The 72089-nt window shown below is 40.2% G+C and overlaps 1 protein-coding gene across 1 annotated transcript; it reads right to left on the bottom strand.

The window, feature by feature from the left end:
• Nucleotides 1-13413: 13413 nt before the first annotated feature.
• gabra3 (gamma-aminobutyric acid type A receptor subunit alpha3) lies at nt 13414-52609 on the bottom strand. Its single transcript, XM_029519847.1, has 10 exons — nt 52407-52609; nt 45246-45367; nt 41360-41427; nt 30048-30268; nt 26226-26308; nt 25225-25368; nt 22981-23133; nt 20020-20225; nt 13880-13918; nt 13414-13737 (listed from the first exon to the last, which is right to left on the bottom strand). Exons 1-10 carry the CDS (start codon nt 52607-52609, stop codon nt 13414-13416), a joined length of 1563 nt encoding a protein of 520 aa, XP_029375707.1.
• Between the last annotated feature and the right edge of the window lie 19480 nt (nt 52610-72089).

The raw sequence follows: 72089 nt of genomic DNA, 5'->3' as shown, positions 1-72089 counted from the left end.
TCACCATATCATGCACATGATTCCTCTGTATAGTCATCCATAATGCATACTGCATATTTTTCTGGATATAGTATCTCTGTTCTTTCTTTGATTCTGTTCCTATTCGGTCTGTACAGAGCTGTGGTAACGAGTAAATTTCCCTAAATGGGGACAATGAAGTCTCATTTTATGTTATCTTATCATTAAGAGTCACAGCTGGTTTGACTCTCCGACTCTCCATGCTGCAGAAATTATGAGCAAAGTGTTGTCACAATTGAATCAATCCTGTATTCAAATATGAAATGGATTATGTCTGACAGAAACAGAGAGAGCAAGTGAGAGATGCACAAAATCCTGTATCACACTTGGCTATGCTGTTTGTAATGTTTGTGTGCTGCTGTTCACACTGTGAGACACTGTGAGATTATGCCAGGATTTGGGATAAAATGTAACACAACACGTACATCACTGTCCTCATAAAATGAATTTTCATCTTGAATTTGAATAATCTAGTAGCACAGTGTGAATGTTTTTCTAAAAGGTTATAAATGTCAGCAGGGGGCGATATTACCATTTTTCCTGACTGGATTTTAGTATTCAGACCACAGGAGGCTTTTCAGAGCATATTTCAAAATGCACCACTTTATTGCAAATTCTAACTTTCCAAGGCAAATTGTTTAAACAGCTCTCACTCTTAATCTTAATGTGCACTAATATGAGTGGGCGCAAACAATTTTATTGTGATGGTCAGACATTGTAAATACAAGAGTTTAGAGCTTAATCAATTCAGCCAATAAACCACATTTGGAGCTCATGCTGTGTAAAAATCATTGCAGGTCATGTTATTTTATTTTTGTTTATATTTCTTTCCCAAAGCTTCTGGGTATTGCTTTCTTTAATTCTGGCTGTTCAGTCATTTACTTCATTAAATATCGATTCAATTGTTTTACTGTGTGTACAGCAGGAAAATTTGGTTTGTTTAAGCTTTCCTCAGGCTGTTAAATACAAAACTAAATAGATAAACAGTCACATTTGTATTGGCCCGTATTTCCTTCATTCACATATCAGATACATTTAGTGTAACAGCATGCTCAGTTATAACACAGGACCAAAAAGCGATTCTATAAAACAAACAAATGAAAAAAAACCAAAAAAAACATAAACAAAAAACAGATGTAAACAGTTGGGCTTGAGGAGATGGCATATAAACGGAGAACAGATAAAACATTTTATGCGTCTAGGAGGTCTATATTTGTCAGAATGGTGCGAAAATCAATGGACTCCTGAGGGGGTGGCTGAGCTCTGATTCCTGTTCCTCTCCTTACCGCAGAGCAGGAATCAGTCAAGGATATTAATCTAAACATCAGTCATGCATGGGGAACACCCCACAAGGAGAATGAGCTTTCTCATCCATGCGTCTCCTCGGGGACATGGGGGGCTTTGTGGAAGAGAGTAGAATGGGTAAGTATGTCAGGGTACCATCTCAAGAGATGTGATGTGGGCTGACTTTAGGCACACAGACAATATAACCCACACTCAAGGTTGGCACCAACAGAAGTGAAATTTATGCATAGCTCAGTGAAGCACATTATAATCTGTATAACAAAGACATCAGAGTGAACTGACACACAGTCCAAACAGTAACCCCAAGAGAACAATATGCCTTCTATGTGGTAAAGACAAAAGCTATATTTCTGAGTTATATGTTAAGCCAATTCATGTTATTGCAATTGAATCGTCCCCAGCCGTTCCAATAAACCACACAAGTTGCTGGAAATATTAAAATTCAGGATCAGTCCATTTTCTTATTACCTGCAGTATGCTGTATTTCATCTTCTCTCATCACCTTCATAAAACGTCTCCTCTGCCTCTGTTTCTACAGCACTTCACTTGGTTATCTTCCCAAGGACAACTGTTGAGTCATTTCCTCCACAAGGATATCCCATACTGACAGCGGGGCATCTGAGCTTTCCACGCCACAGCCGATCTAATGTACCACAACTGTCAAGTATGCTAACACATAGAGAAACATGCCAACATGGTAAATTTTACCTTGCTAATCTATGCAAATCCAAGATGAAAATCATGGATAGAATGTAAAGGTGATCCAATTAGGTGGGGCAGAGGCAGACTTTTAATCAGTTTCAAATAGTACGCTTGTAGAGGTGTCAGATAATTGTAGAGGTTTCAGTAGGATCAGGTTACTGCTATCTTGTTATGTCTGTCCTGTCCTTCACATGCTGTGGACTTAGTGGATTTAGGATTTTGGTACAGCTATCTAAAGCTGGAATTTTATTTGCAGCTAATAAAAAGTTTATGTCCCATTGATGGCTACTTGTACCTATCTGTATTCATTTGGGGCTATTGCTCTCTCAAGAAGAAAATATGTAAGCAAAGTTATCTGCAACTGAAATATTCTTCAGGTCATAACATATTTATTTCCAAACCTATTTGTTAGTCATCCACAGTCTGAAGCCATAGGGCCTTTGCTCATCCTGCGGCAGCAGCAGAAGCAGGAGTGCAGTCAGAACTGAAAGCAGATGAATTGCCTCATTGTAATGTTTTGGCCAGTTGGTCTGCTCTTATATGCTTTAGAAATCATTAGAGATTATGTGGCAATCTCTTACCCAGCAGATAAAATGACAAACTATTAAGAAAAGCTAGAGAAGGGTTATTTACAAGAATTTGGAGCAACTGTTTACAGAGAATATTTTGGTAGCTATATTTATTGTAAAACCTACCCGTGGAGGTCAGCTGGAGGGGTTTTGCCGGGCAGTCACTCCTCTGGGGAGCCAAGGGAGGCAAGAAAGTGGCTGATGGGCAATGTCATCAAGAAGGCTGAAACAGCACCTCGGTGGATGTGGATGCAGCGGGAGGTGCGGTGGCAGAGCCAGCTCGAACGGCTTCGAGTTAGGTAGTAGTCAGCGGGTGCAGATCTAGGATGCTGGAGCTGGTGTCAAGCCCCTAGTAGGTGTTGTGGGCTTAAATCACCACCAGCAAAGGGGGGTGTCCACTTAAAGGCCTGCTGTATCCACCCAACTCTCTTGCCCAGTCGAGTCATGGGGCCAAATACTCCAGGTGGTGCCTTGAGGGAAAAAGGAAAGGAGAGAGTGAAGCTGCTGCCACACAGATGGCGTAGGGCAGGGTACCTGTAATGGTGGGCCAGGTGCGATGTCCCATCGTATTTTGCTTATATATAAAAAAAATCAAACATTGTAATTATACCATAAGAGCTGCAAACTAACTTTGTCATTGATTCAGAACATATACATTTTCATACTGGCTTGTTGAGAGCAAATAAATATCTCTAAGTGTATGCATTGGGTAAAACATTTTTCTGTTGAGGCAGGGCACAACTCCATCAAGTTAAATCCTGAAAACCCTGAATCAAAATGATGGCGGTCTCAGTGATGCGATCAGTAAAAACTGACCCTAGTAAAATATAGTGGGAGCTGTTGGAAACTCCATACATTGCATGCAACTAATATTAGCACATGTGTGTCCTCCATGATACACAAATTAAATTCCTTAATTTGGGACCTATCAAGGTAAATAAATCTAATGATGCCGTGCACTTCTCTTTGGCCAATAGAGGGCACAGCACACTAAATAATTTTGTTCTAGAAGTTGATTCTTTTTTTTTTTTTTCTTTTGAAAAATGAACACTTAATATTTTTTATTAAAAACAAATCATCACTTCTAGAACAGCAGAAAGCAGACATGGGTGCAGACAAACCAAGCGTTACTTTCTCTAGTACACAAAAAAAGGAACTTAATTAACAACAAAGCCACAAAAGCCTTTCTCTTAACAGACCCTTCAAGAAAAGAGTCTGCCTGGAGGTTTTCAACACCTGAACTAATTGAAGAAAAGCAGTAAGCACAGGGTAAGCGCTAATATTACAGGGTGTCATCAAAGTACAGGAGCCCTTGAGGGAAAAGAAAACAAAGTCAACAAGTGCTGGACAGTCCAGCTTCACCCTTTATAGTGTATTAAGACATTCTGTCATCAGTTGGATATGATGTCTGATGAGGATGTGATTAATTACACAAGAGGTGGAAGTGATGTGTTATCATTCGATAATATTCTGGCCTATTGATAGAAATTGCCATTCCATTCTACATTATTTAAATAGGCTGGAGAATGGTTTTCTGTATGTTTTGAAGAATTGGCATGTCATTGTTTCATATATAATAAAAAATGCTGCTATGTTTTAGACTATAATTAGGGGATATGGACAAATTGTTGATCTGTATAGTTCTACTCTAGGGCAAGGTAAAGTTTATGTCACTCAAATGGCAGGTGATTAAATGACTAATGTCAAGTCAAGCAAATTTTTTTTTAATGTTCTTCCAAAATCATATCATGGACATTATTACATGGCACTTTTCACAGAGATGAGGTCTATAATAGGCATTATTGGCAGTGACCTAACACTACCCACTATGAACATGTCAAGTTGTGCGAGGTTTTCTTACATTATTCACTGGACTTATTATAGAACATGCTAAAATGTTGAAAAGATTTGTGTTCAAATTCAAGGACATTTGTATATTTTTAGTACATTTGTAAAAACCACCTCAACTGTAGGATTGGAGAAGAGGAAAGAAGCAGGCTGTAGTAAAAAATCAAAGTTGATACTGAGGGTAAACTGCTTCAAAGGGTTAAATATGACTAGGTAGTGGACCTGATCACTACAGTAGCACCAGTGGGTATAAAGGTAAGGCTTTAAGAAGTGGAAAGATGTTACAAGATGCCTGTCTCTTAAATATCAGTTGAAATCGATGACCTGTAGTCTTATTTCCAAGCTTGCATATCTAGAGCATCTTAAAATGGCTTAACCACTTTTTATCTTCTTGTATATGTTGAGTTATGGTAAGAATGTATTCATATAATATAATCTATATGAATGTCTCTATTAAAGTTACTTTACTTGACAGGCTTAGTTTACATGAGTTATACACTTGAATAGCATAGAAATGTGTGATGATGATAATTGGCAATGTCAATGTATAGAATCCAATAGTTTGTTGAAATAGGAAAATTAAGATCCTTTATTTGGTAATTTGATGGTAATCAAATATATTGGTATCAATAATAACTGAGCCAAGGGAAATTTACAACCCCCCCCAAAAAAAACAAAACAAAACAAAACAAAAAACAAAACAAAAAAAAACAAAACAAAAAACAAAAAACAAAAACAAATAACAACCCAACAACAACAACAAAGTAAGTAAGCTATGTAGTTGAAATAACAGTGATGTGGTTTCACGTGTCAAATTATTCTAATCCAAGTCGAAAGTCTGTTCGACGCTAAACACGCTGAAAAATAAGCATGCTAAATGCTAAACATGCTAAAGCTCGCCGCCTCCTTCCGTATGTGGACCGATAAAACGGAAACGTGTCTCTAAGCTTACCTGTTCCTTGGGAAAATCCAACTGCAGACGCAGAAATTTTAAATTGAAATGTTTGCATTTGGCCCACTCCCTCTCTTTGCCAGCAGTAAATTCTACCGTCATCGACACAAACATTGTGAAAGTCCCCCGCTGGCCGCAGAGACTTCAGGACGGGTGGTTTGTGGAGGAGTAGCCATGTTAATCCGGAGACATCTGTCGGCCTCAAACAAACCCAGGTCCAGAGAAGATCCTGGGACAAGAGACGATTCATAGTCCAGAGAGGATCCTGAGACAAGAGACGATTCATAGTCCAGAGAGGATCCTGGGACAAGAGACGATTCATAGTCCAGAGAAGATCCTGAGACAAGAGACGATTCATAGTCCAGAGAGGATCCTGAGACAAGAGACGATTCATAGTCCAGAGAAGATCCTGAGACAAGAGACGATTCATAGTCCAGAGAGGACTGTCTCCTGTCCTGAGACAGGAGAGGATTGTGAGACCAGAGTGTTTGCAGCCTGGGACCGAGAAGTTTAGACCTGAAGACACCTGCTCAAAACGACGAGTATCACAGCTTAATCTCTTCAACCCAGGTAAACCAAGATGTCTCAGTTTGTTGATGCGCTTGACAATATGGCCTCTGGTTGTTTACTCCTCCTGTCACAGAGATGCTTGGTGTCATGTTCTGCTGCTGCATCACCATCCTTTGTATCATGTATCCCCTGAGTGCTGGCAATTCTTTGGCTTTCTTATGAATTGGGGTTTTGTAGCTTTCCCCCCTTCAGCTGTGTGGGCACTGGGACATGATGATGCATTCACGTTCCTCATTTATGACTGTTTGTTGATGTTGTTAGGGGACTTTGCAGTTGGTTCACTTGAAAGGTTTTTAACTTCTCCTTAGAGAGAAACGGATAAAACCTGAGAGCCTGTTGTTGTGCTCCCTGGTTCTAATGTCAGGCTTGTGATATTTAGCCTACAGGCTGCAGCACTCACCTCTTCTCCATTGACTTCACAGTCAACTCAGCGTTACAGTTCAAGGCAACAGGTTAATGAGACAGCTTCATTCACTGTTTTCCTGTGTTATAATTACATCTGAAGTGTTGACACTTCATGCTTCTGCTACACTTCACTGCACTTATTGGCGACTTAAACTCATATCCATGTACTTAAGGTCATCAGCTGCTTAACAACATTTCTCGCTTCATGCCTCAAATGTTTGCAATTTTAATGTAGTACGGTACATTATACATTATTATCTGTTACATGGAGCAGCTGACATGTATTTACTTGTTCTATATCAGTTTGGTTGCCTTAGTCTGATTTTTTTCCATCTCATTTATCAGAGGTTCTTTGTCAGGTAATGGCCACATGGCAGCTGGTGCGATTTCTCTCTTAATGGACTCAGGCTGGATAATTTGGGCATAGTGTTGTCTAATGTGATACTGTTGTGGTCTGGTGTTCATTATTACCACATTTTTCTTTTCTGCTGGCCTCTGTGCACGTTTTCTTGCAGGAAGTGACAATGCCAGGGTTGATTATTCCAAATATTAATCTTGTATCCAGTGTTTGTGGAATTTTGTTCAGTGCAAGTTGTCTGATTGTGATGTTTCTGCATCTTTTGAATGAAAGTACAAGGGCCCCCCTGCTGGCTCTATTGTATTGTGTTATCACCTGCAAGACTCCCCTGAGTGACATTTGTGGACTATGCTTTTACTGGGAGCATCAGTATTCTCTGACAAGTTTTCTATTAGCTGAAATCAGTGGTGCATTTTAGCAAACACTCAGTCACACTAAGACGTGTGAAAAGACGTTATCTTTATTCACTGTAAAGCAAACAACAGGTCCTGACAATGAAAATAAACCTCAGTGATAAAATGGTGCACATGGTGAACTGTTAAAGACAAAGGGGAAGGATCTTTTATGTCTGACCTGCCCTGCACAACACTGAAAAGTCAACGTCGATCAGACTTCAACTCCCTCCTTTAGTAAAGAGTTTTGTTTTCATATCAGTGAGATGAACTGCTTGGGCACTATGAATTTCTGTGTTCATAATACTGACCGGACATCACAGAGAGAAGCAATTTGTGAGTGTTGGCTTTCTGTAAACTCATGTGGGTCATTTGTACAATGCGTACAAAATTATACACTTAAACAGATGCATTATACTTTTACAATGTTATGTGTTATTTCTCATGCATGAGTGATTGTTTATTTGCTATTTATTAAAAGGAGGACGGGATCCTGTGATGTCATGGTCATGTGAAAATCAATCATTCATCCAGGTTCTTAGACTTTACACAGAGTATATATGGTGAACATTTTTTTGTGAGACAACCTGTTATATCATTCATCTGTTTCGGGGTGGCAGGGGATACTGGAGCCTCACATTTGGTGAGGGCGGGGTACATCCTGGACAGGTCGCCAGTACATCGCAGGGCCAACATACAGAGACAAACAACCACTCACACTCAGACCTACAGACAATTTGAAATGATTAACCCGAACGTGCATGAGTTTGGATGTTGGGAAGAAAATGGAGTGCCTGAAGGAAACCCATGCAGGTACGGGGAGAATATGAAAACTCCACAGGACAGGCCTGGGAACTGAACCCGCAACCTTCTAGCTGTGTGGCAATGGTGCTGTCCTGCCTGTTCTATCATAAGAGAACATTTTATACATTTTTGCTGCCAATTCTCATCCCCTGCCAACTAAATGTTGATGGAATGATTTGCTCTGATAAACAAATGCAGCTATGATCATAGTATATGGCGGCCCTAACTCCAAGTAAATATGTTTTTATGTTTTTATGCTTATTGCAATCAAGTTGTCATGACAACAGTGGTGTAGGTCACAAGCACAAAGATCTATATGTCCCTAAAGCTGGTGTGTGCAGAAGCCATTAAATGTGCAATGTACTGTTTCATTTATCATCGCGCGCAAAAGCAAGAAAACAACCTTATAGGTCCACACATGAAAGGGATAATTTTCCCTGGTTTGCTGAGAAAAACGAGGTGTTTTTAGCTTTAAACATAAATGGCCTTACTGTGCACTTGAAGCCACCAACAGGGCAGTCAGGACTGGATTGAGGCCAGACAGATACAATAACCTGTAGACCGCAGCACAGCCTCCAGTGAAATTCCTCTGTTTTGTTCATTGCTCATTTGTTATAAACCAGATTTATTCCTTTTTGATGATCCCATTGTGGTTCAATCTCAGCCTTAGAAAGTGTGCATTATGTTGATGGTATTGATGATGCAAAGCACAAAGTTTGTTGGGTATTTTTGGCAGTGTTCTCATAGAGATGGCCTTTAAGGATTTACTGGTCTTTCCAACTAGGTTAAATGTATGAATTGCGCAAAATCTTGGCTAAAGTCCACCAGTGTAACTTTAAATTATGTTTATATTACTCTTTACTGTGCATCCCTCAGGAGCCTTATCTCAATATCCTAACTCTTGACCCTTTGGGAATAACATTGTTTTGGTAATTTCAGATCCTAATTGCAACCAGGCAGGAATCAATGTTATGTAAGCACTGCATCATACAATATTAATAGGCAGCTGTGGCCAATTAATTTGTTGTGTGTATGTAATGTATAGTCTGTCGTAGACAATGTGATTAGCTGAGCCTAGATGTCCTCATGATGTACTGTTTTTTTGTTTTGTTTTTTTTTTTCCTCAGAGTAAACAAAATGACCTCATGCATAATATCCAAAAAAAAAAACAACAACCACCAAAAAAGACAAGCATACATATCCAAATGAGCAACACAGATGAGTACATGTGTTGCAAACGTACACTTCTGTGGCTTGTATGTGACCAAAAAAGTCTCCAAGATAAAATGCAACGTCCTTTTTAATCCCCATTTCCAATTGCTACATCTCATACAATAAGCACATGAACGAGAGGGCAACATACAGAGTCCAGTCACAGAGCATATAGAGAGCAACCTCCCAACAAAAACACAAAGTCCTTTTATTTCCTGGGGTTTTCGTTGTGTAGGAAGTCTTTGAGATCTCAATGCGAAGGGACATGCAGTGAAATTGCAGGAGAGAGAACACCAGTGTGTACAACTCTGGTTTGCAGACGGTTGCTAATTCACAGTTAGGTTTGAGAAGTGCACACAAGGTACTGATCTTGTAAGTAGCTCAATGAATATTATCTCTATCACATGTCTTTAAAATACCATAACACGTGGTGTTACAGAGCTTGATGTAAGACAGCAGCACTCATCAGATGTAAAAATAAATAACGTGACATATCAATATTCACAAAAACTATCGGAATTGATTTCACAATATCTACAAATTCACGACTTTGTTACACTTTTTTGAGCAATTAGAGTTTTTGCCATTTAGTTTAATAATTTGTTTAATGATCTATTTCTCTACGGCTTTCTACCCATCAAGAGATTTGCATCAATGATGTTGAGGTTATGTCGTATAAAACATATAATATTTAATGCTGTATTGAATAGCATAAATATATTCATATAGTAATATACTCTTAATATACTGTATCTTATAGGATGACAGGTTTTTGCTGAAGTTAACTCTGGTCCCACGAGGAAAAGATTAAGCAGATGAAATAAAAACACAATCACAACTAAACCTAAATGGTAACAACACAACAGAGTTCTGTTTATCAAAACCTCTCAGGAATGACAACATTTGACAACAACGACAACAACAACAAAAAAAAAAACTTATTCTAAAATCTCTGCAAACTCTTATCCTAAGATGCCAGTTGTCCATGACCATGACTCACTATTCAAAATACTCTTTAATTATCATATCTTCTTTCAATGATGATCAGCCATCTCAGATTTTTACACTGTTGCATGTATTTCCTTGTTGTGTTCTTTCAGTTCTCAGTCTCAACAGTTTGGACAACACAGATTCTACGTTAGTTGAGCTGCAAGGAGCAGAGGTTGTGGTTGTCTGGCTTTGAAAGTGTTTTTTCCCTCCTTTTTTATGCAACCCAGAGCCACCCAAAATATATGTGTGTAGAAAAAGGTACTCTGGACATCTTAACAAATTAATTTTACAATACAGCGAATAAATACACAGTAAAATATTCCAGTGTCACACCACAAATGGAGCATACAAAAATGACTCTCCTAGGAAATATTTCCATCTATAGAACTGTAATATTCCTAAACTCCTATCGCTTCTATGAGGACCATTAGTTATCTTGTTATGGCTAATTTGACATTTTAAGGTCTATGATTTTACAAATACACACGTGCGTACGCACACTTTGCATAAATATTAATGGATTTTATGAGTTGGTGTCAATGTGATTGGACTAAATAAAATGCCATTTATCACATCAGAGTTCTCTATTTCATCACTGACCAGTTTGAGCACAGATTAAATCGCTTTGTGCTACAAGAAACTGATTGTGTCCATTGGTCAAAGAAAAGCGGGCATGTTGGTAATATTTAGGACTGTCTTTGAGGTGGGTTATTTCATAAATCCTGTTCAAATACTGAGTGGCTGCTGCACTGTACTCATTAGAATACCTTGATGACATTACTCAGAGGAATCATACATAAACATTAGCACTGTGTGTCATCAGATCCTGATTTAGCAGTAGCCAGCAGGCCTTGAAACCCACAGCAGATGTGTATCATGAATAGGGTAGGAAGTAAATTTTAGTGTGTGTGGTTGTGTATGCCCAGTAAAAAAACAAATGGACTTCAGTTATTTAACATTTGTAACTGAGACAGACAGAGAACCAGCTCAGTTTTGTGTTTTATGTTTGTGTGCAGAATTAAACTGAAAATCTGTGACTACCAGACGAGGTTAAAAACACTTTCAGAACCAGCTGCAAATGATCAGCATCACATCAATATGCACAAATAATTGCAGTGTAAGTGTGTTTATGCAGATGCTGCTGAGGCTATGAGGAGGAGATTTATGAGGAACTTAGATGAACTAGAGAAACATTGATTCTAAGCCCTATTTCAGTGTGACAAACACCATTGGAGGTTGCAGAAATACATGTGTACAGATTGTCATGCATTAACCTATGACTGATACATTGTACATGGTTTGTGTTATTCACACATCTTTACAGAGGTCACAACACAATTCACTCATTCTCCTAAGCTTATCACTGACAATACAGTTTGAGAAGATCCACTTCACGTTGAGGGTCTAATGTACAGTGGTCATCAGGGAGTCAATAATTAGGGATAATGCAAAAAAAAAAAAAAAAATATCCAGAGAGCATTCGATAGCAAAAGCAACAGAAATCACATTATATTGATATGGCATCTGTATAAACGGGTACAGAATTCAACACTTAACATAAATACAGACTCACTGAATGAATATAAAACAAAGTTGGAGGCAATTACCACAGCTGGAGACAAATTTGACTTCCAACTTTAATTTGAGACCACTATTTGTTGAAAAAGAAACAGTTATGTTTTTTTTATTGTATGGTTGGAGAAACCATGGTATTCTTATTTCACAGCATTTTGCATTGTAATAGTCTCCAGTAATGATATCCCCAAAATTTGTTTAGAAACACTGTATCACTGTGATGTGATGTGTGTTGGCCTTTGTTGTCTACCACAAAACACAAAACCAGTTAAGCATATGTAGACAGTAAAATCAATACCAATATCCTAAAAAAAAAAAAAAAATCAACTAACAAAGGGCAAAAGCGCAACATGAACGAACGTCTCAGTTATGGCAAGGCAGCAATACAGAAAAAATGACCAGCTAGTGACTGATGCAGAGAAATCAGAGAAATAGAAACACCAGGGCACCTGCATACAAAAGAGTATCAGGTATGACGCAACATATAAAACATCTAGCGTTACTTATAAAATGTGTAATCAACTGTGATTCAGAATTTGACTTCAGTCTGAGGTAATGATGGTAGCGTGTTCTGGTTTTTGGCTCATGGAGAAACTACACCATGAGCTGCAACATAAATGCACATGATAATTGTTCTGGACTATGCTGGATCCTTTCATCTCTCAGCTTCATCTTTTCACAGGCAGAGGTCTGTTAACCTTCCACACTAATGGGCAATATTACACTCTGTGCCCAAGCCCAAGGCTGTTGGTGAGTGGGGCACAGTGTACACACACTGCAGTGTATGGAGCCTGTGGACACCAGTATATGTTTGCATGATATATATATATACACAGACCTTTGTGCATATGTATGCTGAAGATGCAAGTGTGAGTGCGTTAAAGCCTTTTTCTTTATGATGTGTGTATTCACCAAGGCACATAGCTTCTCTGTCACTGAACACAGTCAGCTAGTTAAAACAATAAGAGCCACTGGGCTAGAAAATGTACAGGCAGCCCCATGGGATGTGAGACCCATTCTAGATGATATTGCATCGAGTCTGTTGAGATTCAGCGTGAGCTGAAGGCCAGATATGGACGATTATTAATGATGTTCCTATGGAACTGTACACACTGCCCCGGGCTAACAAAGCACAGTAAAGCAGCCTGCGAATGCCTCTGCTGGCGTTTTCTGATGCTTCTGTGTGTCTGTGTGCGTGTGCATGCATGCTGTTAACTTGATGGATTTGTCAAAACCTTAACTGGTAATGAGCTACAATGAAAACTTCAAACACATGCTTGCTCTAACTTATTACAAGCAAAATGCAAACATGTCAAAACATAGTGAATACAATCTGACTACTCTACAAAAATGGCAAGCAATCAAGATTTAGCAAAGGAACTCTTGGCTACTCACAAAAAGGGACCAGGACCAGAGCTGTGTGTGATGGGGAGAAAGGAAAAGCTACACAAACACAATCTGACGAGAGAATGTGCCTCCTGTAAGGTCCACTACTATATGTGAATCTATTGTACGTTTGAATTTGCCTTCCATCTATACAGACGTGCAAAATATCAAACTCTTAAGAAAAAACAGACACACACAGACACACACGTGCACGCGCGCACACACAAAAACACACACTCACTCACGAAAAAATGCAATGGACTTGGCCTCCTGCAAACCTGTCTACTCTCTGAACAAACCCAGATCAAACCTAGCACTTGGTCAAATTCAGTTTTGCTTGTTTGCATTCATGATAGCGGGTTTTCTGTTGACGTATGTGGCCCAGTAGCCTAAGTTGAAGATAAAGAACAGAACTGGGAAAATGATGCGTGATATCTTGTCCACTTTGCTGACGCGGTTGTAGGACTTCTTGGCCTCCGTGTAGGGGTCATCCATTTTATGCAGGTAGTGGTGGTGCTTGGCCGATGGTACAGTGGCGCTCTTGGATATGGTTGTTAAACCTTGGTCTTTAGCTACGTTGATGGCATAGGTGGTTCCCACAATGTTGAAGGTGTTGTTTGCCTTTTTGGACAAAGTTGCGGATTCTCTTCTCTGAAAAGGAAGACAGCAGTAAAGTAAAGGTCGTCAGGGGTGAAGTACCAGACTTTACAATACTTCCATTTGAACTCATAAAGAGGAAATAGAAGCAACACCACGAGACACGACACACACAAGAACAAAACAAAAGCCTAACCATATCTTTAATCCTGGCCATGTTAGCCTGAAACGGTTCCTGAAAAGAAAAGTAGAAAAGAAAAAAAGTTTACCAATTATATTAAAATTACCCAACGCACATACTCTATTCATCACCATCTAGCTTGTGCTCCTTTTGAACAATTTGCACTATTAATGTTGTCAATTCAAATTTGCATCATACAAATCTGGATTGCAGAAAAAAAGTCATGATTTAAAAAAAAAAAAGTAAATCATGACAAACGTATCAGGTTGGTAAAATTAAGACTTAGGAAATCGTAACAATCGTATTTTTCATCATTGCAGAACCAGGCTGGACTGGCATCTGACACTGCTAACAGTAGTAGTAGCAGGACAGAGCAGGATTAGAAACAAAGCAAAATAACACTGCCTAAAAACATGTCTGACAAACAGTAATCAATGAGAGCAGCAAGGACTCTTCAGGCAAACAGCTTACAATAAAAACAAACACGACAAAGCTTTGGGAGATACAACTGGCAGCAGCGATCGCTTTCCTCTTCGACAGAGAAATCATTAAACTGTCTTTTATATCCAATTTTAATTCAATTTTATATTGAAGCAGACAGGAAGACAGAGTTTTATTTGCTAAATTGGTCATCCCAGATTGCTAAACTTACATCATCAGAGGATCCTGTCAGCCAAAAACAGTGCAAGGTAGAGAACAAGTAGGGCACCAAGATTGATCACCGGGCAAGGTTTTAGTTTCCTGTGTAGCATACAGTGTGTGAGCCTGTACTCAGGTAATTCTCTTCACATGACTCATCCCCACTGTGACCACTTTTGTGCTACAAAGCTAAAGTGGTGTGTTGGCATGTAACAGAGATTCACTTTCAAATCTCAGTCTCCGTCCCTTTCAACCTTATTTAATTTCCCTTCCTTTTCACTTCACTCAATCTTTTTAATTAGCATAACTAATGTCCCATTCTCTCCCTCCTCCAAAACTGTGGATCCGTGTCTGCACAGAGCTCATCACCAAGTGCTTTGTTTGATCCCCATCCTTGGTGTTCACATACAGCCAAACATGGAGGCAGAAGCATGGTTTACATGCAACAAGATGAGTGCTGTAGGCTTGCTCAGAGCAGTGTGTCACTATATGTAGAAAACCTGATTACATCATATGACATATGACACAGTAGAATAATATTTGCAGTAGGTACCAAAAAGTGGCTGGTAACTTGATAGCATCTGCCTAAGCTGATGGAGGCGGCAAAGTAGAGGAAATGCTTAGTGTGATGAGTGTTTTGTCCTGGGGTGAGCAGGCCGATAGGAGGAGGATGGTGCTTCAAATGCGTCTGTGAGGTCTCTGGAGAGCTAACAAAGCTCCCTGATTGCATTAAAACGAGAGATAGTGAATCGCAGCCCGAAATGGTACATCTCAAGAAAGAGTCACTCCGATGCCCCTTGGATAACCAGATACTTTCCCACAATATTGATTCCTTCGATGTCTAAGTCCAGCAGGAGCCTCCTCCATCACATCAATGGCTTGTATCAGCAGAAAAAGCCAATGACTGCTCTAACATGTCATATGACCTTAATCATAGCCCCCTAAACTCCCTCAGACCTTGGCATTAGGGATGGCCTTTGTCCTATAACCTGACAGAAAAGCCAAGGAATGTAATATCCTGTTGTTATTTAGCTGGGCTGCTGTAATTTATATGGTCTAATTATTGGAGAAACCACATGTGGCACGGGGGCCATGTGCATGGTTTTATCAACCTAATGTGACACAGCACACAATTTACTCCGGGCCAGAGTCCTGTACACCATTCAAAGTCATTTCACCAGCTGCAGGCACAAATACCCCTGAATACACTGCATCTATTGACCTTGTCTTTGCAAGTTTTGCAAATTGTTGCATCAGAATTTCTTTATGAGTGTGATTAAGTACCCTGAGGGTAATTGAGTGTCGCTGTGTCCTGCTGTGTGGAGCTCAGTGTGTGCATGTGTGCGTGTAACCGAGGCTTGTGACAGTCTGTGCCTGTCTAAGATTGGAGATGGGGTGTTGGCATATTTAATAGCCTCAAGTATGTGAGCATGTGGATGTATGAGCATGTGGACTTTGTTAATGGATACACAATGTTCCTGTGTGTGGCCTTATTAAGTGGCACTTGCGCTACCAATTTTTTTTGTGGTGGTGGCCTGAGCATGATGTCATAACGGCAGGTCCTACTACAGGTTATCCGTCAACCAGGGTTAATTAAGCATGCTTTATAATTCCTCATCAAAGCAAAAACTTTCAACACAACAGTTTCTTTCTTTTGCGCTCATTTCCACACAACTTGAAAACACTGATCTGCCTTTCACAACATAGGAAAAAAATCAAGTTGTTATAACCGATAAAAGCCAGCGTCCCATGACGATGGTGCTAATGTGCAATATTAGTGTACCTAGCTACGCATAGCCACTTCATCTTGGTGTATTGCAAGGGTCCAGCCTGTAGTCACAACACTCAGAAGATGCTTGCCTTGAGGCAAATATTCCTGCACACCTCCAGCTTGAACAACAAAGGCATGGAAAAAATGTCATTAAAAAAAGTATAAGGAAAGCTAAGGTTTGCTTTTTACACTTGAGCAAAACAACTTCCAGAAATGAACACTTTAGTTTCTGCTCATAAAATAACCTGCAGCAGTTTCCCCTTTTGTTCCTGCACCTGCACAGTGAGTTGAAGTGTCATGCTCTGTTCCACAGAAATGGGACTGGAACAATCTGTTGTGTCAAAATGTCTGTAGATGTAGGCATTTGAATGCACAAGGTTATGAGGCATATCTATGAAAGTGTGATCATTGCTTTGCTTCGGCTTTGGAAGGCCAGTGCACAACAATCGCTCAACAAGCGCTCCAGCCTCTACTCATGAAACTAGCGCACAATATCCAACACGGCAGTGTCAAATCATGTGTCAGGGAGTGCCAAGAATGCACGGGCTTTCATTTCATCCGAACCCCCCCACCGGCTAATTTCTGTAATAAGCTCACCTTCAGCTGGTGAGGTAGAGCTAATTTTATAGATTAGTTGTCACATACAATGTTAGGCAACACGAAAAGGACAAAAACGGCAGAGAAGCTCCACAACCAGCAAAGCAACACAGAGCCTTCTACAGCTCACCGTTTCAGACCATTAAAAAAAGAAAAGGAGCCCGAGGGTGATGAAGTCATCGTTTGGCTATGGTAGGGTTGGTGGCTGAAACCCTCACTCTGATGACTGGAGACTGTATTTACAGGAAGACCTACAGAGCCTAATCCTCCCTCCTAGAAAACACTGGTTCCTAAAAGGTTCTCTTCCTACAGCATCCCTTTTTTCTATCATATATATATATATATATATTAAAATTAAAAATGCATGTGGTCTGCTCCATTAGCTTTCCAGAAGCTCATTGTAGCGGGGAGTGTGAGTGTGAGTGCCATGCCTCCCTCTGTAACCCCATTCTTTTTTATCTATCATGACAACTGCATGCTCAGCACAGCCCCCGAGAACGCAGCCCAGGCTGTTGCCATTAAGAGGAGGCATCAAAAAAAAAAAAAAAAAAAGCCCTGCACTCTGCTGCAGTGTAAAGCTGCAAATTATCCCCACTGACTAAAAAGTTTCATGGCAGCAATATGCATTTCTGTCAGTCACTCTGAGGACCAAATGTCAAGCCATGAAAAAAAACAGGAAAGGCTGTACTGATTGTGTCAAACAGTTTGTACATTAGTTGCAGAAAATGAATTTGAGGCACTTTCTGTCACAGAAGGGAAATATGTTTTCTCTCTCTCTCTCTCTCTCTCTCTCTCTTTTTTTTTTTTTTGGCTCTTTTTGTCTCTGTTCCAGCATTTTTATGTGCTAGTGACAACAACAATATTCACTCGGCCAATATTTACCACTTCACTTATACACAGTTAGACTTTACATGGCTAACCGGAAGAGAAGAAACACATCATTATTTAATTCAAAGCAATGGCGGTAGATCTTTCTTTGAAAAGGAAATGCAAATACATGGTGCTGTCAGTGACACAGGGCCAAGGTGTGTGTGTGTGTGTGTGTGTGTGTGTGTGTGTGTGTGTGTGTGTGTGTGTGTGTGTGTGTGTGTGTGTGTGTGTGTATACAATCAGTCAAACCACAATAGACCTTCAACATCTGATTCTACCATTCACGAGAATCGTATGAAAACAGGAAAACAATGCATTAATTCCATTCTTTAATGGAGCAAGTCTTTGAAGCAGATGCTCCAGCTAATTAAGAAAAAGAAACATGGATACATCATTCCTTTGGCACAGGGAGAGGCGCTTAATTTTTCCTTCTCTATGGCCTGCTCTCATGCCTACGATACATTTAGTCTGACGTGATTACTCATAAAACATCACACAAATCTTTATTAATTTAGGCTCCCAGAATATCATGAAGTGCTGATATGTTTTTAATTAAGTGACTTCATCACAGCTTCAGCAAAAAGCATCTGGTTTGGACCCCTGGGCTCACCAATGGAGCCACAGTCAACAAAAATAAAAAAACTTTGCTCTTAAATCTTGCAAACTTCTCTGTTTCATTCCACTCCATGTGTTATATCCTCTAAGACAGGGCTATTCAACTTCAATCTCAAGTGGGCCAAATATGAAAGTCACTGGGGGTTCGTGGGCCACACCGATTATTTTGTCAAATAATCACTATTACTACAGTATGTTGATTAAACTAATCAAGCGTATCCTTCTTCTTTCACTTGAATGGTATAATTATCATCAATTCCAGACAGCAGCCAGTCCACAAAAAAACAATAGGAAAGTTACGGTTACCAGGCTTGATACAGGAGTGCAAAAAGTTCTAAAAAACAAACAAACAAGGAGACATGAGGTGTCTGCAGTCGCCATCAGATTAGCAATAAGTATGCCTGTTGATATCAACAACACTTCTAAGCAAACTATGGAGTGCTTGAAGTTGGTCAAATCCACAAATGTAGAAATCAAGATGAATATAATCAAACAGTGGCCACAAGACTAACATTAATGTCTGTATCAACACTTAAGGAGCTTTTAAAACAGATCCATATCCATAAATGGTAAATGCCTCTTCATGTTGTACTCCTTCATCACAGAAATAGTATCGTTGCACAATATACACACTGGTTTATTGCTTGTGGATAGCAAAGTAAATAAATACTTGTCAGTCCATTCGCTCTGGAAATGACGATTTTCGCCGTCGATTTTAGGTCCTTTAACTTGGAGAGCGACATTTTGAGGCTTGTTCAATTGCTAGCAAATAACAGTTTTGCTGTGGCCTGCTCATTGGCCCTCCAACAGGAGACTATGCTGAGTGACTGACAGCCAATCACAGCAGTAGATGTCTTAAAAAGGACGAATCTTATAGCGTGCGTGGGTCGCTCAGAGCTCAGAGATACGTAACATTAACATGATATATAACATTACTTCTTTTTTTTTTTTTTTTTTTTTTTTTTTCAAAAATTCAGGCGGGCTGCTAGTGGAATAGGCCTGCTCTAACACAACACACAACCTAATCAAGGTGAATATCTTTAACCTGTGATTTATCATGTTTCAGCCTTAAAATAAAAGTGCCAGCTTCTGGGGATTCTGGAGTGTGCCTACGATGTGCTGCCTGGATGTAGCAGCCATCTTTTCTGGGGAGAATGAGTCTTCACTGACTTTAGGATGGGACTTGAACATATGCTGCCATTGTAAATCAAGGCCAGTGTTTCTGGGAGTTTACCTCTGTTTCTGCTCTCACTGTTCCTCCCTGCTGTCCCTGCTCCACTTTGCTGCTAATGAATAAATAAAAGCTCACTTTACAGTCTTTATAGTGTACTCCAGACTATGTTCAGGAAAGACCTTTTTTTTTTTCCAAACTGCAATTTGCCCTCATTGCTTCTCTAGTGTAAGATGAGGACTTTCTGAGACACTGAAAGCATTTTAGAATATCGAAGAAAAAGAGGAGGCATAATTAACACAGAAATAATCTGAAACCAAATATATCCACATAGGAAGCAAACTCCTTTATCTAAATCTTTGTTTTATAGTCAGATGTGCTTGTGATTTTTGATGTTTGATATGTACTGTGATGAATGGAAAGAGCATGCGTGTCATGTCCTTTTTTCTCCTATTTTTTAATATGAAACTATTTCACATAAGAGTCACTCACCCTTATTTCCATGCCTTCCTTTTTCCCATCCCATGCCCAGCTGCGCTTGGTGAAGTAGTTGACTGTGGCAAACTCAATCAAAGCAGAGAAGACAAAGGCGTAGCACACTGCCATGAACCAGTCCATGGCAGTGGCATAGGCCACCTTAGGAAGGGAGTTTCTAGCACTGATGCTCAGGGTTGTCATCGTTAGGACAGTGGTGACCCCTGAGGATGAAATGAAAAGATCAGTCAACAGGTTCAAAGGAAAATGTCCAAATGTTGTCAAGTGTTGCAAGGGATTTGAACTGTTTACTTTTCATTTCTTTCCCTCTTAAGATTTTGCAACTCCAAAAGATGAATGAAAAATTCTGATGAGTTCAGATTAACTGAATTTGTCTGTTGCAGAAAGGAGTTTGCACATAAAAATGTGGTTTCAATAAATTCTGGGTGAAGTAAGACAATTTTCAAAAAGAAAATGATGCCTGATTGTGGGATCACTTTCAGTCACTTAGTTGGTGTTTTGGAAGAATTCAACTGTTACAATTGTTTGTATGTATGTATGTATGTATGTATGTATGTATGTATGTATGTATGTATGTATGTATGTATGTATGTGTGTGTGTGTGTGTGTGTGTGTGTGTGTGTGTGTGTGTGTGTGTGTGTGTGTATGTATATATATATATATATATATATATATATATATGGGTGTCGCCAATTGTTACTACATTAATATCGGTGTAGACCTGCAGTAGCTAGTGAATAAGTAGTCTAAGGTTTTTAAGGTATATGAGCAAAACACAATCTGGCTGTGCACCACAGACCAGATGCAATTGTTTTTGTGAAAGTGGCCCCTGGAAGCTGTGTGCAGTCTGTCCACATTGCTAACTGGTACCATATAACACAGAGTTAAGGCAGTTTTGAAATGTCCAATTTAGTTCAATCTTGTAAATTAATCTTTTGGGTTAGAATGATGATGGACTGCATTTCATAACTTCATATTTAAATAGTCTACTGTGTGCGACCATAAAGTTGAGTCACATACTACAAAGTTCAATTGTCCATATAAATTGTAAGCGGGCTGGGTCACTCAGCGGAGCACACACTTCTCATTGCCAGCTGTATTTTCGGCATAACTTTATTAAAACCAGTTTGACATCTGTTTCCTTGCACCAGTAGATGCTCATGAAAAACGGTGTCTGTGCAAAACAGTTAAAGGCAATGAATGCAAGTATTTCATTAACCATGAAAACTGGGCCCAAGTTGTAACATGATACTTCCTTATCTAAACACAAACAGAGAGAGATTTTTGACTTTGACACCATTAGTGAAAAACACCTCAATCACAGGATAAGAATGATTCTGAATTACAGGAAACAGAAGAGAGAGCAGACCTCCATTTGTGTCAGTTAATCCTTTATCATAAAGTTATTGAATCTTTTACAGATCATGTCACATCCCAGCCCATGTGCCTATATTCAGTGTTATGCAGAGTGAAATATGATTTGACATGGTAATGGACACCCAGCCAATCTCATAAGCTATCGCTTCATCTGTTCTAACCTTTCTTGTCTGATGATGTCTGATGAAAAATAGACAGAGTGGGCTCTAAAAATGAATGTTGTGTTGGAAAAGAGGGAAGTCGATGAATTCCAGTGAATCGTTGGTGAGAAATTAGAATTGGTGACAGTGATTGAAGGTAACAAGGGCATAATTTGATTCATCTTCAGGTTCTGCAATTTTTGTTATTTGACACTATTGCAATATTTAACCTATGTGCAATGCTTTTGGGCTAATTTGGGTATTAGGATGCCAATAATATAGTGTTCAGCTACAAAAATATAATAATAATATAATGGAATATGAAAGTGGAATAGAAAAGGAGGATAAAACAGTAAATCATTTTAGTTGCTGATGAACACAGAAATATAAAAAACTCAGTTGGAAGAACCTCACATCAGCTGATCAATTTGACAATAAGAACATGGAAATCCAAGATGTGAGCACTTCAGGGAATTATGTCCTTCAATTTTTCAATCCCTCCACTGAGAAAAAGACCAATTACACAATTACAGCTCCTCTCTTCGTAGATGGGAAATTGTTCTTTATAGATGGCATTTCTTGTTGACTGAAATTTATTTTCAGACAACTGTTCAGGGGTGTGTTTATGGAAAAGCTAAGCAAGTGTTATTGCAGCAGAACGACAGCTGAGAGAAGCAGGGGAAGGACATGACATCTCGTCTTTGAATATAGGCTGATCTAAGCAGACAGTATCTTCTTAACATGAATAGTGTTGGATGGACAAATTGAAGGGAGTAACACAGCAAGGTTTTGTATGTACGACAGGAAAACTACAAATATGAGATCAGAAAATATTAGCTTCTCCTCTGAAAGGTTGGGTGTTGTTTTGGGCCCTATATTTAAAGGTGGGGATTTGATCTTTGGTACATAGATTCTTATTCAGTGCTGGTAAAAATGAGTGAAGGGTACAAAGTAATCTTTGCACAAAGTTTTATTTTGAGCTCAGTGAAGGGAAATCAGACGGGCTGTTATAAAAACAATAATGTAGCTGAACTGCAGCACCTCGTCTATGACTCGTCACGTTTTTCTCTGATTCATGCTTCCAATTTTCGTTCTTATCTTTGATTAATTGTTTTCACTGTTGCAGAAGACGGTACAAATCAATACTGTGATAAAAGCTGAGAGGGAAAATACATTTCTCTCGCACCAAGCTTTGCTTTCCTAATCATAATGCCAATTAAAACGGATCAAGGCGAAACCCTTTTAAACTTCTGTTGCCCAACTTTTTTTTTTCAGGTCTGTATCATGACCTCAAGGCATAAGCAGATGCAGCACTGCAGATGCTTTCTGTCTTTGCTCCTAATTGAACATCTTCAAATAAACCTAACCTGGTAAAGAAATAAATAATGTAATGCATATTTATGTTTTTGTGTTGGTTTAAAGACACATAAATGGCACTCACCAAATACGGTACGAGCAGGAACGGATTCTCTGTTCAGCCAGAAGGAGACCTGAGACAGTATGACAGTCATGATGCACGGCAGGTAGGTTTGGATCACAAAATAGCCAATTTTCCTTTTCAAATGGAAATATGTTGTCATCACTACATATTCTCCTGAGGGAGAGGAGAGGAGAGAAACACAGAAAGCGACGGAGAGAAACACACAAGTTGTGATTATTGATACAGTCATGTCCAGCTGGGAGAAAGACGTGTGTGTGTGTGTGCGTGTGTTCCTTTGTGAAATTGTCATGGTAAAGGATCTTCCTTTCTATTCCTCATATATTGCATTAGGGTCCCGTGATCAAGATCATGATATCCAGGGAGAAGTAGAAATCACCAGACTTTGTTGCCCAAAGTTGCTTCTTTCAAAATGATCAGCCCCCAAAGCAACACTCCAGCCAAATCTTATCAGGTTATGTATTAAATAGTCAGGTGGCCAGGTTTCCTTGAGCTCATTTTTTGTAACGGGTGGCAGCAAATGGACAAATTCACTGCTCCCCTCGGCACCAGTTCTCATTGCCATGTCTGTAATCTGTGTTGCAAAGATATGAGAAAAACAGCCTTTTGTTCCCTAAGGTGTTTTTTTTTTTTTTTTTTTTGAGCTGATTCTAACTGGCTCAAATCTGCCCATTCCCCATGGCTCCCTGTGCTCCATCAATGTTGAAGTTGGGAAAAAGTGAGATTTTCTGTCTTCTAAATCCTGAGCCAGTTCATGAAACAAACCATGTTCACTCCAACTTTTTGCACTTAAAGTCAGACTTTAGTCAGTGAGGCTTCTGCAAAGTACCTCTGAAATTTCTAGACTTTGGTTCAAACAACCAAACAGTACAGAAAGAGAGAAGGGCTCAAGTAAAGTGTTCTCTGTGGAATTATACAAGTGCTATTATTTCAACAGCTTTCAACACACGTGGCTTCCTGAGAAATCAGGTCGCGTGCCATCCAACAAAGCGGTTTTATTGTGGTTTGATCTCCCAAACACAACTGATGTCAGACAGTTCAGTGAGTCCGTAGCTCACCTCTTTAAAACCACAAGCATCACCGCAGTACATAAATCTCTCAAAATGATAAGCCAGTGAGGCTCAGTTGTCAGCTATGTACTCTTCCAGTAATTACCTTCTCCCCCATTGAACCAGTCTTTTATCTTTAGGTTCACCATAATCAGCACTTTAGCACTTTATTCTGTCTTTTTGCAGTGTTTACCAGAGCCAGTTGTTGTTAGGAGTTTTATTGATGCTATTTGTACCAAAGCTATGTGATGCAATTTGAAAAATATATTATTATAAAACTGAGTACTCTGTCTGAGGGGGTTTAGATCTATTTTGTTACCACTTAACTGCTGTGAATTTTCTCCTTTTTACTGGCATATATCAATGCCTGGCCCTTACCTTAGCAATTCATCCCTTCAGGTTAAAGTCCTACTGTAAGCTTTATGTCCTTCTGTGGGGAAGAAGTGATGTGATGCTGTGTGGCAGATAAAAGGTTTCTGCAACAGTGCTGATGAGAATTTCAAATCAAATGAATATGTAATCAAAAGTGTGGGCTGGCATATTTTTCCTTTAACGCCGGGCTACTAGCCCAAAACAGAATTGAAATAAGACTTTCACCTCTGGCGTACCTCGTTGTGTTATCCCTGTAAATATGCAGAATAGTTTCCAAAAAAACTCAGAAAATGTATAATTTTCCCTACCTAGATAATGCAAACTGAATCTAAAATAATGGAACCCTGGGAAAAGTGCAAACTGTTATTGATGAACACACAGAGAAGTGCAACTATATGTCAACAGAAAAGAGGGAAGGCGGTTTGATTAACTAGTAAGAGTTTATATATTAAAATGGAGGAGTTTCATCCCATGACACACGAATTCAGCTCCAGTACTTGCTGTGTCATTCATTCATTTATCTTCTACCACTTACCTGTTTCCGGGTTGCGGGGGGTGCTGGAGCCAATCCCAGCTCACATTGGGGGACGACAGGGTATGCCCTGGACTACTTGTTGTATCCTCCATCAAAACAGAATTTGTGTCCACTACAAATGGTAAAATTGCTGTGACTTTCTGCTTGGCTGAGAGCGAAGCAGCCATAAAAGCTCAGCGTGGTGTGTTTGTTTTAAGCTGTAACCTTTTGCCCGACACAGCAGACCAGGTCTGATGTCATTTGAAGTGAATTGTGCATTGCTGTCTGGTTTGCGGATGACACACGGTCTACCTGTGCTGGAGCTGATGGTTTCTTTGCCAATAACGTGGCCCAGTAAGTCGTACTGATTCAGCCTGGAGCCGTCCTCAGCCACAGCGACAGACCTCTCATCTCCCTGGGTCCATAGGTAGATCACTTCATTGTTGGTGTAAGCGTCTGTGCAGCAGAGTTGCGGCAAAAAACAAATTAGAAATTAGAAATCAACATGCGAGGTAAATCATATTTTGTCATTTATCTGTCCAGGCTGCAGCACTTGATTGAGTAAATGAGGTGCAGTCATCTTCGGGAAGTAATGAGCTGAGTACCTTGTTGTTTTCAGTACAGTAGTGATTATATGCGAGGACTATACTGTCCATCTGATCAGGTTCAGAGACAGAGGGGGTTCCCTAGTGACTTCAACTTTTCATTTAGAGCCACCATCAGCTCACATTTCTAAACTGAAATGAATTGGCATGGATTAATATATTAAGTCATGGAGGTCAACTGGCCTGCCTTTAGTCCCTTCATGTGTCCACTTATTTGGTTTAAGACCAAAAATGCACCAATTTTACTTTACTGGCAATTTTTGCCATTAATTAGCAAATGGTCGTATACTGACAGCAAATATGATTAACATAATGTGCCTAACATTGACTTACTTTCTTCGTGAGACTTCTTCTGTTACCTTCCAGCCAGGAATACGGTATAAGGCACCACGGATATTTCTGTGATAAGCTACTGGTGGTCATCATGCCAGAAACACATTATTCTCTAATGGGTAGCATATTTTCTGATTTAGGGTGTTAATTTGGCTCATTTTTATTGAGATGAAGGTTCACTAGATTTAATATGCTGCAACAAGAAACACTTCTACGTGTGACAGTGACCCCCCTAGTAATAGATTTCTAGAAGTCGGTCCAGTTTCTCCAGGGCAGGGGAGATGCTCAACACCTGCAGAGAATAATCGCCACCGTTTCTGCTGTGTGATGTTATATTAATCTCTGTTTTTGCTGTGACCATCTGGACTGACTTACAACTTCCAAATTTCAGAGGACAGGCGTGTGCATCCATCGGGAAATCCTCCAGGTGCATGGGACACTCGGCATGAATGGTCAACCTGAGGGGGGACAGAGCTTCAGTGGTCAGGCCGCAGTATAGTCGAGGCAGCCGTTATGAAAACATGACTAAAAGACGAGATACTGAATGCGTTTACATCAGTCACACGTTAGGAGATTTCACCTGTGCCCTCGTCGTGTGCCAAGACATCGATCAATCAAAATAAACAATGACCGAGCATCTCACTAATTTTAAATCCGCGGTACAGATATTTGAAGAGTATGGATCTTTGTGTCCTTTGCTCCCATCCTGTCAGTGGTAATGATGCTTGGCTAACCGACAACAAAGCCAAACTATCCAGAGAGCTCCAGAGTTTATTTGATTTGGTCAAAGAGCCACTAAATGTATTCTGTAAATACATTGGGAAATTGAGCTTATTATGACACTCATACATGTTTAATTAACAGGAGAATTGGATTTGCTGAGTTCAAACAAAACCGCAGCACAAAAAATTGGGCTGAACTACTCATAAATGGACTGCAACCACAGTTATAGTCACTTGGTTACAACATTTATAGCCCATGTAATAAGCCAAAACTGGATTATTCCAGCAACCAGGACTTTAAAGCAAGTAAATTGTTCACGTGCTATTCTGATTTCATAAAACACGTCAGGAAAACTGACATGACAAACTGACAAATGCTGCTTGCTGTGGTTCTACTGTTTGATGCTTGTATTAGATGTTCTGTATTTTCTTTTTTTACTGCTGTATATTCAATGGGGACAATTCTGAAAAAACAGTAGGTCCCACTGGTATAAGCACTCGTGTTCCAGAATGTTAAAAATTACGTTTTTTGTAGCCACAGCATGGAAACTACAAATATCACAGGCCACTTTTACACACGAACGTACTGTTTCTACTTAGCTTTTTGTTTGGCACAAGCTACAACCTTGTGCATCTATTGTTCCCCACCCTCTTGACTGCTCTCTGGTGCTGCCTTATTCCTGATAAATATCTCAGTAACTGCACAAATTAACACAGCACAACATACATCTGACCAAAGCAGTGCACAGCTACATATAAAGCAGCACTTAAACACCAAATAGACAAACTTCAACCCGTTCCTTTAGAAGCTCTGACACACAAACAAAGACAGAGGCACAAAAAAAGGAAAAAAAATCACAGACAAGTACAGCTGAGTGTGATGAGAAATCAGACGTTCAACAAAAATTTGCCTCATAACTCAGACCTGAATGTGTGCTGAAAGAATATTCAAGAGATCAGTCAATCAATGCAGTCTGGGGGAGCCCTGATAACACAGTTCCTTGTTGACCTGACTGCTGCGTCCCATTCACTATTCTCTTTCAAATCATTTTCTGTTTCTCCATTGAGCATGCCCAAGAAAAAAAAAAAAAACTGTCCCTCAACACCTTTTCACCAAAAACCAAAATGGGACAGCCTCATGGTGACATGAGATTCATCTTATGAATGCCTGTGCCAAGTTTTCTGGTAGTTCATTGCATCATTTTTGTGCTATTTTAGTTAGGTACATTGTGATGGTGTGATCGATTGTAGATTTAACAGTATGGAGTATATATTTATTTTTTCTGTATAGCTGGATGTTTTTATGTGAAAATTTAACAGTGTTAAATGCATTTTTTTAAGGCAGCATTGCACCAACTATACTTGCATGGCAGTGAGTGTTTGGTTGTGCTGGACTTGTTTGTGGATCCTGATTTTGTTGTAAAAAGCTTTCATCTCTCAGAACAAGATTTCCACACAAGGCACCAGGCGCCATTCATATTGCCTGCCCCAGCTGATGAACAGGACAGGTTTAAAAAAAAAACACACATGGCTGTGCAGTTGTATTATTGGGGGCTCTTAAATGTATAAATCCAGTTAAGGGATTTCAGAATAAATGCGTTTTTAACTGAAAACATAAACCACTGCCTTTGATGAGCACATTTTAAATTTTTCATAAACTGATTTACTTGGTCATGGAAGGCGAATACTAAACACAGGACTGCAGCAGCTCTGGCAGACAATAGGAGCTGCCTCAATTCAAAAATAATGACGCAATCCTGCAGAGCAGACCCCTTCACAGCATTTGTCAGTTTAGTTTTTGTAGACGTGCTGATTAAATGGATTTATGCAGTTGCTCATTGAAGAGTGCCAATCAACTCAGGGTACTATGGTGATGTACTTCATATCAGACGTCCTACAAAAATAGATGGCTTTATTCTCTAAAACCCCAATACCTGTTAAGTGGACTCAGGAAAACTCAAGTTATCAGTCTTTCTGCGTTACCCAGTGCCTCTAAAAATACTGCAAATCTTCATTTAGGGCCCTCCAACTGAATGGCCAGCATTGTGCTGCATTGTAAAGGTGAGGTAAGGCATATACTTGAATCTATGTATAATATTTCCCTTCACATTTCTTATGCTAATTTAGATAGACAGTTGAAATGCTGCAGCAATATACTACAATAATTCGCAGCTTTTCAAAACCGCAAGCTCTGAATAAACACTGGTGCCAAGAGAGTGATTTCAGACATGTTTTGTTTGGTATCTTGAACTGAAGCAGCTGCAGCTCCAAAATGGATTTAAGATGCTGTTTGTGTTTTTTGTCTGACAGATATTCATCCTACTTTGCTTTAAACAATCTCTGCATCATCTCACCACACATTTACTTGGTTATGTTAACACAACTGTCCTTGTGATACCCCATTAGACCTCAGATGCCTCACTTGGCCTTGGCAGAACTGCCACTGCATCAGATACACTCATGTGGCACCACAAAATGAAAATGAATTCTCGCTGTTTCATTTTCAACCCCTAAAATCAATACTGACCTTGTGGACTGCAATCATCAAACATTTTTTTCTCAAAAAGCCAAAGCTGGGGGGAAGCTGACTGATGGATTCAGTGACTAGATGAGTTGGAACCAATGACATATTTTTGCTCCAGTCCCATAAATAATAGTTTGAGTGGCTGTGACTGTCTTGGTAGCTGATGCTATTCACAGTCTACTTTAGGCATACAGCGGCAATCCTTTCTTCAAGTGATTATTATTATCTTAGCTGTCTGTGTGAAATGCGTGTGGGCCAGACGGACTGGAAGACTGTTCATCATCTAACAAATGAAGCGATCGGACATGATGAAGTTTCTCTAGCTGCTCCCCAAAAATTTAGGGGCTAATCCTTTGAGTGTTAGGAGGTTAGTGTTGACATTTTGTATTTTTCATCTACCACCACGATCAGGCCAAAATGAAACTTTTCCAATTATTTTTGTTTTGCTTTGTTTTGTTTTTTACCAAAACGTTTGTGCTAATACTGGAAGTTAAAATACATTGCTGATTTTATTCTTTGGTTTGGTTAAAATATTCATTTATTTCTTGAATATACAGCTAAAATTTTTTCTATGACAGGTTTCTCTTATTACACAAAAGTCAACCACTGGTTTTGACTTTAACCTTCAGTTCACTCGGTACCACACCCAGCTGTTGCTCAGCACAAAACTGTAGACCTATACAACCATAGTACATGACGTGAATGGCTCACCAGTGAAGTGTATGCAACAGAATCACATCATGACTGTTTCTGTGCCGTTTATAATGTACGATACTGTCTCTGTTGTGCAGTCAGTCAACGGTAAAATGTTATAACCGCGGGTCTGATCAGAAAATGGCTGAAAAACTTATCTCAGCTAAGCAGAGCCTCACAGAGATGCTGGCCTGGCAGCAGGCTACTTGTTTTGTCAGAGAGGTTACAGCGTTCTGCAAAGGAGTGGCAGCGTCTCACCTCATCGTGTAGAGAAGTGTGCCGTTGTCAACTAGACGTAGAAGTTTGTTGGGAGTTGTCATGTTGTGAGCCACAGACTTCTTCCCGTTGTGAAAAAAGGTATCGGGAGTCCAGATCTTGCTGGCCAGCAGGTTGTTGAGGGGTAAGACTTGCATCGGCCCGTCAAATTTCAGCCTCTCATCCCTCCAACTCTGACGGAAGAAGACATCAATGGTGTACTCCTAAGAGGAAGAGTATGAAGGATTGGTTACCAAGAGGACAGTTTACAGCGCTAGGAAAAGGCACAAAGTACGTAGAAGTAATACATGGGTAACACTCAACCTTTTCACGGTGGCCATTTTTTCTTGTCAAAGCAGGAAAAGCACACGTATAATTAATAGCGGTAATGATGGTTTGCTGACTAACTGGGGACCTTTTTCGATTGGAGCCATCCTGCCCAGGAAAAAGTAAATGTCTTCAGTGAAATAGCTCCTTCTGCAAAGGAGTTCTGCCCGCTGAATACCTCACAATATGTAAAACTTTTATAAACTGCATGAGTATGCAATGCAATATAGATGTTGTAAGATTAAAATCTATTTTTTTTTCTTTTGTTGCAACTTTGTTCATGAGACTAATGTAGTCTTTTTTTTTTTTTTTTTTTTAATAAGAATACACCAACGGGTGTTATGCCATACCATCTGTTTCACAGAAGCAGGGATATGTATACACACACACACACAAATACATACCAGTTACTGAATATATTCAATGTATTCCTGTAGCAAGCAATTACTGATCTGTTAACAGTATAGCATTTCTCTTGAACTTGAAAGCGTAACCATGGACAGATACACAAATGGGCTTCAGCAAAAAACCTTGTAATACATCTGTTTCATGTTTTATTAATACGCAACAAAGTCTTCCTGTGTTGTCACCAACACATGAAAATAAAACGGAATAAAATGAATGCAGGAAGTAGCCAGTCAAAAGAAATTTATTTCACATTTTTCAAACAGTAGGAGTTGGTGTCCTAGCAACCGCCTCTCCTCATCAGCTCCTTACAGCGGCAGTGCAGACTGCATTCAGCTGTATTAGCAGAGGGAGATAGAGGTAAGCTGTCTGCATCGCACACAACAGTACACATTATTGGGGATCAATGCAAGCAGAGCACATGTGCCACTCTAATTGTTTCTGTGCTTTTGCTCAGAAAGTGAAAGGCCGACTGCTCCCTGGACAGAAGAAAAAAACAAAACAAAACAAAACAAAAAAAAAACCCGGATCAAGTCGTTTTCAGTGGCTTTAACAACAGGAAGCTATCATCCTCAGCAAGGGAGGTTTACAACTTCCACTCAACACACCAACCGGGCTCCTCTGAACTACGCAGGATGGATGCCTGTTAATTGATGTGATTGCCCTCCTGACGAAGAGCAAACCTACAGTCCATAAAACAATTACACTGCATCTGTCCCCACAATGGTGGTCTTAATAAAGCCCACAGAGAACTCCACAGACAGATAAAAGCAAGTGTGACAAACAGCTTGCACTAAAACACTTCTTTGCTGTCAAAGTGCACATCTAATTAAAGAAAAGCATCTATTGCGAGCGTAATCAGATTCAGGTGGGGCATGAATTGGATCCTCTTGGACATGAATGCTGGGCTGGGGCCCCGTTCAGACCTTCAGATCTGTATTAATATGCATCTTCAATGATCTGTCTCATATGTCTCAAGAGGCCACCTGTGATTACGTCTCACTCTCTTGATTTATATGCAAATAAACAATGCAGTGTTCTTTTAGGCCAACAACACGGCTCCATTTTCAATAATCCCCCTCATATGTGATGCAGTGTACATGGTGAACTTAATGACACAGGGTGTGAATTTCAACAAGGTAGTCTTGTCACAAGTTTGAAAATACCTTGCTGTTCCTCCCCTGGCAAATTTGAGAATCGGAATTGAGACACAGGATAAGGCACACACAAAACAGGGATTTACTGTTCAGTCTCTTGTTTATCTTCCACCAAAACCTTCCAGCAACAGATAAGTTGAGTTTGGCTGAGAAAGATGCTGAACCACTTAAATACTCATTACTACAGTTATCCTCATGTTTGTAGACTTTATTCTTCTTGCCTTTTTCTTCACGAGATGCCAAATTTCATCCCAATCAGTGTAAAACATCGAGTGATGAACGATAGCGAGCTTGGCCCAGCTCTGCTCATTTTTATTTTTTATTTTTTGTTTCCCTTGGACATAAATCTCCTGTAAACACTGGAATGAATTTGAAGATTGAGAAGGAGGAAAGTGGAAAAAGCATAGTCAGTCTCCACATAAGGCCAAATGGCACAATCAGTTCAAATGCCAGCTGGTGTTCCTCCAGGGACTGAGTGATTGATTTCTCTTTGACAGAGGAGACAGAGTGGAATTTCAGCCCAGCACTAGATTTCAAATGCTTTTTTTATAGCGGCGAGGATCATGAACGGAGTTAGTGTAGCAAACAACTATAATTTTAAAGACACTTAAAAATGCATTGATAGCCCGTGAATGACAGTGTTACAAGCAGATCTATGCGTATACAATCACTCTTCACACATACAATTCAAATCCCTTTTATATACCTCGTGCTATCATGTGGCAGCCAGAGAACTGTGTGCGGTGAGAGAAACAGGGGAGTTATGTGATAAACCATTCCTTGGATTGATTAGAAGCGGGAAATTGCACATAAGTTGCATGTCTCACCGAGACACTCCCAGATTTGGTCTCATTTGCATTTACCCAGAATGTAGAAACTATTTCCTATTGCGCTAACTTTTAATTTTTGTTTGGTCCGTAGAGCACGCCAATAATAAAAAGGAGCATTTTGTAGTGAATTGTAACAGATTAAAGCACCAAAAGCCCAAAGAATGAGAACATGTGAGGCACTTTTGCCACATGAATGATTTTCAAGTTGCAAAATCAATATTTTTGAATTAGCAGCTGCTGATAAGACATACGTGAATTGTGAAAGGGGTCACTCTTTGGGTCAAACTCACTTAGAATTATCACCTGGCACTGCAGTTTGCTCCAGATACAGTGCTCTGATAAACCTGCATTCAAATCAGTTAATGCAAAATTGATTTTCTTTAATCGAATTTTCATCTATAAATATTCTGTCATGCATTAATCATTATGTGGAGACAATAAATGCCCTTTATAAACGGGGTTCGTCCAAGAACCACACCCCTCTAACGGCAGCGATGAAAATATCTTTGTCCTCCGTTTTTTTTTTTTTTTTTTTTGCATTAATTGTGCAGTTACAGGAAACAAGGGCAGATAGAGGGGATGAAAAAGGGCAACAAAGGTTTAACAAAGCTGCTTAACGTAATTTGCTATCGGTCAACCCTCAAACAGTGATGGTGCAGTCTCTTTGGTCTCCGCAGAAACACGCTGTCCTTACAGCACAGAGCTGCTAAATCAACACAAATTAAAAGCATTGCTGTGTTTATTTGAATCTGCTTCATAATGATGTACAAAATGACACTCACTGTCCTGCATGTCATCACCAAATTTGCATTTTGAAGCTGAGGTTAATTACTGAACACTTTGAGTAAATACTGTAATAATATCCCAGCAGTACTTTACAAGAATGGAATGCACAAACGGATAAAAAAACAGGGATTATAAAACAAGCCGAGAGGAAGCATGTCAGACAGGCAAAGAAATGTCTCCTTTGCTCATTTGTGAGTGCATGCCTCAGTGTAAGAGGAGCAGCGATGAGAGCAAGCCAATAGGGGGGCAGGAGGAGCAAGAAAATTATGAGAATGAAAGGAAATGAAGAATATAATGGGACTGGCTGATAAGGTGGCATTTAAGGTAGGATGTACAGTAGACGGAGCTAAATGAGTCTAGACCTTAAAAAATGACACAGCATCGGGTTCTCTGATAATGGCAGGAAGGTTTTGTCTAATATCTTGATAGAATATTAATGCAACCTTTTTATCTTCAACTAATGAGTTCATTAAATTCTAAACATTTGGTTATTTCATCACACTTGAGTTCTAGTTTGGTTTTCCTCAACAGATCTGGATGTGGTGGCTTAGACAGGTTTTCTCTCCATTTCATTAAATTATCAGGCTAGTTCAGATGCAGATTTATCAAAATGAACAATTTTCTTCTCAAAAAAAACAACAACAAAATGATGGTAAGCCATCTCTGTGGGCATGGTGACCCAAACAAGCAAACAACTTGCTCGTTCCACTAAATTGACATCTTTGCACGCAATAACTTACGGCCTGACATTCTTATTTCATTACACCTTGACAGATGCATTTCATCTACATTAACTGATTTGGAGTGGCTGGTTTGATTTCGTGTCCCTGCGCATCTTAAATTATTTGAGAGAGCTACTACCTCAATTTATTGTGAAGAATTGTTATTTGTGATGTATGTTTGAAAATCTACTTTTTGACAGTACACAGCAGACCAGAGGTAACGTTTGAATTAGCTGTTGTGGTAATGATACACACCATTTCCTTGTGGTTGCGTATCAATCTGGCCTGGCTCTTGTTAACTTCACACTCTGGGCATTATAATGATTAGTCAGAGATTTGATTAATGTCTTAATTACTCGTCCTTCTTGCGCTCGCTTTGTCAATTATTCTCTCTCGCTTCACTTATTGTGCTGTTCACCTTCCCCTGCTGGGAGTGTAACCTGTGTGAGACTTGCAATGAGCTGTAAATCCCGTACCAGTGCCAATTATCTTCAGGGTTCTACAGCTTCTGCAGCTCTGAGGTGTAAACATGTCTCAGCGCTTCATTGTGTCACATTTCAGATGCCAAGGTTTTGCTCCACAAAGGCAATCAGCCCTTGAGTCAATGGCATTATACAAATTAAGGATATGTCGCAGTAAACATGTTTACGCAATCATTCAAGTCATAAAACATAATGCATTTTGTCTTAGGCACATTATGAAATTCTGGTTGTCTTGAACTGCTTTCAGGGAAATTAACATAAGTGGCTTGTGTTCAGGAGGGAAATGAGAGGGAAAAGAGCATTTGGTTAAACTAGATTAGAGCTGTTTACATCATGTGCAGCTCTATCCTCTAATAATTATGTTTACCAGCACAAGTTTTGAAGGAAACGTAATTGCGGTCCATAAATTCACTAAATGCTGTGCTGCTTGTACTGCAGTGAAAACATAGGGAGTTGATGTGGCTGCAGAGCGGTCATATAAAGCAGAGGACGTCTGGTTGTGGTAAGGCTTAGATTACATGTCAGTGAGCACTGTCTCAGCATGTGCTCGCTCTCTTGTGCACCCAGAGTGAAAGGTACACGGAGAGGGCGGTAAAAACATAATGGATTTTTTTGATGGTAGATGGGTTCACATCAGTTCAATCAGATATACTTACTTATTAACCTGAGGCTCATTGCAGCCGGATGTATCTCCTGATAACACTTTCCACAAAGTAAACAAACAAAATAACCATTAAAAGCAGAAATCATGCAGGATTGAACCTTTGATATAAGAAATAAGAAAAACAAATGAAATATGTTGTTAGTATCAACATCATTTGTTGATATGTTCATCAACGCCATTTTTTAATGTGCTGATTTAAAAAGCAGAATCCCTCAAAAGAACAAATCAATAAAAACATAGTCGTAAAGCAATTGAATGTATTTTTCAGTTGCCAAAGTGATCATAATAGTATGACCACTGAAACGCTGAAAATGTGGAAAAATAACATTTTGTACCGCAAACATGCATACTTTTTGTTTTCAAGACAGCTTCATACAGGGACTGTACTGCTGGGATAGAGAGTATTTCACATTATTAATGTTTCAAACCATATTGCAGTTCAAAGAAACAGAAGAAGAAGATCCCATCGACAGCCACAGTGTTCTCACCTCGGCTGTGGCTGTGCTGAAGGTATCTGTTCAGTAGTCAGAGTGAACATTTCCAAAGTGGGTGTCGTACAGTAGGCTGCTCCTATTCCATAAATAATGTTGGCACTTCCTGTCAGTTGATGGTTATACGATTGCAGGGCACTGAGGTCCCGTTACCTGTGGCTGCTATTTGCACAAAAAATATAGGGTGCTGATTTTAGAGGTGTACCCGCCATGGGCATGAATCAGACTGTGCCACTGGGGAACATGATGACCCAAATAGTGAGTGGAAAAAAATAAAGCCCTATTTCAAAAGTACATGTATTTTTTGAAAAGGATCCTGGACTAATTTGAAGGGTCTAATTGGGTTTGCATGTCTTTGGACAAGGACAATGTGATTGATGCAGAATCCAGGAGTTCACCTTCAAATTTTAGCAACACAAGCCTCCATCTGTTCGTTCTGCAGACCTTGAACTGCTCAGGCATTTTGAAGTTTGAGTTCCCTTGAATGCTTTTTTTACGGCGAAGAGGGTTTGCTGAAATCCTCAGATATTTCAGAAATGTTTACCCTAGAGACTGCAAACCTCTACTGAGATCAGGCCATCAATGACATCTTTGTCAGAGCAGGCCTCAGCACAGCACCTGTGACAGCTTAAATCGCTTCCCATTTTATCAGAACAGACCTGTCAAACCAAGAGACAGGTAAATGTGCCTTGACAGTGCATACATGTGGATGAGATACGACTCCGCAGACCTGAGAGGGAGTGAGTAAGGAGACAGAAGCGAAAGCCGGAGGAAAAATCAGCAGGAGGACGTGATGGGGTGGGGGGTGGAGGAAGAGAAAATCACCCTCCTACTTACCAGAGATCAGCATCAAGGTAGCGATCCACATTCTGGGTCTTGGTGTGACACACTGCAGAAATCTGCCATGGTCAGACACAACTCTGAACAATGTCAGCCTTGTTATTGGCCTAATATTCAAGGATTTACCCCGATTACGCAGTTAGCCTCATCCTGTTGTGATAGTGGGACACTAAAGGCAGATGTGGTGTATTGGGGTCTAAGTGAAGGCGGAACAACTGGCCCTCAGGGTGACTGAGAAGCAGACATTTCTGGGACACTTGATGTTTCAGTGATGGGTAATTGGACCCCTGGATGTATGTAACATAAACTATGAAATGCCTTGGGTATGGAGTGTGCTCTGTCTTGGAAGGTTTCAGATTTAATAGATTCTCCAAGCATTTAATGCTCCAGATTTTTAGATGCGGTGGCAGGGTGGCTTTGGGGACAGCGATGCCAATCAGTCAGCGCTTTTGTCTAAACTATTGGGTTGATTGCTATGCTGTTGGGTACGGACCTTCATTGTTCCCATTGTATGAATCCAAATAACTTTGGGGATTTGTCATCGAACGCTACCAGCAGATTAGAGCTTGAAAAATATACATTTACTGAATGATTTTACACACATTCATGGCCCACAGGCGGGCCATCCTACAAACAATAGGTTCCCCTGCCATTTTCTTTTGGCCTATTAAGATGCTGCTCGAGTGAAATGTCTCATCAGTTGTTGGATATACTGCCATGATTTGGCAGACATGCTTGCTCCCTCAGAATACATTGTAAGGAATTTGTTGAAATGTTGTCACATAATGGAGCTAGATCAAAAATCTGGAAATCACCTAATTCTAAGCAGGACTCATAAGCCTCATTTGAACACTGCTTTAGTGCTGACTGATAAATGTGACCATGCGACCTACTAGCTGCTAGCGGCTTAGCATTAACCTTGTTTGAAACTCATCAAAAACCTATTTTATGTAGATAATTGTCTTCCCCCAGATGCTGGAACCATACAAGTAAATGGCTTTTGAATTTTTCACTTTCATTGTCACATGGACATAAGATTATATGGGTTTGGGAGTTTAGGGACCCACAGCTTTTTTTATTCACCCAGTTGGAGGAGTAGGTCTCAGTCTCAGTCTCACCCATACAATCCAAAGTCAATGTGTTTATAGGGTGGTATATTTGACAAAGATGGAGCAGTATCAATTTAAAACCTGTAAAAAGGTTCATAACATAGTTCATTAAAAAGGGAAACAATTAGCCTAGACAAAATGTTAATGCTTTAAACGACATGATAACACAAATAGACTTTATGTCCTGAGCAGTTTACAGCTGGTTTTCATTTTAATGACCCAATAGAATCTCCTAATCTAACTCTGGTGACTTGTCTCCAAAACAGAACTTTATTTTGGTAAACACATCAAGGAAATATGGAAAAAAAAAAGAAGCTTCTTTCCCCCTCTGAAATAGCTCCAGGATTAGTCATTTTCTCTCCTTTAACTGACCTAGAAAAGTGCTCCATGCTTTTGTTTCCCAGGACTGTTTACTGCAGTGCTCAATACTCCGGGGCTGTGTCGCTCGACACTCCTGTAACACATCCGATTCATTCTGAGCTCAGTAGCCTGGAAACTCATGAACCAGAAAACACAATCTCACAACCCTGACCGACTGTAGATTGGCCTTCATTGGCTCCAAGTACCAGAACTCAAGGGCGTCTTCAAAGCCCAAATATACTGAAAATCTGAAAATAATTCACCGCACAGTGCATCACACTATTACCCACTATAAACTATAAACCTAAGCCAGTTCTCGTCCTGCTGGATGTAACGCCTTTGTTATTCTCCAATCGCAAGAAAAACGGATCCACCCTGACAATCACTCACTCTCAAAGGCCCTTTGGAAATGGGCCCCGATATCAGAAATTCAGACTGTTTATTATTTAAGGTCAGCGTCAAGACCTACTTCAGTGGAGCCTACTGTCCACATGTGCTCATTATACTGTATAATCGTTGGGCTTCTCTCCTCTCATTTTCTTCTCCGCTTAAAGGAGCCCCACAGCTCCTGGTGCGGATCTGTAATCCCATACAATGGCTGTGCAGCAAATTCTGCAGTACTTTTTGTGAAGGTAGAATTTAGGAGAAAATCACAGCTGTGCGAGAGATCTGAACATAGAATATCAATTCTTGAGCTGAATTACACTGAGAAATATTAGCTAAAATGCACAACGTTTAGGATGCCTGGCTGGACACAATGATGCTAACACAATCGTAAATAAACTGTATTTGGTTTCATGTTTTTGCTTTTTACACTGTATGTATCACATATCCAATGGATAAGAACGGGAATGTAATTTATCGAACTCCAAAGTACAGACTATATTTACTTCTGTTTTATAGTTGGATGCTTCCTGGAGGCTAAAATATCTTTTGAGGCTCGACTGCGGAAAGTATGAAAAGGAAATACTCCCGGCCGTTAAGCAGTGTTTATGAGCATAAAAAGCAAGAAAATACAGTGTAACCTGAGGCCAGAATGAGCCTTACCAGACATCAAACAATGACCAAGCAATGCAGAAAATTAACAAACATCAATATGGCTTCTTGTCTGGAAGCAGTCAAAACATTGGCACCCATAGTTCATACACTGATTGCAGGAAGAAGGTGTTAATGTGTCTGTAAAACAGGGATTTTGCCTTTGACAGCATACAGAAAAACATCTGCTCTGGCCCCAGTGACACTGGCTCCCATTAAAACGTCATCGCAAGCGGGTTTCTGTGGCCTGTGCAGCCGTAGCTTGTGCCACTGACTCTTCTCTGTGCTGTTTGCCACTGATTCATGGTGTTGCCAAGTGGAGCATGTGAAGGGAATAAAAGACTGGGGCTAGAATTGAGCCCTGAGAGACCCCAAAGGTGATATCTGCTGAAAAAGATAAAGCACTGTCTATTGTGATAAAGTGAGAGAGCAAACCCTGTCTCCCAAAGAAAGTTCATCATACTGTGGCCAGTGTGCTCTTTACAGGGGCAGGAAGGTGGAAGGAAAAAAAAAAAAAAAAAGATTTCTAATTCAATACCAACTCATAAAGCAAGATAAACAACCTACCTTACCACCTACTTTAATGAATTTAATACGAAACAAAGAAAAGTCTATTTTAGATATGGCTTTGTGGGAAAAAGATGCCAAAACATAGGTGCTGGACACGCAAATGCATTATGCTGTGGTTTGCACATTACGGATCAGTTTAGATTACTGAGATTACGCTCCAGTAAAATTAATATGCAAAGTTACATTTAATGAATAATTGATAATGACTAATAAATACTGTAAGGCACTTGCTGTATGAATGTGAAAGTGGCTGTAAAACAAGCAGATCACATCAGTGCAATGCGCCATTTAAATGAAGAAATGTTGGACGTTACTTGAAAAAGGGATCACTAAGTCTGCAGCAATACACAGCGAATGAAAGTAAAGGGGTTGTTTTAAGGCCTTTGGCCTCTGCCACACACTGCAGTGGTCTTCATATAAGTCTGTGAGATCCTCACCAACTTCTGTGAAGTCTGACAGCCTGAGTGTAAGCTTCTCTACACAAGTCGATGCTTGCAATACGAAGAGACTCCTTAGTGAGAACCCCAAAAAAAAAAAATCCACTCTGTCTCCAAAAAGAACTAATCTCACTACGTCATAAAGGCTATCAGGCCTGCTCAGAGCTGAGCCAGAGAAACAACCCAGTGCTCAAGGCGGTCAATTAAAGCTGCATGATCAAATATGTGAGATGCTGTATAAGGTCCCAAGACAAAGCGCCAACCGTCTCTAGCATCTGCTGTTTCATGGAGGTCATCCAGGGCTCGTAATAGAGTTTTTCCAGAATGGTGCTGTTTAAAAAGGCAGCACCTTTACTTGGAAGCTGTGTGCCCCGCCCGCACCCATTGTGAGCTGGGATTGGTTCCAGCATCCCCCACAAACCCGGAGACGGATAAGCGGCAGAAGATGAATGAATGAATTGCATTCACATTACATTTTTCTGGTTGGGAGGGGAATAGAAACAGCCAGAGTCACTAGTTGTAGGTCTCTGTCTGTCCTCCAAGTAATGCAAGCACAAAGCTGAGGAAAATGTGCCTGCAGCCGTCGAACTATGTATATGATATGAATTACTCAGACCAACATTGCCAAAACCATTTGTAAGAACGTGTGCAGGAGCATCAAGTGGAGATGTAGAATAGCTCTGAAGAAAGTAAAGCATAGCAAGAATATTGTTTTAAAATAGCTGTAATCTGTCAGACTGGGGTAACAATTGAGGAGGGTTGTTGTCTATACATAATTATCTACCCCCAATAATGAATAATGTCTGCCTTTCTTCATCATCATGAAGAATCTGTGCTTAACTTAGCATACCTAAAGCCAGCCTCCAAATGAAGAGGTGTGGAGCTGACTGTGTGTCAGAATGTGTCAGAATCTAACTGACATTAAATTCAACTATTCTGGAGAGAAATTCCACAAGGTTACAGAATCAGAAATACCAAAATGCCTCTGTTGAACCTCAACTATAATGAGTTCAGCAGAGTGAAGACTAATACCCTGCCTGGATCTGATGACTCACAGTGCTGATTACAGCAAGGAGGCAAGAGAAGAGAATAATACTCACCATGTCTGTGTCTGACACCGGCCCAAAACTCGTCACGTAGATGTTCGTCTTCACTTCTGTCACAGTTTCTGAAGAAAGAGACAAAAAACAGAAAACATCACAGTGCAGTCCGTGCCTGCTGCGGTGCCGTCTTCGTTAAGCTGATTGTGATTTGTGTACATGACGGTGAGGTTTGCCTGTTGGCATTTCACTAAGCGGCTTCACACAGACATTCAGCTGTAATCAAGGGTTAGAGGAAACACTGAAAATTTAGACACAGTCAGTGAAATCCATCCAGTGGCCTTCTGGGTGGATTAATACCTGGATTCTGGTTGTCTTTGTGCATCATTTTGTCTGAACTAAATGTTGCTGTTGTTGGGCTACAGATTGCAGGTTGAACATCAGAACAACAGTATTAGACATTTTATTGTTATTAGACAACAACCTTCACATTGCTGGGCAGCACTTGTTGCAGCACTCCCAACTCTTTGGCCCAGAAGGGCTTATTCATCCTCAAATCAGGGGGCCGGGGGGGTTGAAATGCTGCTGTGTTTGAAAATCTTTTGTTCAGTAAAATTGTCATTTGTTTGGCTGACGCTTGTTTTGTCCACTACAACATAAAATCAGGTTTGGGCCTGGCCCAGGTCTCTATCTTTGGAAAGAAGACATCCCTTTTGACCCAAAATAAATTTAGTTGGCCTCAGGGACTACTGACTCTGGAATAAAATACAGCTGTGTTAAGGGCAGTCTGTGTGTGTTTTTTATTGACATAAAGGCTCCATTCTTTATCCTTGACATAGGTCTTACATACACATGCATACATGTGTTAGAGTAGTATACTCTGGCATGAGTGTCGGGAGGCTTTTTTCTTTGTATATTCCCTTTATTACAATTACATGTATCATTGCACTTAACGTTACAGAGCTCAATAATTGCTTTTGTTCTGTCTGTACTGTTTTCTAGATGATTCTTGATACCATGACAAGGATTAAATTGATCATTATACAGTACGCTAGTCAAGACTTTTTTAATGTTTTTAATGCGATATGTTTTAAAAGATGTGGAACGACTGTTTCCAAACCCTTCAGAAGTGTTTCTCATACATGATTAAAGAGGCCGGGATGTGAAAGTTGTGACGGCTCAAAATGCGTCCTCTTCAATGTGGGCTGACTCAGCTCCTCTGGCTCAAATGTGTAAAATAGGCTTTTGGGCCATTGGCGAGACGAATAGCTGCTCCCATGGGGGCAACAACAAGAGTGATGACAGTTTTCTACAAAAGTGAAGAGATCCTCGGTTCTAACTGTGTCCCAGATCTACGCAACCACCCACAGGTGAAGTCTCTGGTCCTCTAGCAAAGGGCCCCCCTGAGAGAGGAGATCCACTTCCACATTAATCATTTCAGCAACACAAATAGCTCTCACAAATATGTGATTATCACAACACTGAGTCAGCATATTGCATGGCGCGCTTAGGCATGAAAGAACAGAATGAGTTGCCCCCTTTCTGTTTACAACAATGCACCAGAGCATAGGGCAGAGCCAATAGATGCCGCCGAAAATGAAATTAAATGGTGTTTCTGTTCAGGCAGTTTTTTTTTTTTTTTTTGGAGACAGTCCCACTTGGCGGTTTCTGTAGGATCTGACTATGGGTGGCAGGACATGGGGTGGCCAGCACCAAAAGACGGGTAGTGTTGTTTTTCTGCGGATGGAGACATTTGACTTTGACGGAGTGAGCTGGCTGCACAGAGGAGGGCCCCTACTGGTGCGTGCAGGTGCATTGTTGGACGGAATCTGCCCGTTTATAACCATCTTCTTGTAATTGCAAAATTAGTTTTGATAAAGCTGTTAGTCCAGGAAAAGCCCGCTTGCTCTCACAGCACCACACATTCCCTGTGCCACACGATGGAGTTATAATGACTGTGAACCATGACCGGTGCAGCCCTCACCATCTCCCTGCCCTTGGAGATGTGAATGCACAGAGGCAGAATATGACATTGACATCTTGCGCCTGGTTCTTCCAGTCCAGGCCATCCAGCCTGGTGGCTCTGCAGCCTCTTAGCCATGCTTGTGGCTTAAGCAGCAAGCACTAGAGCAGAAATGACCATTCCAGCTGGCTGGCTGAGAAATGGCAAAGCCTGCTTGAGCATGTGGGCTTGCTGTTATGCGTTTTGCTGTCCTTGAGGGATGAATATTTGGATGGAATGGCATCAATTAGAGGGATTTTCGCTGGAATGTGCGCTTATTTGCCATTTGGGCGTGATTGAACAAAGACTTCCACCCATGGGAGGACAGATTTCCATTACAGTGCTGCACAGAATGACCTGATGTGAGTGTCATCTTGTTTTTGGTATGCCCTTTGTCTGTATCAGTTACGTCTCCAGACGCACTAACAGCAAGCAAATAAGTGAGTGGCCTTGTGAAGGTTAATACTTGTGAAGGAAAGAAGCAATCTAAAAATGTTAATATTCGAATAAATATCGAATAAAGTAAAGCTGATCTTATATCTACTGACCAATTTATATATTGTCCATTAATGTGATAATTGTTGAAATTGATGTTTTTTTCACTCCTTTTCTCTGCATCTGTTTCGTAGGTAATCAAAGCTTCGTAACTGCACCTCCTATGATAATGGGAGACATAAATACAGACAAAAGTATAGTGATTCAATGATAAATTCTGTGAGGACTTTTACTCTGTATTTGTGGTCAAAATCTTGAGAGCTGATGAATAGGCCAATGATATCTAAGGCAGAAAATGATGTGTAGTCCAAAATACCACACCAATTTCTAAGATGTTTTGTCCAGCGGGGGGGAATATAAGACAGATGTCGCATGTCCTCATCTAACTATTGAGTGTGTTTCTTGTTGTCCTTCCTCACTCATACTTGTCAGGAACAAGATTTAGGCAGTGTCCTCTGGGTTATGCGTCTGCCTGCATTCTTCTTTATGTGTTTGGCCACCCTTTCTGCAGAGGATAGAGATGGCTCTTTCTCTTTCAGTCATATCAGTCATAATAGAAGCTTAACATCAAATGATTGTGTGACAGCGTGGGGGCATTATGACCAGAAGCCTGATGTGTGAGGAAAATAAGGACAGATGAGTCATAATAAGGACGTTCTTCTTCATGGTCAGTTGGCCAACTGAAGATGAAATAGCTGTGAGCACCCTTCTTGAACTGTACCCACAAACATGCGGAGTATCACTGGAATCATTTGTTCCTGAAGAAAAATCATACACAGGATTATTTTCTGGTGGTTATAACTCATGCCTTTTCTATAGAGCAGATTCCAGGATGTTTATTTGCAGTGGACATCAGACATAGTGACGTCCTTGGAAGTCTGAGCCAGAGTGAATCTTAGAATATCTGCATCATGTCTGTGTTCAGACTCAATTGAGTTATGGCGTCCAAGATGAATGAGTCTTCAAGTACCTTAATTGCCTCCATGAGTTGTGTGTCACAGCTGCTGCTGCTGCTGCTTTAACTGGTGACCAGCTTGAGCCAAACTACAATAATTCACTGCCTGTTGTTAAGAACTCCTGTTCCGTTCACCTCACTCAGATTCAGCAAACTTAACAAACAAACAAACTCAGCCTCACCTTGCTCATTCTGTGACTCCCACCCCTCCATTCAACTCTACGAAACATAAAAAAGTCTATTCTATTGGTTTTACTTCTTGAGCCATGTCAGGTGATCATTAGATCTAGTGATCTAATGAATGAGAACAATGTAAAATACATTGTTTAGATCTGTACAGTACAACTAATTCAGATCTGTTACCTGTTTATTCTGTTTACATCACTATTATGAAATGCAGTCAGACGTTCAATACTTGATGTGACACAGTGACCAGTCACAAATCTCTTTCTCTGTGCATGCCTCTGATTTATCCAACATATACTGTTTCTTACCTCCCAGCCCAGGACGTAGCCTGTTGTCATATCCATCCAACAGCCTGTCGAGGATTCGGGTGAAAATGGTGATATTGTCTTTACTGTCATCAGGCAACGGCTCTCTGTGGCCAACTACTGCCCTGTAGGAAGAAATGAGAGAGTGCAAGATGGATTGAAAAGACAGAAAAACACAAGATGAAATAAAAGCATTGGTTTGTTGTTCCACAACTGGAGCGGGACAGTGGCATGCCTTCATCATACAGTGGTGGGAAAGCCAGCTGTCTGTGATCATTTAATCTGTTGTGACATTTCAACTTGAATTATTTATTAATCAAAACATTGCATATATATCTCTCTGGGAATAAATAAATGATTTGTAAATTGTGCTTATGTATTTTGGCCATGCTACAAGGTGAATTTCATTTGAAATTAATTTGGTGATGATTTATAATTTAACTTTAATAGAATACATATTTTATATAATTCAGTACTTTAAATTTGATTTGTTTCTGATTAGGAATTAGGCCTGAATTCTCCTTTCTTTTTCATATTGCGTCCACAGTGAAAATGAGATGTAAGTGATCTGCCCAGGGCTTTAATCAATATTTGGATAATAACCGTCTGGTTGTATTTGTTTTGTTATATTCCTCTTCACAGGCTGTAACCTCCCTATTTTACAATTTATGATAATGAATTCATTCCCAAATAGGAAATACTCTGCACCGTTTTGTCAGAGAATTCATCATATGCTATCAGCCACTGGTTATTAATTTACATGGCCCACAATCCTCTGCAGAACAATATTGTGGTGAGATGAAAAGGCCACTGCACTGAAGGTGGAACGCTGATGAGTTAATGAGTACCTTCTTTAATTAAACTGAAATCCCCCGAGGAACTGACCTATAATATTGAAGTAATCCTCCTCAACAACCAGTCCGTTTTCCTGATGCACTATCACACATTCTGGTGCTGGTTGAGTATAAATTTAGGGTTTGTAGAGAAACCTGAATCTTTCCTTAAGAGGGACTGGCCCGTGCTCTTAACACCAAATGTCTCTTTGCTTGGCCAAGAAGAAACTTAATCTGGCTCATATTAACAATTTAACATATCCAGCCCATCTTTGCCACAAACCCATCCATTAAACCACTTACCTGGTGATAGTTACTGCTTCCAATGGATACTGATAATGAGTTTGGGGTAGTTGGGATTTCAGGCTTCACAGAGACAGTTAGGCAAATGGTTTCAGCATAGCTAAATGGCTATTATGTTGAGATACAAGAACAATAAATAAATATCAATGAAACATCAGAGCTCCCTCATGTTCCAGAGATTACTACGTTTCCTGACAACTCATGAAGAGTCCTGAAGACTTGTGATGCCTAAAAAAGAGAGATTGAAAATACTTTTCTTTTAGGAGCTCAATTATGAGGCGTTGGAAGTTGTATTAATGCGAGCAAATATTAGAGTGCTACATCAATATTTTTGAGAACATATTGCTGTGATGGCTGCTGAAGGGTTAACTATTTATTTATGAATGAATCCATGAAATATTCATATGTTTGTCTTTCAGCACCACTTCACAGACAAATACTCTCTTATTATTAAGCTCAGTATTGTTGTGGGGCAGACTATTTAAAGTTAATTCATACGCATGAGGGACTGACAGGAAAAGATGAATGCAGGTAATGCAGCGTTACTGTGTGTAATTGTATCTAATTGATAGCAGCCTCACCGTTTACTCATTGCTCTTCTGAATCCCTTTAACAGCTGTTATGTTCATGCTTATGAAAACAAAACATCGTCCTGCTGCTGCCGCTGCTGCATCACATTAAAAACCTCAGACTGCCGAAACAGATTTGTCATATGTAAAATTTGACATTTTTCGACAGCAGATCACTTTGATTTTTGTGTGTATTAAACTGTACTTGCCTGTTACCAAGGTGATCATGCTGGACTTGAGTGCAAGATTAAGTGGAGCAAAGTAATGAATAGCCAGTTGATGTCAGATATTTGAGCTATAGTATTTCCAAAGTGTCTTCCTCTGAATCTGAGCCTTTTAACAGTCAGCTCATGATTTGCACCTTATTGAATAGGACACAGTTTGATACATTCTGGTAGTCCAATAGGCCTCTGACTGTATAATTAGGCTCTGCTGAAAATATGTTAATCTAACAACGTAAAAAAAAAAAAATTCTCGCTTTTCAATCAGGCTTCTCATCAAAAAGTGACAGCCAGGCGTGTTGAGAGCGCTCAGACACGGCGACAACACTGCCTCCAAAAAGCTTTGCAAATGTCTTGGACTGGTTTAGCTGCAATAGGTAATATCGCACTTAACATGAATCATATATCAAACAAAAAGCCCTCTGTGGCCTCTCTGCCAGCAGTGGTGGAGATTCAAAAATTAATGAGGAACCTTTATTCCCTGAGAAACCATTCTAAAGTCTGCCCCACACTATTACATCGACTTGAGAAAAACAAAGTACGTGTGTGCTGTGTCGCATCTGTGTGTTTTATAGAAGCACTGTCCCTCCCTCTCTATCACACAGACACACACTCTCAAGTGCACATGCTAACCTCCTCCAGGAGCTGCCAGCTGATTAAATTCACTGATGAGGACAAAGAAATAGTACATTCCCCTTCTCCGAATTTGAAATAATTTCTGCGTAAAAGCATTGGTTGTGTAATCGTGTATTATTTTAACATGCCCCTTTATAAGTAAGTCCCAATAAAAGCATAAAAATACAAGATGAGGAAAAAAAACAACAGCAAGGAGGGGCAGAACAATAGTAATCCTGGAATAGTTGCTCATAACGTAAAAGAACAAACTCAACAAGTGATGCAGTGAATTTTTTTTTCCCCCTGGAATAAGCAGACAGGGTTTGAACAATGAGGATGGAGAGATGAGCACCTCCTGTTTCACAAAACCCGCCACTGTTGTGCTTCTACCCTCATTGTGGTGTGAGGTTCAATTCAACATCCTGCCTTTGTAAAATATTCATATTAGTCCTGGATTTTAGCATGTAAATGTTCATTTTTAATAAGTGCCATTCTGTCTGATTGCATTATGCTGTTTGGTCACTGTGAGGATGAAGCTTCATGGTTAAAAGTGAAAGGTAAGAATTTACTACAAATGTGTCCTTTTTAATAGCCTGACAGTAAAGTGTGAGTGTGAGTGATGCGTTTCACAGCTGACAGGTTGAAGTAATTCAGCTCGAGCGGTTCATTGCAGTGGTGGCTCACTGTGTCTTCACTGAGCCATCATGTACAATTGTAGAATAATGCCATTGATTATGGCTGATCTCTGCTTCTTTTACAAGACAAAAACAGTATTTTAATATATGGAGTTTGGCTCCACTCAACCTCAACCTGAGCAGACGCTGAACTAGATGTAGCGAAAAGACCTGTGCTGGTGTTTGGGACCTTTTAGCTGACAGGAGGACAACACTGATTTAAAATGGGAGATAATTGGCTGCTCAATTTGGTACTTACGTACTGTACTTGTGTATCTGTTGATGCTGGCTTGTATCACTCAAGCAATCAATCTCAAGATCTGTTGGACTAATCTATCACCTAATCAGTCTCCCGTCAGTTCATCACACTGAAAAAATAATGTCAGCTCTATTGATTACCGCAGTCTATCAAAAATATTCAGCGACAGACTTCTCTGATCATTTTTCATCCTTTGCCGTATTTGCAGTGACAATGCACTGTTACAGAAATTGACCAAAGCTTGACATCTTCCAGGACCAAAACTCAGAGCTTCACGTTTTGTGAAAAGAAAATCAGTGCTGCATCCAACACCTCAGCTGTAATGGAGCAGTGAATGGAGCACAAAGTTAACCTCAGGCTGGCTGGACTAAACGGATTTTCTGTATGTGTATATGAAAAATATTTATACTCTAGCGCTGAAGTAAAACCTTTTGGCCATTATTATTATTATTATTATATAAAGCTTTAATTTAACTTAGTAAGATTTGGTATGATGGCATCATGGTATGGGATACAGCTGTGAATGTATGTCCTGGAGCAGTTGGTCAATTAAACAACTTAATCCTGTGTGTGCAAACAGGTTACGAATATCTCTGGAGGTGAATTTTCTCTGAAGAAGTGAAACTTTCTTAACTGGCCATGTTCTGGAAAAGTCAATTCTTTAACTGATTATTGCTTGGCCCCATCTCTTCAAGTAACCGGATTTACAAGCTTCTTTGTCTCTGATGAGGAACTCTCCACCCTCAAGATGAGAGACCAAAATATTTTACGGACATCTGCAAATACACACCATGAAACACAGCACACTAGCAGAATCAGAGCCTTTTGTTGATTCTGTTGACGTCAGTACCTGTGCAAAGCAGTTTTCACTGTCCTGGAATTCATTGATGTTTCGCGGATGTTGCACACCATGAAATGGCCACTCTGTGCAGGCAATGTAGGAAGGAGGAGAAAGTAAAGACTTTCAAAGCTGGTGGGAATAAATGTGTGTGTGGGCCGAGCCAGCTGAGTTAGTGGAACGGACAAGTAATGAGTGAGTGGGCTGGCTCTTATCCAAGGTTAGTGCACTGAACCAGCCTGACAGGTGAGGGATTGCAGGCTTAGCCAGGGTGGAGATGTAGTGGTGGCATCATCTCTCAGGGTGCACATGGGTGCTTGCCTCCAGCCAGGGGAGGTGGAGGGAGGCGGGCGGTGATGGGAGCTGCTTGGGTGGCAGAATGACATGAAGGTGCTTCATGAGCTGACAGAGTGAAACAGACTTGAGTGAAGGGATGTAATTGTCCAAGTTACAGTTCAAGTGGACCGTTATGTAAAAATTTGTACTTGTGACTTGTTTGACTTATGAGGTCAGTGAATTCATCCTCCACCTCCTGGGTTGAAAATTTCAAACCCACATTCTCTGTACCAGTGGCAGGTGGAAATAATAAAAAAAAAAAAGTTCTTAGGGATTCTTAGAGGGCATAAAAGAGGCCAGAGGACAACTTGTCTGAATGGAAACTGTGGTTCAAGGTGGCTGAATGTTCCTCACCTACACAGTTGCCTGAAATTCCTGTGACAAGGTATTACTTCTTTAATATGATGTGTCGGCATTTAAAGGAGGACGGTGGGTTGGGATATTTGACAATAGGGGAACATTTAAGGAAATTGGATCAGGCAGTTTCATTTGACAGAGGTCAGGAAACTGGAATTGTTGAAAAGAAAAAACTTTTATGTTATACCCACCAGTCCAGCATGACATCATCAGTTAAAATGCTCTGTTTACCAGGGCGTCCAATTAGCCCTGATCGACACCCATCTAAACAAACTGGGGCCACCCAAAACAGTGGGTGGGGCATGCTCGTGTGGAGGACTCTGAGGGATTGTCTGGCAACAAATAAAAAAAAAAAAAAGGGTGACATGCTGCTCGGACCAATCAAATACAAGCTTCCATTCTTGACAAACTATTTTGTAACACAGCAATCAAAATGTGTATATCCTGAAAAGGAAATCATTTCAACAATCAGAGGGCTGATTTGTACTTTGTGTTTCAGTAACGCATGATGCATAATGCCATCCACTTATGCAGTAGAGGCTGTTTGTGAAAGGCAAATCCATCAATATTAACTTCAGGGTGTGTGTCCGCAGGTGTTGGGGAGAACTACTAAAGTTGCACAAAGCCTTTTGTGGCTCCACAGTAAGCTTCAGGAAGTCTGATCAATGTTGCTAATAATGTCAGTCTGAGGACAACAAACATGGAAGTAAAGAAAGTCTGTGTAGTTAGAAAAAAGTCAACTTCAACTTCAATATGGTGGCTGCTTGACTTGCATTATGGGTAACGTAGGTACCAGGGTCTGGCAATAATCAAGAGTGTGCGGAGTAAAAAAAACAATATCTGTGGCTCTCCTGCATCCACCTTGAGTCTGACTGTGCTGCAGATGAATATTGTTGAAATCTGATTTGTGAATATAAGAGAGTTGACTGATAAGAATCTTGATATTCAACCACCACTAAAGTGCCCAGTCGCACTTACTGAACTCTCTTGTTGCCGAGTGCTGGGGGCGACTGAAATCAGATGGAAGGGATGAGTGAGGCCGTTCTGAGCTTTGTAGAAAAGATATATTGGAAGCTGATGACTTTTCTTGACTGCAGTTATGGGGATTCTGTTTATTTATTTTATATATGTGGCAACAAATATTTAATTCCATCTCCCCATTCTAAATCCCACAATGGGTGGCTAAGACATTGTGGGCGGAGAGGGTGTCTAATTAGCGCATTCATGATTAATAAATATTAAATTCCAAGCTGGAATTCATGCTTGAGTTAACCTTTATAACATAACTAATCTCCCCAACCAGAGCCTCCTACTCACATTCTCCCCAAGTCTACCCGCAATATACTGAAAATGTTACGCAGCGGCGCATTATGCAGCATATTGTCTGTTACCACAGGATGTCTTGTATCAGTGAAAGCCTTTACAATGTGACTGATTTTCTTTTTGTCTGTACCTTTCTTCTCTCCCCCATTTGCCTGTGTTGAGTAGATAATATTTACAGGAAAGAAGGGATGAGGGCTTAGACTGACTCTGGGGACAGCTGCTGCATGTACAGTCATTCATCGAGGACAAAATGTCCCATGTTACTTCTCTCACCCACTTTGGTTTTAGGAATTTGAGAGGCGCTGCCCCGAAAACTTCTATTTGTGGAAAGTGGAGCTTTTGTAATGAATTTAAATTTCACAATGTTTACGGAGGGCTTATGTAATGTTTAACTCCAGAAGACTGACATTTAATGTAAAACAAAAGCAAGCCAGTGTTGGTGCTGTTAGTCCAGCTCTGGGGAGGCTCTTGCTGTTGTATCACTGTGTCTGTCTCGATGGAAATACCTCTAGAACTGCTTCATGAATTGACATGAAATGTTGTTCAGACATTTATGGTACCAGGAGAAACAGCCCAATGATTTTGGTGATCCCCTGAATTTTGGATGAACTTTCCTGAAATTTAAAAAGCTTCCTTTTTTTTTTTTTTTTAAACTTTATTTTACTTTACTTTATTGATTTTACTTTATTTCAACAGTGAATGACTGTTGATGACTGCAAAATATCAGCATGCTGACATTGTGGGCATATTGGTGCGGTGGATGCATTTAAGTGCACACTAATTAAATACATTGTGTTCACAGTTTTGTTAAATATCCCATTTTTCACTATATCCACAAGAGCAGTATGGGTACATTGCCCAGCCCTCCATCAATACATCCTTCCCCTGTAACTTCCTTCATCTTCTTCTGTGGGATCCCCAGGCAATCCCCTGCCAGCTGGGCTGGAGTCTTTCCAGCACGTCCTGGGTCGGCCCTCTGGGTTTTTACCCCAGTTGGCCGCGCCTGGCACACTTCCTGAGGCAGGCACCTGGGAGACATTTTAGAAACTGCCTGAGCCACATTGGAAAGTGTGTTCACTGTACACACTTTCTAATGTGTGTTTGCACTAGATGCCGGGTTAGCATGTGTCTACTGGGAAAAACACTTAGGAGTGCTGCCTGCTTCAGCTGTATTGACTTGAGAGAACAAACTTAGACATTTAAGACGTTGCCAAGAGATTCAGATCGGCATTCCTTCTTGGAACTGTTTCAGCTTGGGGAAAAGCTTTTCGATGAATGGTCAGCATTAATAACAGCTACGGCCAGCGCTTGTCTAACACTTCCAGTTAAAGCAAGAGGTGGAAGCCAATTTGGGGTCTGCCTGGACCATTGATCACCATTGGAGGCCAAAAGTTGGAGACAGTGTTTAACATGTACAATCTGTTCAGACAATGGAACAAGGGGAGGAAAATAAAATCAGTTGGAAAAATGTTAATTCCCAGCTGCTACTGCCAACAAATCGTCCAGCACTGCTGTGCTATATGCTGTAGTTGATGGTGTTGGTGGAAAAATGCTATCTTTGTGGAAGTTGTCTCAATGACTGCTCTGCAGGCCTAGCTTTGCATAGAAGTTTTGTTTGGTATGTATGCATGTTTGTGTGTGTATGACATTTCTATCCCACAAGTCAGATGAATCTACTGAAATGTCAAACTGTTTTTAAACGTGCTGCATTAATGGGTGCATATTCCCATCTTCAGTTGAACAGCACTGGTCCATCCTACCTAGCTCTCCTCTTCTTATGCAGTACACACAGATCCTGTCTGCTCCACCCACACACAGTCTCAATTCCCCAGTCCATTGCTGTAAAAGCTTCTGCCTTACTTGATCTTGGATTTCAACAGTTTTCGCCTCCGTTGTTGTCCTTGATCTTTAACCAGCTTTAATTCACTGCCACGCCAACCAAGGTCAGAGGGAGGGCAGAGCGATGTCTTTTTCAGTGACTGTTAAGGCTGCAAACAGAAGCCTCACCTGTCATCTGAAAGGTTTATGGTCCACACTAAGAGAAAACTGAGAATAATGAGTCAGGTCAGCTATGTTCATTCGTCCTTTCAGAACATTTTAAACCTTTTATATCAGTGTTTAAAATGCAACTTTGCTCAGTGTGCAAAGTGTTACAGCAATTAATTCTTCAAAGGTTTTTAATATTTCATTTAAAGTAATAGATCTCCATCCATCCATCCAACCATGGCTAACTCTGACAAGGGGATCCCGAGGTGCTCCCAGGCCAGTGAGGAGATATAATCTCTCCACCTGGTTCCCCTCCTTGTGGAGATGCCCTCAACTGGCTCCTTTCTACACAAAGGAGCAGGGGCTCTACTCAGTCTTTCCCGGATGACTGAGCTTCTCTCTCTATCTCTCAGAGAGACCCCAGCCACCCCGTGGAGAAAACCCATTTAGGCTGCTTGTATCCACAATCTTCTTCTTTCAGTCATGACCCATCGCTCATGACAATAGGTGATGGTATGTATGAAGATCGACCATGTAGATCGAGAGCTTTGCCTTCTGGCTCAGCTGGCACAGCACTGCACCAGCTGCCCTGATACTCTGGTCAATCTCCCTCGCCAGAGTTCCCTCACTTGTGAACGAGACCCTGAAATACTTAAAACCCGTCACTTGGGGCGAGGACTCAATCCCCACCTGGAGACAGCAGTCCATCGGTTTACTATTTAGAACAAGGCCTCAGATTTAGAGGTGCCGATTCTCATCCCTGCCACTTTGCACTCAGCTGCGAACCGATCCATTGAGCGCTATAGATCTAAGGCAGATGGGGCCAACAGTGACCCCCTCACCCCATACTCCGGCAGCACCCCCAACAAAAAATCTCTGGGCACCCAGTTTTACAAATCCTCCAGATCCACAAAGCACATGTGGACTGTACTCACAGGCCCCCTTGAGGATCCCTGCAAAAGAGTTGGCTGACCATGACCAGGACAGAATCCGCATTTCAGGTCGTATCTCATCATCTCCTGGAGCTTTGCCACTGAACCAACTCCAGAAGGCTGAATAATCTGAACTGCTGTTCGGTGCATATGCACAGACAACACAGAGAGTTTTCTCCCCTGCCTTCAAGCGGAAACCTCTGCTTCACTGGGCGGCACCCAGCCGGGGTCTTGTGAGTATCCCCACACCGGCCTGTTGTCTCATGCCCTTTGCCCTTCCAGAGAAGAATAACGTCCAGGCCCTATCCAGAGCCGAGGCTGTGTGTGGAGGTAAGCTCCACCAAATCCAACAGGTAGCGCTCTGCCTCACACACAAGCTTCGACTCCTTCCCCACCAGACAGGTGATGTTCCACGGCTTTCATTGCTCAGGCAGCGCACCTGACTTGAGCGGTTTCTCGCACAGGTTGTGGATCCATGAGATGTCGCTTAGATCTATTGATCTTTTTTAAAAAGCTCTATTATAAAAAAAAACAACAAAAAAACATGTAATGCACACAAGACATGCATTTTTCAGGATAGAGCCAATGCCTTTTTTTTTTTTTTGTTTTTTGTTTTTTCGTTTTTTGGTTTTTCAGCTCAAATGAAATGTGCTGGATGGAACAACACGGTCCCTACAGCAGGAAATGATCTAACGTGAAGATATGATCTGAAATGCGTGATGTCAACGCGACACTAGCCTACTTTCTAAGGTGTTTCCAGCAGAAAGCTGCAGCCCTCAGTGTCACATGCAGTGCTGATATTTACAGGGATTACAAAAGCGCATCGGCATCAGCGGCAATGAAGAGATCATTTATGACTGTAAGCATGCTTCAGAGCACACTGAGCTATGGAGAGCTGTAAAAGCTGACTTTTTTAAAAGATGCAGTTATTTTTCATAGCCGATGACAGGAACTGTACGGGAGTTCTTATGGTAAATAATTTCCCATAAAGCCTCAGGAAGGCTAGATTAAAAACAACTCAAGAGCCGATGATCTTCAGGCCGATGGTTCTCCTTTTTTAATTCAAAATCTCATTACGATTTCCCAGGAATACAGAGTTATTACAGCCAGAGGAAGGAAGGGATGGAGGGGGTGGGGCGGCAAACAAAAGCCAATACATCAAATAGGAGGGTGCTGAGTTTATTGTTACATGTCTGCACATAAATCCTGGCTACACAGGCCATACCCCACTCCATGTAATTCCCAACTAAGGAGCGTCGGTATGTTTGTTTTTATATGCTGATGCTGAAGCCACAGATAAAGGGCACATACAGGTTCCAGAGTGAACATATGGATCCGCCTCTGAGTGGGCAGCAGCTGTCACAGTGTTTGGTCCTCTGTGGCACAGAAGCTGATGCTACTGAAGCACCTCTTTCTCTTTGCCCGCGTGCTTGACAAGCAACGTTATCCATTCATCGTTTTTCATCTCAGTGACACGTGTTCTCGCCCCTCATCTATGATCGCTATCCTCCCTTCAACTGGAATTGCTCCCTTTTTTTTTTTTCTTTTTTTTTTTTTTTACTGCTGATTCTAGCAGAAATGGCTGGCTGAGCAGGTGTAACTTCAATCTTGCTACTAAATTGCTGCATGTTACTCATAGGTATTGTGTCATGTATTAGCATAAAGTAGTTTTCTCAATGAATATATAAGCAGGTAAATATGCACCCTTTTCATAGTAAACATTTACCGGTATGCATTAGATCATTCATTCAACATGGGGTGTTGTCAGAGTAGCCTCTGCAGTAAAAGCCTGGTGATGCGTGTCAGTCTGTTCAGTGTGCCAACACAGCGTGACACTGAGGATGCTCACATGGCCTTCTGCACACACACACATATCTGCACTACCAAGGCATAGAGAACAGACTCAGTATAATGTCATTTTAAACTTAACGAATTAACCACTGACGTTCCAGTTACCTTGGATACTCCAAGTGATGCTGAAATCACTTCTGGAAGTCACATCACATCTCCAAGGTGTGAAGGGGATGGTGGAAAAAAAAAACAAGTTACAACCTAAACAGTGAAAGAAGAAAGTGCTATCACAGCGCAGTTCAGCAGCAGCACCGCTGGTACCAATTAGTCATCTGTATTCTTCTTTATTAGGAGGGAACAATGGCTTCCTGCTGCACACATTCAATAGAACAATCAATAAATTAGAGAGAAGTGTATATTAACACTTGGCCTTAGTGAATTAACCTTAATAAATTCTCGGACTGTGATGTGGATCCAGAACAGTTTATTTTGCAAATTTCTACTGCTGTGAATCATTTAATAAAAATAATCCATAAAAATCAAGTCATCACCCCTGGCTAATTACTGGACTCCAAACGGTGCTCAGAGGAAAATGACACGAGCGCCAGGAATTTCTTTTAATGTCTGCTCTGTCTACTGTCCTTGGTTGACCAGTTTAATTGCTAACTGTCTAAAAACCAGTATTAAATCTCTTCCTGCTAGTGTTGAGCCATTATGATAATATGACATGAATAACTGCTAGTGCCACTGACTGAACAGACAGGGCTGTAAAACTGTCCACAGTTTATGTTTGGAAAATTGAATATTTCATAGAAGTTTTGACGTCACCATGCTTCCCCGAAGAGGATAAAGAGAAATATTATATAATCAATTAGGACACTTTCTTCTTTTTTCCAACTGTGCAGCCATTTTTCATTCTGCCCTCTTTGTTGACTGAAGAATAAATAAATACCTTGGGATTTTTCTTTTCCCTCTAGGACGCTGCTGGTAGATCTGTTAGTGATACAAAAAAAAAAAAAAAAAAAAAAAAAAGACTAAGCAATAAGTAAAGTCGGCTCATTTGATAAATGATTTAACACATAAATGAATGTGTGTGTGTGAGAGAGAGACAGTGTGCTATACTCCCTTTTAGTTAGTGCCTTGCTTTCTTTAAAGTATATTAGAAAAGAAGGAACACATTTTCAGCATACAGTTAAAGGCAGTGATCAATTTCCACCGTCTATTCGATGTCTGAAACAGCAGTTGACCAGTAATTGGCTTCTCCTGCTGTCAGCACACTGACAATATAAATTTGAGCTGGAATAACCGCACAGATTTTTGTGCTTGGTTTTTTTTGAAAGTTCCAGATATAACAAGATGTGCACATGTGTTTTTGGCAGATGGTTGGACTTAATGTTGAAGTCCAAAGGCAGAATGGTTATAGCATAATGTCAGTCTCAGATGCCATCTGACTGTTCCAGACAACACAATCTGGGATTGAACAGTAACAAGGAGTAGAAGCTCTTAACTCTGACACATCAGATAACAGGGGGGAAAAATTAGTAAAGAAATACAAAGTCTGTTATTTTGTTTTAAACTGATGCATGTATTGGACATTTGGACAAAGTAAAAAAGAAAGGTTTGCACATATGGATAGTTTTGTATCATATTTGATTCTTAAACGATTTACAGCAATATCCTGATCAGAAGAACACAAAACCTGAATTTAGTTCATTGCATTTTGAGGAAAGGAACCTTTTTTTTGTAGTTGGCATAAGGACTATTTGTGTCCTTGTTCATGTAGTGACGAATTTTCTATTTTCCAATGTAGACATGGAGGAAATGATTGCTTCTGCAGCGCTTGCATCTCTGTCAGGTTTCCCCATGTTGGACAACAATCAGTGCCATCTTTCCTCACATCAGGAGACACACTAGTCAATTTTATTTCTATAGCACCAAAACAGAAGCCATTTCAGGGTACTTTTCCTATATGACAAGTTTAAACTTTACTCCAACTGTATTTACAGAGACCCGCGCTTTTCCCCATGAAGAGACACTTAGCGTGTAAGTCTTTAATAGGGGTGTTTACCCTTTTCTTTGCTTGTAAGTGCAGTGCCAAAAGGAAGCAGAAACATAGGGGCTTTATTCAGACTTCCACTCTTTTCTGGTTTCTTTCTCCCTCGGTGACACTCTTGCTGTGACACCAGCAAATGTGCATATGTCGTCATGATGACCGGAGGTTGAACATATTGTGTTGCATGTTTCACCAATGGCCGGTCTGGGGATTATTGTTTCCTTTGAATGATCCCTTTGTTCAATGCTAAGGAAGTAAGAAATGAAGTTCAGAGCTTTCCCATCTCTCAATGATGTTGTTGTCCTGGTTTACTCGAAAATCCCATGACCCTCATTGTCTTTTCCTCCAAATCTTTTTCATCCATCATCTTGCAGACTTTTACTTTGTTCATCCACACTATGCCTGTGTAGTGTAGTGGCGTTCCTCTTCCTTTGTTCCACTAGTGGAAGTGATTTAACCTTTACTTTCTGCACAGGCCTTTTTCTTTTTTTTTCCCTGGAGGAAGCACTGATGGGATTTGAAGAACATGAATCACATCAACTCTTGTTGTGTAGATTTTCTCCCTACTTCGTCCTTCATATTTTCGCATTTGTGAAGTTTTGACATGTAGCCATGTGGAAGGGAAATTCCTTTGAATGGCGCCATAAAGTTATGAAGCGCATGACATCCTTCTGGAATTAAACATTACTGTTGATGGCCTGAGTTTATCTTTCATTGAGTCATCAGGCACAACTTTGATTGATTTGTGAAATTGCTGACACTGATTCACTTTAAGGACTCTGGGGTGCTTTGTCTCCACTTCCCAATAGATTTACACATTCATTTTCTGTACTAACTCTGTCTGCATGTACACACTGCTGATATGTGACTCGCTCGTTGACTATCCCTCTTTTTTACACACGTAAAGTGACAGCAACACGCAGAGTGATCAGAGAGAGGGATTTTTTTTTTTTTTGTTATTTCCCGTAGCATTTCATTAGTGAGATGCAGTTTGAAATAAAATGTACTTCACCCAGTCACAACAGTCGTGCGAGCATCAGCATCAAATTCAAACGCTGGAGGTTTTCTCCACCTGTATCATTGCCTTTTCTCTTTGCCCCTTGCTGACTGCTTTGTTGTATTGTCTTGTGTTGTTGCTGGGCTTCCTGCCTCTGCACTAGCCGGGCCCACACTTTTATCTCTGAACACTTTTTCATCCCTGCTATCTGAGGCATGCTCAGCAAGTAGTGCATTAGTAGTCAATAGTCAATTCCTCATCATCTTTATCACCAGCCTCATTTTCCCCAAACTGCTTCATGCTATCTCAGTGGCTTTCATAGTCTTGCTGAGGATATTTAGCAAAAGCAATAATGATGTTTACTGAATTTATCATTGTAACATTCAGGTTATGAAAAATCAATCACTAAAAAAGATTATCGGGAGAACAGGCAAGTAGCTTATATTGTATTTCCAATCTAAATATTCAGATGACATCATGAAATTGAAAGAGGATTGAGGGTTTTACAGCTATATAATCTCAGACCAAATGTATTGTATTTGACACAAGCATCCATTAAATAAACTCCAAAATATGAAATCATTCTAAGTTGCTTCCAAACAGTACATTTATATTAGCTTGTTACTAACAATGTAGAAGTTATTCTTATCATCAGCGTTATCAAATGTTATCAAAATGATTAGACCTCTTTGCCAAAAACCTGCATGTCTTAAAATGGAGGCTGCCATTTTGATTGTGTAGGCAGACAAGTGATATTGTGTACGGCACATTTTTGAAGTGTTCATGTTGGTGACAAAGGTCTCCGGAACTCAGGTAACATGTAAGGCAGAAAAACTGTTATTTTAAAACTTAAAAATTGTGTTTCGTAACATTGAGCCAGATAGTAAGCTCATGGAAGCTGCTTCATGAAGCCAAACAATGTGGGTCTCTCACTCAGTTTGCATTTATCTCAACAATTCCCTCTTTAACTGCTGTTAGCACAATCTGTAAGCGAGCTGCACAAACACTTCAGATCATGGGCCATCAACTAAGCAAGCGTGAGCTTTGAGTAAAACGAACAAGGTGAAAAACATCATGGATGAATGGAGCCAGAGGAGGGTAATTATTCTTTATTTATCTTTATTACCATTGCTATTATAAATTCTTGCTCAGGATCATCAGCCGTTGAGCTTCTTTGAGAGAACTTACTATCTGGATCCTGCCAAAATTTGATTTCCTAAAACACAGGCAGGAGAATCATAACTGTCCTCCTGTAGGAGTTATTAAATTGTCTGTTCCGCAAAAAGCTACTTGATTAACTGCCAAAGAAGTCTGACACGTTTTTTTGGTTCTTAAAATATGCAGCACAGCTGGTTTATGTAATACTAAATTCTTTATTTCCAAACAGCTTTTGTGTCTTTATATTTTATGACTTAACTTTCTCTAAGTGGTGTTTTTCAATTCGTGACCGTGCTGGGAGGATCTTTGTGCAGATTGCCAGTGTTTCACCATAGAAAGCAGCTAGAGCAGAGGATCCTGATGCAGTCAGCATTGGAACAAAGTGCTTTCCCGCTCACTGTGTTTTCAGCAATAAAAAGTTACAGTTTGATCAGCAATTAGTTCTGATTTTGTTAAAATTAATCACAAACGGATATCTGTTTGCAAACAGAAACAGAACTTGTATCACGCAATGAACTAACAAGGTCAAATGTCCATACATCACACAGGAAAGTAGATTTGTTCAATTGTTCAATTTAAACTCAGCTGACAGTACTTGGAATGCCTTGAGCAAGCTGACTCAAAGGCAAAGCAATTGTAGGTTTAGGGATTTGAATCTGTATTGAACAGCCTGTTCAGAGTCAGATTCATTTCCAAAAGGGTGGATGTCGCTGGTATATTGAGAGAGTAAAGAGTATAGGATGTACTAATATGATTTTGTTGTCATGGAGCGTACTTGATAGAAATTTAGGCAGGGCCATTTCCAAAAAACAAAACAAAGCAATTTGAGCCATGCCAAGTCTACACAGTTACACAGTTCAATCAATTGATATCATGTAATACTGGTTGGATCTGGAGGGTTTGATTCAAGAGACATCAAACATTAGCTTAGCATTTGAGTGTTTCCTCAATGGAGAGGCCTGCGTTCAGCTGTGGAGCTGTGCAGTGACCCTCTGGGAAATCCAATCCTCTTACAATTCGTTTCAGGCCTACTGGGGCATTTCCACTAATGACTGGTTTGAGGATCACTGACGGGCTCGCTATAGCAATAGGACATTGACTAAAACTAATACGGGTACAGGTCGGTGAAATTTTTAAAGAATTTTGGATGATGGAAAGACACTGGTTTCATATAACAGTGCCGTAGCAACATTTTTCCAGTAGTTTCCCAGGCTTTGTCTGGGAAACCAAGTGGTTGCGAATTCTTGCAATACTGGTGTTAACAGAATATTGACAAACCTGACGGTAATCACAGAACACGTCAATAAAACTTGAAATGAATTGAGAACTCAGGCATCAGTTTGAATTTACTTTTATTCAGAGGCTTATCAGCTGAGGCAGGTTTCCATACGCTCCACAGTCCACGGGCTCAACAAATCCACTCTCACCCTTTTATTGAAACCACTTACTTATAAATGAAAACCAAGGTGAAGTTTGAATTAATCAGCCAAAGCGTGTATTTTAGTGGTTTGTGGTTCCATTTTGCCTTTCTTGGCTAAATACTTGCTGTGTGTGTATCCACTGCTATGGATGAACAGACACTGAGTTCTTTGCCCAGTTGTAAACATGGTTTGGGTTCGCTGTATGATCACCATTAAAGCTTAGTTATTTAAAGTACGAGTATATTGTAGGAATAGATTGATATTTCCTGAATTGACATTGTTTTACACACAGTGATCACTGGATACACTCCAGATACGTGATGCTTACTTTGTGGCGCCACATCAGTGAAAGTGTCACTTTTGTGTCATAATGCTAAAATGCTAAAATCTAAATTACAATCAACAAGTCTTTTCTCAAATTATTTTTGCTGCCAGTTGGGAGCATCGAGAATAAAAAATAGGCATCACAGTGAATGTTGGTCATGTGACGCAGCTGCCAGCACATGTCGCACAGGCGGCACATGTCTAACCCGTGAACAGTGATGTTGTAGTGAGAAACAAGCTAATCGATGCCACGCACACACAACACATCCAGCGTGTCTCCTGTCTCGAAAAGTCGAAACTGTTGCCCCGGTCATTCAATCAGCAAAGTGGCCCGGCCATGAATACATTACCCTAGTCCGGACCTGTGACACATTAACCTTGACAACACTACCGAGACAGAGTGTTATCTGTTGACCGGGTCACATCTCAAAGTGATGCCCCTCTCTGCCAAGCTGTGAATAATTCATGTGAGGCGATGTGGGGAAGTGAGTAGAGGCTGGACAACTTCAGAGCCAATCCGCAGGCAAAGTGTACATATAGGGCACTCGTCCTTATAGGTATTGATTATGTGTCACGTTAGCCAGCAACTTGGCATGAGATTACAAACAAAACAAACAAAGGGATGGCCTGACTGTCCATTCTTATTAAGTGTTGACTGGGGAGCATGGAGTTGGAGGTTGGCGAGACAAGGAAATGAAAGACATTTGCCAGATGGAAACACAGCATTCTTGTTCATATGAAAGAAAGGGTGTCTTGGGAATAATAGCTTAATCATGCCACTTCCTTCAGTGTGCAGGAAATGAGGAAATTTGGTGATGTCCAGAATGACAAACCCTTATATAGCGGATTTGTCTGTTATACCTTAATCCATTAGGAAAGTCTCCTGCCTCTACTGTAGCAAAGCCGATTTGGAGCCCGCCGATTGCATCAGTGGGCATCAGGGAGGTGGCAGTTCTCAGAGAGAAACAGTCTGCTGATACTTATATATTCTGCATGCTAACGCTCTTATTTCTAACCTTCAGCAAGTTTAACTTTGATGAACACTTATACACTGTATCTCTTGAGAGACAAGAGATGAAAATATCATCCTCAAATGTGCAAATGTGAAGCCTGATTTTTCCATTAGCACATATTCGCTTAATAGAACATGCTGAATAGAGGCTGCTGTGCAAGGAATTTGCATATGTGCACTACATCATGTCTGAAGTAATTGCAGAAAGATTAACATTTGGGAAAATCCTTGTCACTTGCTGTGTTAGGTCCATGCATAATGAATTGCATTGACTGTTTGAGCCCTGGAGAAATGGATGTGGTGACAACTTTCTGTCCCTTAATATGTCAAAATGTCATAGATTTCCAATATTAACAACTATTGTCATCACATGATTTTCCATATTCTCATTCATTAATATCCGGAATACTAATGTCATTAGTTCTATCTTTAATCTTCTGGCCTCATGCTGGATAATCAAACAAAGGTCAGACTTCAGGGCTTTTTTTTTTTGTAGCTATGAATATGTTAATAAACTGTTCATTATTTTTATTTAGTTGGTTGGGATGCTTTTTTATCTGCTGTGCTTACACATTTTTTAAAGTTTAGAATGGCCTACTGTCTTTACACTGTAATTTTGCATTTTAGCAAACTGGCAGCATTAAAAGTCTGCTGAGTTAGCTGTTAGCATCTCCTGTTTACCATACACACGTATGTACAGATAACTACCACAGGATTACTCTCAAACTGAAAATAACTTACCACTCTGATCGTTCCCAGGCATTCTAAGTCACATTTACCACTGAAAGTATGAAGAGAAATCCTGCAAATGGCAACCCACTCCTGCTGTGCATCCATTTCAAGCCACCTGCAGAGCCACACCTCATACGTCTACCTCTCATGTCAGATGCAGACACCTGAACATTACATCTCCTTCCAAAGACCATAGGCATTAATAAACTACAACATCCTTCACTCTTCAGGGAGAGCTTCACACACACACACACACACACACACACACACACACACACACACAAAAACCAAACATTTGGGACTTGGCTGCAGGGATTGGCTCCCATGAGCATTAGTGAGGTCAGCTGTTGATGTGTGACAAGGCCTTTCCCATTCCCAAAATTAACATCTTTCCTAACAACTCTAATGACTTGTTTGAATCCAAAATGTAGAGTCTATGACTGCTTCTTTTCCTTTCACTGGAGTTGATGGGTCGAGACCCAATAATAAAAAACAGTGTCAGACAAGCGGAGCCAGATAACTGTATGGAGACACGGTTGTCAAGGCAGTTGTTCAGCCGAACTATATTCTATGTTCGGAAAAATACATTGAGGTCAATTACAGAATTAGCCAGTTTTGGCCTGCACCTTGTCCTGGCTACATATTTCTATTTAATGTATGCAATTACAAGAGCTGTGTGCTCCTAATAAGCAAAGAGTGCCAAGTGGAACAATGACAAAGCAAACAGGGCTAATCCCTGTCACACTGTACTGATTTCCTTCCCTGGCCTGCTTTCTTGCAGGTTTGGGGAGCCTTTCCTAGCGTGCAAATCTTAAAGTGATTTACACACCACCACATCGCCTTGCCACAACATCCCACCTTATCAACAATGCTAACATGGCAACCTGTGCAATCTTTTCGTTTGAAATTACAAGCAATGTGAGTAGAATTGACTTCTACAAATGCTGGTGCTTCCTATTTCGCTGACTACAACTTGCACAAGTACTGACAAACACACACACACCTTGAATTTGCACAGGATGCAGGAGCAAAAATGCTGTGAATGGACAATCACGGTTGTGGTGTGCGCCAAAACATAAATTAATTGACAAGTCAGTGAAATGTAGAACAGTTCAGAGCAGAGCACACATATTTCGATGAGAGGATAAACTAGCCTTATGCTGTGAGGATTTTTTTTAAATCTTTAATTTAGGACAATATGGCACAGGTTCTATTTTAATCCCTGTCCAAAAGTGTGAAAGTCACAGTGCTGTCCAGGAAGTCCTTGAGTGCAAGAAGGATTTCTATAATATAACTACTACTAATAATCCTGCAGTTTTACGGCAAGGTCGTCATGGGGGTTTGGTTATTTCATTTGACAAACTGACAGTCACAGCTGGGGCCATGTCACTGTGTAACAGCAAAGACAAGTGTCGCTTTTTACCCTTCTTAAAATAAAGACGAACTTGTGCATCTAATGGTGTCAGTTAGATTACAGCGTCTGCAGCAGCAGTGAGCCTGATTGATGTTGGTGTTGTATAAATCACATCAGCAGACCGTCAGCAGCAGAGATGGAACTGAGTGAGTGAAACGGGTCGAGGAGACAACGGTAAATATCCAGCAGAGGGAAAGAGACATGGGTGGCGAGGTGAGATAGAGTGTTTTGTTGTACCTGGCTTGAGGAAGGAGGTTCAGGAGCAGGAAGAGGATGCACAAGCCCAAGTCCAGTGAACTGGGCCTCCAAGGTGCAGCAGCCATATCAGTTGAAATAGAAGAGTCCTGCAGAAATAACAACAAACAGCTCTTAGACAGCTCAACACAATGATCTAAACAGTGTTTAGCTTAATAAAGGATAAAATGGGGCGTGAGTAATATAACAACCCAGCTCTTCACATTTATATCCCTGATTTATCTAATTGATTGTTAGTTTGATCCTAAACTGATGCATTGATGTTTTTATAGCCATAGCAAGCTGCATGGTTCATGTCCACTTCCATGTGAAAAAAATCTATATGTAAAAATCATGTGGAGCACAGAAAAAAGGGAGAGGTATTTAAACTTTAATGAGAGAAGAAAGTGTAATTATTTTTAAATAAAGAAATCAATGGTTTCATCAATTACACAGAGAATAGAGTTGCGCTCCCCATTTGATCATCCTCATCATAATCAAACAATGAGGAGTTTTTGTTGAATATAAAATGAAAAAGAGTGAAGACAAACAGAAGTATTTAATTCAACCAGGTTATTTTGAACACGCACATCCACACACATCATCGGATTTTCAACACTTAAATCTTCCTTTACACGTACCACTGACGAGCAAAAAACCATTTTGCACAGTAAATGAAAGCTTATGGGCAGTCCAACCCCCAGAACAGCTGTAAGAATGAGTGTTGGTTGTAATTTTATTGTTTTGGCACATGGTCTCCCCTGAGTCTATAGCTGCTGATAAACATTTGTGTTTATGCATCAGCTATAACTTTTAAGTTGTTTCAAATATTCGGGGAGGCATCAAATCCGATTCATAAATTTCGTCCAAATCTTTGGGTCTTTGGTGGAGATCAAGTCTCCAAGTCTAAGATGTATTGAAGAAGACGTGGAACTGAGGACTGAGGCCAGAAACTCTCGGAAAATATTTACTGATGTCATTAATCAAGTGAGAAGGAGGCCTATTTGCCTATAGACTACAACCAGTGGAGTCGCTGGGGGGTGGCCATTAGATAGAATTCAGTTTTAAGGTATTCGAGCGCTGACTTCACTTTATAGATGCAGAGTCAATGCAAATAAAAGGTTTAAAAAACAACAACTCAATACACCCACAATAGGTCCTCTGAAAGACCAAAGTCTGCACTGAATACGCAGAGATGATGGAGTTTACAAGCCCAGAGTTTTATACGGAACACTGCCAATTAATACTAGTTCCAGCTCAGAAACACACCGAATACACCAGAACCCCCCCCCCTTCTGTATATCTGCACTCCGTAGATGCTGAATCGGGGCTGCATTTCTGACACTAATTATTGGTAATTATTGCAATGAAGTAGCAGTCTGGTAATTTACGGAGCGATTAAATGACCCCTCATTAAAAATACATGCACTTAGCAATTGGCATGGCTGCTGTTGAATGCAGCCTCAAAACACCAGCATGGTGAGGGATAGATGCCAAATCTCTGCAAATGACAGATGCAGCTACATGGCCACTCGAGCAGACACACACACACACACACACACACACACACACACATACGGCAGCTGCGTTGTACTTCAAATGCTTTCATTGTGCTTTTGTGTGATTTAGCCCCCCACCCTCTTTATTGCCATCATACAGAGAGAAGATCAAACACTTTCCTTAAGAAGTTAGTATATTCTTCCTTTCTGCGGCGCACTGATCTAAACAGATAAATGGATATAAAAATACTTTTCAGCGTAATGTTTCGGTTGGAAGCAGCACTAATAGCACACCAAACTGTGACCATACATGTATGTTATGACTATGACGGCTCTGATGTGTAGGTACTTTGCGGGGGCCATCTAAACAGTCAATGCAGTTGTCTATGACTTGATGCTGAGATTGTTGAAACGGATTATTTCGAAAGTTTTTTAATACATGCAATGACCCATAGCTATAGATTTTCTTTGTAGTCTTTAATCACAAAATTGTGCGGTGAGACGGTCCTGAAAAACGTTTTCAACAAATGAAAGACACTGGGACATCACTGCTCGTAGCATTGGCATCAGTGCAAGCCTTACCTTCTCCTTGTGCGTCATTAAACACCATTGACTGCTGCATGCTCTATAAAACTGCAGCCAACAAAAGCTTTGGTAAGGAGGAAAAAAACAAGCTCACAGAACCTCAAGGCTGGAATGGCTCAACCGTGTTAATATCAAGAACAATGAAAAATAAAGTTTCCTTTAATAAACACTGAGTACTGTGTGCAGCCACCTGCTCATATAGTTGACTCTATCTTATGCAGTTACCGAACAAGCCAATACGAAACATAAATCTGCAATAATTTATTCCGTTAGCTGTTTTTCAATAATGTTTGAAACATGGTCACAATTTTAATCAATATGCTTACAGGGGAGATTTGACAGGAATCAATATGCATTGTTATTCTGTGTTGTAAATCCAAAGCCATGAAGTTTATTGATGTGAAGATGTTTATAGTCATCGCTGTTGACCTGTGACTGAGTCCTTGTTGGCACAAATAAAGCATCCATCCATCCATTCATTTTCTGTATAATCAACTGTCCTTTGAGAAAGGAGAAATACAGCAGTGTGCTGCCTCTGTGTTATGATGGTCCCCGCAAGAGCAAGTGTTTCCCTGCCCGGACAAATATATATTCGACCGCCACGTCACCAGAACTGTAAAACTCAACCTGAATACCCAGAGAACACCCACCACCCACAGCCAACCAAAACTCAGGCACTTGAGTGGCCACATTATGAGCAAAGTTAGAAAAGTATCCAATTAAATCGAGTTAAATTTATGCAATTGACCTCAAATGTTGCTTTTCATAGTTTCATAATTTTCATAGTGTCAGTGCAGGCCAAGTTCCAGACTGTTTCGAATTAAACCTGGCCAAGCTTGATAAAAGCTGTTAAACAGAAAAGTTTTAAGATGCCTTTTGTTTCCCCCCTTTTTGAAGATATGATATTTGGTGTCAGATTTCGAGCACTGTCATTCCTTTCTTTTCTTTCCTTTCTGTACATTGTGTTGGGTCCCGCTGGGTTTTTGTTCAAATTAACTCTGGTTCGTTATCCATTATTTTAAGACTTTATACTCTCCATAAAAACTGCAGGATGCCCTGTGAGGACAGAGGTATCGTTTCCTTGTCTTATAATGTCTGTCTGAAAATTCACTTGCTAATTTCCTGACATATTGCCACCTAGTCAAGTCACTTCCATTCTCACAGGGATCATTATTGTGTCTGTGTCATTTTTAAGCCTTTAAGTGTCCAGGATGAATAAATCTTTTGAAAATACTTTAACCTCAGGGCACAGAAGAATCGCTGTGTAGTTTCACCGCTGATAGTCATTATAGTCTGCAGTAGCTCAAAGGGAGTGAGATGAGTTCTCATTAAAGAGGTGCAGTACAGATTCTGGTAGGCTAATAATGCCTTCAGTAAACAGGGACAGTAAAGTTTCAAAAGACTTGCGAAAAAAAGTGAAGACTAAGTCGTCGTCATTACTCAGTCCATAAACAACATCATCATTCACATTTCCTATAGGATCTGTTTTTTATTCTGATGATTCACTCCATGTTTCGTCAACACAAGTACCAATTAGAGCAGCAGTGAAAAATCAGCCACAAAGCTTACCAGACTGCACTCTAACAAGTGTCGACAAATCCTTCCATAAAAAAAATAAGACAAACAGGCATTAAAAGGCTGGCTGCTGTCTACAGTTCTGCACCTACCAATACCTGTCATGCAAAACCAGGGGCTCAGCAATCCCCGGGGCTCCGATTGTGCTCGAAACGGAGAATGCAAAGGAATGAAAAAGGAAAATTGACTATGTTCTTTTGTCGGCAAATTAAAAATAGCTTGCCTAAGGTGACAGTAGACCTAAAGCACTCTCCATTTCCTGCTCTTTTAACATTTGATTTCTATCCCACTGTGAAGCTTTTTTTTTGTGTGTGTAATAAACAAAAGCAAGCATATGCTGGGAATAATATAATCACATTTGACAGAATTAAATCACTGTAAGTGTCTTGGATGCAAATGAGCTGAGAAATCTGAGTTTTTGCTGAATAATTTGTTGAACAGTACACATTGCTGGTAAGACAAGAAGTGGCGGGCCCTTGTTTCCTATTTGAAAGGTGTATGTGAGTTGGAGGCTATTTTGTTTCAAATTTATTTTTGTAGTTTGACTGTCATTCATGATCTGGTAAGAATATGGCATGAAAATAAATTCTGCTGGTGCAGTTCTTGCACAGTGCAGGAAGTTAGGGAACGCATCAGAATAAAAGAAAGACCTCATCAGCCGATAAACACTGTCGACTGCAGTAATTGTTGAATTTAGGACACAGCTCTATAGCCATGTAATCCAAGTGGCTGTCAACTAAAAATAGCCCTAAATCCTGTCACATTTGGTTTGACGTGACGGCCTTGCTCTGAGCATCTAGAAGAACATCTTTGTAGTCTATTATTTAACTACATGCGGTAAAAAAGATTTCAAAGTGACTTTTGTTTTGAAATGTTCTTGCAAAAGAATTGTACACAATTAGTCAGTCATTTCTGCTCTAACACGACTTTTAACGTACAAAGAAGTTTTTATGTTGAACCAGAGAGAGCAAGAAGATTCATTGTGTATCACAAGAAAACTGGAGCCTTCTAACTGTGTCAAAAACACAATTAAAAGGACTGTGCATATTTTAAAAAAAAAAAAAAAAAAATGCATAAAAACAAAGGACACGAGTGCTCTACTCAAGACAGATAGTTTCAGAGCTTGTGCGTTATTGTAACAGAACAGACGTAAGTTCATTCAAAATGTGACAATTGAGGGATGAAATCGTTTACCATTGGTAGGTAAAAAGTAATAATTATGCTTAGGAACAGATTAAATAACTAGGGATAAATAATGGATTGGTTATGCAAAGATAATGGTAATGTGTAAACAGTTCAAATAGTCAGCTAAAAGTATGGATAACTAATCAACTGTTAGCTAAAGGCAAAGCTATTGTATTAAAAAAGGTGAAATTGTGAGCTGAAAGTTTAACGAATTCAAACATTCATGTTAAAAATTAAAAACTGAGCTTAGAGTAATGTATACATGGGGGAGAATGTTTTCTGTGAATGAAACAGTATTCATTTTATAAACTTGACCCTTCTAATTTAGCACATTTGCAATAGTTTGCTAAACGTAATGGACCCAATTTCCTGTAAATGTCCCATCTACTAAAACTGCAACACTTAATACTGACGGTTCAACTTCAAGAAAGCAGTGAAAATGAACTGATCCACTCTTATCAGTGCTACAGTGCTAAATAACCTCCAAGTGATCATGAACAGGGCTGCAAAGGTTTGTCTCTGAAACATCAATACATATACAGTACAGGCCAAATGTTTGGACATACCCTCTCATTCAAATGAATAGGAAAGTGTGTCCAAACTGTTGGCCTGTACTGTATAAATGGGCAGCCATTGTCGTATACGGTGCCCTGCAGCAGGAACACAGGCGGATCTCTAAGGACTGAGGACAAATTTCAAGCTCTGTTCTGGGACTGTGGGCATGTGCATTACTATGATCATTACGCTGTATCACAAAAAAAATGATCAGGCAAAACTGTTTCCGCCGGGGCCCGCTGCAATTATATTATAGCAGTGATAATTTGTCAGGATTTAGGTTTGCTCCTCACAGACATGTAATGAAAGTACAATGGATCCATTATGAACTCAGCACCACATGACAATGAGCCTCTGTTGCTGTTTTTACCGTGGAAGAAAGATAAATTTTATTCTGTCAATTTCATCTTGCTGTGCCAAGGCTTGGCTGACTTATGTCTACAGAAAGTATACTGTTCCCAGGCTCTGAGAGGAATTATAAAACTGCAGAATAAAAGAGCCCAAGTTGCCTTGATGGTCCAGTTTAATCAAAGCTAAATGTATTTAATCTCCTCTGAATTTAAAGTGAAGTGACTCGATAAATGTTTTTATTAGTACTAAATTTGGCAGTCTTTAAGTAGTCGCCAAGATCCAGTTTGAAGCTAAGGAGTACAAAATGTGCGACACCCGAAAATGCACTCAAGTTGTTTATTACCATGAAGAAATAATAATAATAATAATAATAATAATAAACAATAAACAGATGGGGTTATTTTAACAGACTGATTCAGACTTATCATTCTAAATTTACATGAAGATGGGGAATAAAAGAAATCTTTATTCCAAAATGAGGCTAAAGTGGTTTCATGGTTAAGAAGTAGCTTAAAACCTTTTTGTGTGTGAGTGTGCGTATGTATAATGTAAACTTTGAGTACAACAATTGAGTGTGTGTGTGCTGACAATATAATGAATGTGAGTCTGACTTCACAGTGGACAGGCTGCTGTATGGCTGAGACTCCCTCCATGGTGGTAAAACCAGAGACCTGAGACCAGATGAGACAAAAACAGTAGAAAAGTGCTGCTGTAA

This window comes from Echeneis naucrates, chromosome 14 (genome assembly GCF_900963305.1).
Source record: "Echeneis naucrates chromosome 14, fEcheNa1.1, whole genome shotgun sequence".
NCBI lineage: Eukaryota > Metazoa > Chordata > Actinopteri > Carangiformes > Echeneidae > Echeneis > Echeneis naucrates.
The sequence above is the reverse complement of the archived record's forward strand: the minus strand, read 5'-3'. Positions and strand labels throughout refer to the sequence as shown.

Excerpts from the sequence above, each read along its gene's own strand:
- gabra3 (XM_029519847.1), bottom strand. The coding sequence starts at position 52,609 with ATGTCTCCCAGGTGCCTGCCTCAGGAAGTGTGCCAGGCGCGGCCAACT. Across the intron at positions 13,919-20,019 it reads AGGAAGGCATGGAAATAAGG|GAACCGTTTCAGGCTAACAT; the intron begins GTGAGTGACTCT and ends TTTTCTTTTCAG. Across the intron at positions 13,738-13,879 it reads TGGCCAGGATTAAAGATATG|AGAAGAGAATCCGCAACTTT; the intron begins GTTAGGCTTTTG and ends CTTCCTTTTCAG.